The following is a 72089-nucleotide window of genomic DNA, read 5'->3' on the forward strand; positions in this document are numbered from 1 at the left end:
CTTTCATCCGTGCAAAGGGCTACGAGGGATAGAGGGTCGTGTCTTTTTGTGGCTAGCTGGTGTTCTGTATCCTGGTGGCTAACTTTCTTCCTGTTTGTCCTATGTAGTGTTTGTAGCAGTCCTTGCATGGAATTTTGTATATGACGTTGATTTTGTCCATGGGTTGTACTGGGTCTTTTAAATTTGTTAGTTTTGTTTGAGACTGTTTGTGGATTCCGAGAGGTCTTAGTAGTCTGGCTGCCACTTCCGAGACTTCATTGATGTATGGAAAGGTCGATAGGGTTTCTGGCTGTGTTAGGTCTACTTGTCGTGGTTTGTTCCTGAGGAATCTGTGGACTGTATTTTTGAAGTATCCATTCTTCTTGAATACGTTGTATAGGTGGTTCTCCTCTGTTTTCCGAAATTTGTCTGTATTGAAATGTGTGGTGGTTCGTTGGAATAGTGTTCTGATACAGCTTCCTTTTTGCGTGTTGGTTTGGTTGCTGGTGTAGTTAAGTATTTGGTCAGTGTTTGTCGGTTTACTGTATATGCAGACACACCAGAGAATTCCGAGAGGCCTCACACTCCAAACACAACGCCATAAACAAATACATAAATCGGTTTACCATCTGTCAACCCCTCAGAAACGAATAGGAAATGACATCACCACGAACCCCAGGAACCCCATCCAGGACAAACATATAAATAGAAAGCAGGAGACAACATCTTCACTTCTCTTGGAGGTCGCCACTGATGATGTTACCTAGCCAGGTAATGAAACGTGTGGATAACAAACGTACAGCTCAGCGAGCAAACCTACACCCTGAACCTCAACCGGAGCTATAAAGCTTCGCAAACCTTGGGACTACTAAGCCTCTCAGGGATGCTCCATCTCGGAAGTATTTCAGTTAGGAAAGCTTTGGTTACGGATCTGGCATTCTGTTTTGCCGTGGGGAACGCTTGCACCCATTTGGAAAATTTATCAACTATTACCAGACAATACCTTTTTTCCTTCGCAGGGTGTTAGTTCGGTAACATCCAGTTGTAAATGTTAAAATTGGTTTTTGGGTTTCGGAAGTGCTACATGACTCATCTGTATTCCCCTCCCCACATTATTGTGGCACAGATAATACATCGTTCACAATATTTTTGGAAGTAATGAGTAAATCACTCAGTGTGCCACTGTGCTGAAATGCTGCCATATCTCCCCACTTTTGACACATGTTCCTTACCGTGTGTCAGTTTGGCATAGAATGGAAATAATGATCGTGGTAGAAAAGGTTTAACATTGGAGCCACACCGTACCCCTTACCTCAAACTGCACTCTGCTTTTTCCCACTCAAACGTGTCTTCAAGCCTGGACTTTGACTGTGACTCCCGTACGTCTGCTGTTGGGGTAAGGATTTTTGTCATTCCCATGTCAAACTGATCATTTACCGGCTGCTGGGCTGCCGTCCTTGCCGCTGAGTCTGCCCTTGCGTTTCCTTGAGAAACTGAATCGTTATTTTTCATGTGGGCATCATATTTACACACAGCAATTGATTTAGGGAATAGGACCGCTTCCAAGAGGTCAGAAATCTGATCACGGTGTGTGATGGGCTTTCCGGTGAAGGTCAAGAAGTCCCTGTATTTCCACAGGGTTCCAAAATCATGTGCAACTCCGAATGCATATCTGCTCTCGGTTAAATATTCGCTATGTTTCCCTTAGCCGATTTACATGCCTCAGTCAAGGCAATCAGCTCCGCCGCTTGCGCTGACAGTTGAGAAACGAGTGATCCCGCTTTGAATACCTCATGGTTAGTTACTACAGCATGCCGGATAAAATTCTGGCCTATCTCCTTGCTCCTGAATGCTGACCCATCCACAAAGAAAACTCCATATTTAGATTCTGATGTGGTGAATTCTGCAAGTCTTGTCTCGGCAGCACATTTCATTAATTTCAGCGATACAATCATGTGGGTCTCCGTCTCCTTCTCTAGTGAGAGGATTAGCAGCATTAAGGACGTTACATCGTTTTATTGTAATGTTAAGCTTCTCCAATAACACAGTATTGTATCTGAGTCAACGAGCTGCCAACGTATGTGCTGTCGTTTGCTCGGAAAGCAGCAAGGATACTGCATGCGCGATGAGTTTGGTTAAGTCGCCATAGGAGAAAGTGAGGTCTGCAGATGCTGGAGATCAGAGCTGAAAATGTTTTGCTGGAACAGCACAGCAGGTCAGGCAGCATCCTGACGAAGGGCTTATGCCCGAAACGTCGATTCTCCTGTTCCCTGGATGTTGCTTGACCTGCTGCGCTGTTCCAGCAACACATTTTCAGCTGAAGTCGCCATAGCTGATTATATCCCTGGACACTGCAACAGCCTTTTCAGCTGCAACCACAGCTCGCAGGCATTTACACAATCCCCCAGCTACGAGGTCTTGCTTAGCTGAAAAATAAGCTGCCAGTCTGAATTTTCCCCCATGATCCTGCAACAACACAGATGTCAGGCAGCCATGTTTCTCATCTGCCGTTTGACAGAAGGCTTGTTTGGATTCGGAATCCCCAGTGTAGGTGGACTTTGAAACGTCTTTTTCAATTCAACTCGGCCGCTGAAATCCATTGCAACGGACCTTGGTTCTGCTACCCTTTTCCATGGGCCATGTCACTTCAGGGCGCCTCAAGATTTGTGTAATGTGGGATAAACGTTCTTCAGTAGGAGCGTATGCCCAAAAAGGATAGCAATTGTTTCTTCATGTGAGGCCTTGGAAATAGCTGAATTACTTGCACTCTGTCTTGACCAATGGCCTTCCCTTGTTCAGATATTAAGTGACTGAAGAACTACACCTGTTGTTGCATAAATCAAAGCTTTGCGAGACTGGCTTTGTGCCCTTCCCTCGTGCAATGCAAGGGAATCCTTCTCACGTTGTTCGTCTGACGATGCTACTATTAAGCAATTGTCGACAGATTGCAGAAGCGCAGACCCAGGGGTTAAAAGAAAAGTCTCCAGACTCCTGCGTAGAGCCTCATTATATATAGTGGGTGACTCACAGTAACATTGACAAAGTCGTGTGAACTCATAAGATTTCCCTTTGAATGAAAAAGCGAACCATAATTGTCTATCTGGATGCACCGTTCCACTAAAGAATGTATTTGCTAAACCCACAGCAGGGAACCATATACTGTCCAGTCGAAATTGAACTAATACAGTATAGGGTTTTGGAACATTTGATGCGCGCGGGACAACACTGTTATTGACTGTTTGCAGGTCTTGAACAAACCTGCATTCTCCCGGTTCACTTGGAATTTTTGCCTTTTTGATCAGAAAAATGGGAGTTCTCATCGGTGAGTTTACACAGGGGATTATCTCTCTCACCTTTGGGAAGGATTGAAAGACTGGAGTAACTACGTCCATGGCCTTGGGTTTTAACGGGTATTGTGCCCTGCAAGGACGATACTCCGACTTTATGGTTTCTCGTATTGGTTCACAACCTCGTATAAGCCCCACATCATGTTTGCCTTTTAACCATAATTCAGTAGGGACCGTTATTAATCTTGGGTCTGAGAAGTTTGTCTTAGGGAAACGCCAGGCCAGCCTTCGAGGCTCTTCAGGGCTCGCGGGGGTTACCTCGACTGTTCTATTGCCTGAGTTAAACAAATTAATTTCTTCCTATATGTCCGCACATCTGCATTGAACCACATACCCACATCGTCCCAGAACACCCAACATTTCGTTCTTTAAGCCTTTAGTACCCATGGCCCCAAATCCTGCCATCAGTCACTGGATACCTTCGCCAGTGGCACGTGAGGAGCATCGCCTTCCACATCAAACATACAGAGTTTACTTGCCGTGACAGGTACTTTACATAAGTTCACACTGACTGTACATCTGCCATCCCCTCAATAAAATTCGCACAATAACAACTGACCTGGTTTAACCAATCTCCTGAACCAATACTTCTCTTATGGTTCCTCAGGGCCATCGTGGCGTATGTGTGCTGTGCAGTGCAGCATATTCCCACAAAAAAAAAAATCGGTGTTAATAGGATTAACATGCTTACCTGCTTCCAGGGCGAGTGAATTGCTCACTGAACTCATTGCTCTCTGGCTTATTCGCCACTCATAGATATACACCAGGGGTCGTGAGTAGAATTTTACAGTTTACACTTGTGAATTTTCCCTTTGAATTGCCTGCAAGCCCGTCGGAGTACTGAGCAAATACAACCCCAGTCTCACTATGAGATCCCGAGCCATCAAATGTAAAGGACAGAATTCCGCTAACAAAATTGAGAATTAGAATGTATGCACATTACTGATTTCACACAATAGGGGTGCGGTACAACTCTCTCATATCACGACGCCTGATGCCTCCATTGAGTTCAGGAACATTCCACTTGTCTTTATTGCCGTCAACTCTCTGAACCGTCTTGATTTGAGGAGTGAATGTGCTGGCCATGTATCTACCAAAAAGGTAACTGGTGTACCTGCCACATATAACATAGAGTTAGGCATCGACACATACGCACCATTGTTATATTGAACATATTGTCCACACTTCGCAATCTCAATGTTCAATATAGTGTTGGGACACATCTCAGTGCCCGTTAGGTTAGTAGAAGTGATTAGCATAAGGGATTCTTCGTTGCCAACTATAAAGGAAAGAGGTTTACCTATACCTTGTGGCATGCCCACCTCAACCTCAGTCGTCCCCTGTCAGTCACCATGCTGTCCAGCCTCCAGGACCGATTGAGGCTGTCTGTGCGGGCACTGTCTCGACCAGTGGTCCATTGCTCCGCAAACAAAGCACCAGCCAGATCTATCTCTGCAAGCGCACTTCCGCGATCCCTTCCTCTTTTGCGAACTCCACCTGTGCCTCTCTCTTTTCCCGCAGTTCCTCCCTCCAACGGCTGAACGACCATTTGCATCATAATAAGCTGAGGTTTATGTAATTGCTGTTCCATCTTTAATTTCCGGTTATGGTTCTCTTGAGCCAGCAATTTTTCAGCATGTATTATGTCTTGTTCTATCTAATTCAGCTTTCCCGTGTCCCAGGTAATACACGTGTATTGTTACCTATTTTGTTGTTTCGTACTTCATTCCGTTGGTGTGCCTCAAACGGTGTGATCTCTGCCGTCGTTATGTCCTTGGGTGGTATCAGTCCACAATAGACGTAATCGACTTTCGTGAGGTGCTTAAGGTACTGGGACATTGTGTCGACTTCTTTAGGGATTCTTTTCAATTGATTGTGGGTACGATATGCTATTGGTGATTCAGCAGAACCTGAGGCGGCGACCGTTGACTTGGAATCTTCACGAAGTGGATCTCGCAGGGGGCTGTAGCTCTTCGAGGGCACCCATTAAGGTCAGGATCTGATCCAGTCTTAAGACACTGTACAGCTTCATTAGGTTGTTTTCCGTGTGTGTGTGTGCATGTGCGCTGGTGTTTGTACCTGTACTTGATCTATCTTTTATTCGAGATTTTCTTTCCCTTAAATCAGGCTCAGCCTTCAACATGTTATAAGCACTCCAATTCACAGGTTCTATTTTACCCTTCCGTTTCTCCTTCTCTCTCTCTCCTCCAACGGTGACCTCAACATTTGCAACTGCATGTTACTAAAACTTCCTTCCTCCAGAAAAACACATTCCTTGATTTACATTTTTAACTGCTTTACAGAAACTGGGCCATAATTATTTAGCATATATTCTATTTTTTCTTGACCATTCTGAGTTGTCTGTCGACCCTCTTTTTGTTCGCTCTTGCTGGAGCCGATTTTCATGGATATTGGAAAAGTGTTCATCTCTCTCTCTCTGTCTCTCTGTCTGTATATCTGTCTATCTCTCTCTCTCTCTCACACACACACACACACGATACCATAATCTTCTCTTTGCCAATATAACTTGCTTTTACCTCAGGAGGTCCCCTCTCATTGGGCGCGACGTCTCATTGCCTTGGTTTTCACAAACCAAGAACCCACGTAACTGGTACAGCTTTGGCGACTCCAACGCTGCCCATGGTGGCTCCAAGTCTCAAACCACCGTTAATCTTGCTACCTCTTAAACTCTCGAGAGACGGCAATCCTTTCCCTTGAGTTTTACTCGAATACCGCGCGAGAGTTCACTGGTCCCTCTTCCTGCTTCATTTATTCTCTTCGAACGAGTCTCTATGTCGGATTACTTTAGCCACAACTTTTACCTTGACCCTATTCGATTCGGAACGCGACTCTGGGGCGATCCACTTACCCCACTCCTCTCACGCAAAGGGGCCAATTCAGCGCTGGAGATGAAGTGAAAGACATTCAAGGCAGTGGCGCGTACACCTCCTGGGAATCTTCAAAATCTTACCAGTCGCAGGGTCCCAGGCGAGCCCCCTAGTTTACTGCCGCGGAATTTCAATCGACTCGACGCAAATGCGACCAAGAGCAAATAAAACGTTTATTTTTGAAATTTGCAAAGTGGACCCGACACATTTGCAAGACGCCTCATGAAATGGACGCCTGACGGTTTTCATATATTCCGTTTATACTATGTATTGCCTTGCCTTATCACACCTCAAGCCAGGAACCTGGATCAGTCGAGTTCCTTTCCACACATGGAGTTGCTTTTTCGAATTCATTGACTGCTGATATAATAGATTATTGGCCTTGAGAGTCAGCTGTAAATTAGTTTGAACTTTACATTTTTTCTGTCTTTTTGCAAAGTTAGGTCCATACTTCTTTATTTCAACCATGGTTTCACAGATTTCACAATAAATGATAATTTTCCATTACAGGGGATCAGGCTGACAGTGACTCAATAAGTGTGATGGAGTGAAGATGATAGTGACACAATGAGGGTGAGGTGTCAGCGTGGTAGTGACGCAGACTGTGTGAGTGGATCAGTCCGATAGTTACGCAGTGAGGGGGGTCAGAGTGATAGTGATGCAGTAAGTGTGAAGTGGTCAAGGTGACAGTGAAACACTTCGTGTGAGGGGTCAGTGTGACAGTGACGCAATAAGAGTGAGTGGTCAGGCTGATAGTGACGCAGTAATTGCAAGGAGATCAGGCTGATAGTGATGCAGTAAGTGTTACTGTGTCAGGCTGATCCTGACGCATAAGGTGGAAGGGGCCATGGTGATAGTGACGCAGTAAGTGTGATGGGGTCAGGAAGAGACTGACGCTGTGAGTGTGAGACAGTCAGGGTGATAGTGAGGGAGTAAGTGTGTGCGTTCAGGCTGGTAGTGACACAGTAAGTTGAGACCGTCAGGCTGATCGTGGCCAATAAAAGTGAGGTGTTAGGGGAATAGTGACGCAGTAAGTGTGAGATGTCAGGCTGTTAGGGATGCGGAAAGTGTGAGGGGTCAGTCTGATAGTGAAGCAGTAGGTGTGAGGGGTCAGGCTGATAGAGACGCAGCAGGTGTGGTGGGGTCAGGCTGTTAAGGATGTCTGGCTGTTAGGGATGCGGTAAGTGTGAGGGGTCAGTCTGATAGTGTCACAGTATGTGTGAGGGGTCAGGCTGATCGTGATGCAGTAAGTGTCCGTGAGTGAGAGTGATCCTAATGCAGGAAGTGAAAGGGGACAGGGTGATAGTGACGCAGTGAGTGTGAGGGGGTCAGCGAGATGATGACGGAGTTAGTGTGAGTGTTTAGGCTGATATTGATGCAGTAAGTTGAGGTCGTCAGGCTAATACTGGCCAGTAAGTGTTAAGTGACAGGGTGACAGTGATGCAGGAAATGTGAGGAGTCAGACTGATAGATAAGGTGAAATTGTGAGGGGTCAGGCTGATAGTGATGCGGGAAGTGTGCGAGTGTCAGGGTGATAGTGACGCAGTGAGTGTGTTGGGAGCAGAGTGACAGGAACGCAATAAGTGTGAGTGGCTCTGGATGATAGTGACAGGTCAGTATGAGAGGGAGGATGGTAGTGATGCAGTAAGTGTGAGGTGTCATGATGACACTGAAGCAGACTGTGTGAATGTGTCATTGTGATGGTGACATGGCAAGTGTGATGGGGTCAGGGTGACAGTGACGCAGATGCTTTCAGGGGGTCAGGTTGTAGTGATGCAGTAATTGTGAGGGGTCAGGGTGATAGTGACGCAGTGAGTGTGAAATGGCAGTGTGATAGTGAATCAGAACATTTGAGGGGCCAGGCTTATAGTGACGCAGTATGGGCAAGGGGTCAGGGTAACAGTGATATAGATGCACTCACAGGGCCAGGTTGTAGTAAAGCTGTAAGTGTGAGTGTCTCAGGCTGATAGTGATGAAGTAAATGCGAAGGGCTAAGGCGGATAGGGATGTAGTAAGTGTGCAGGGGTAGTGTCAGAAGTGACGCAGTAAATGTGAGAGTTGAAGCTGATAGTGACGCATTACGTTTGAGGGGATCAGGCTGATCAAGACGCAGTAAGTGTGACGTTGTCAGCATGATAGTTACGCTGTAAGTATATGGGGGAACAATGATCTTGACCCAGTAAGAGTGGGGATTCAGGGTGATAGTGACACAGTCAGCATGAGTGGGTAAGTCTGATAGTGACGCAGTATATGTGAGGGAGTCAGCCTGTAGTGGCGCAGTATGTGTGAGATAGTCAGGCTGATATTGATGCAGTTAGTGTGTTTGGGGTCAAAGTGATAGTGACGCAATAGGTGTAAGCGGTTCAGGATGATAGTGACACCGTGGGTGTGAGATACCAGTGTGATAGTGACGCAGTAAGTGTAAGGGGTCAGGATGACAGTGACACGAAGTGTAAGGCCCTCAGTGTGATAGTGCCGCAGCAAGTCTGGGGTGTCAGGGTGTAAATGACGTCATAAGTGAGAGAGGGGCATTGCGATAGTGAAGCAGTAAGTGTGAGGGTGTCAGCCTGATAGTGACACAGTCAATGTGACGGGACAGTGTTTTAGTGACAAGATAAGAGTGAGGCGTCAGTCTGATACTGACACAATAAATGTGATGGAGTCAGGCTGATAGTGACACAGTAAGTGTAAGGAGTCAGGGTGATAGTAACATAGGAAGTGTAAGGGCGTGACTGATAGTGACAAAGTAAGTGTTTGGCAGTCAGGCCGACTGTGACGCAGTCAAAATGAGGGTCTCGAAATGAAAGTGGCGCAGTAAGTGTGAGGGCGCCAGATGGATAGTGATGCAGTAAGTTTGAGGGGTTCACGCAGATATTAAGGTGGGAAGTGTGAGGGGTCAGGTCTATAGTGATGCAGTAAGTGTCGGCGGGTCAGGCTGATAGTGATGCATTCAAAGACCAAATATCCAAGTCTCACTGTAGTGCTGAATAGCGAGACTCCTCAAGGCTAAGACAAAAATCAATAGTTCTCATCCTGGTCATAAATCACAGTGCTTCATTTTAAAATTGTCCTCTCCTGCTTCTAGATTCACCAATGAGGGAACAAAATTTAATTGCACCACCCTGTTTATCTCTTCAAATATTTTGCAACTCTCAATGAGATTACCTCTCTTGTTTTGAAACTGTTAAAAAAATTTCAATTCAGAGGACTAACGTTCATCCATGATATCAAGGCTAATCACTATTCGTGGTATTCCTGATATGGCATTAGTATCTTTCCTAAATTGAGGATTATAATTCCTCATACTGTAGTCCAAGTGCGGTCGAACTGAGCCACCATACATTGGAAATAATGCTTCGTTCTCGTGCCCTGAAATCCTTCTGCAGCTTTCACAACATACTTCTCCAACTGCTACTAGACTTCAATGACTTGTTAAAAACTTCTCCAAGGTGCATTTCTAAAAATCTGTACATTAGACTTTCTACTTCAAACCATCGACAAATAATCTCCACACATTTCCCTCCTGACAAGTATGATAAAGTCAAATCGTTGCTATTTATTAATCATGAGGGACATGGATAGGTTGACTCGTCAAGGTGTTTTTCGGCTGGTGAGGAAGTCAAAATTTAGAAAACATCGGTTTAAAATTAATGGGTAAGGAATTAAAAGGGACGTCAGGGGCAACTTTTTCAGATGCGTCCAGAATGAGCTGCCAGAGAAATTGTTGGAGACTGGTACAACTGTAACATTTAATGGCATCTGGATGGATATATGAGTAACAAGGTTTCGAGGGATGTGAGCCAAATGTTGGCAAATGGGACCTATTAATTTAGGATATCTGTCCACCATGGTCAAGTTGGAAAGAAGGACCACTTTCCGTATTGTATTGTTCAAGGACTTGATGACTCTAGAACTACCGCAAGAACTTTGCAAATAATTCCGTCAAGACGATTTCAAGTTCCAAATCTTCGGTTAATCTTCCTCTCTTGTGCTCACAAGTTCATTACCTGATGTCAGAACATACGGATTAGTTGCTGGATCCATTCCTGTAAATTGGTTCTGCATTCTTTCTAATTATGATTTTTTTTTACGAATGTAGCGAGAGTTTATGGACTTAGCATCAATTTTTCTAATACCGTATGTCGATGAATATTAAAACACAACAACACATCTAATTTGGCACCAGATGATGAGCAATTGAGTCAAAATCGATCGGACGCAGTGGGACAATGACCCTGTCTTCGTGGTGTACATCCGTGACTCTATAATTCGACGAAGAATCATTCACACAATTTCAGCTGTGTCAGAATCTAGTTTGCGGTGAAAGCCTGTCAATCTGCGAAGGTAGCGTTCGTCTGGGTCTCTGCAAAGGAGTTGGCGAAATCTTTGGGTCTTGACAATTTGTTCTTCCAACAAATGAATTCAGTTGTTTTACCATTAAAATTGACCCAATTCCCGCAGCTGTGATGGCCGAGCGGTTAAGGCGTTGGATTTGAAATCCAATGGGGTCTCCCTGCGCAGGTTCGAATCCTGTTCACAGTGCCGAATCTCTTAAAAGTCATTAATTGTTTTGCAGGATTTGGATTTCGTGGAGCTTGAGCTTTGCATTCAATCGAAAGTAAATTTTCAACTGTGAAGAATCCGAAGTAGTTTCAAGACTGACCCAGTCATCTAATTGAATAAATTATATGTCGATACACAAAAAGCCACCAACTTCCAACACGAATCAGTTTCAACACATTTGTCGAATTATCGTGAAATTTGGATGTTTGGGGTGGGGGGTGTGTGGAATTGAGTAAAACAAGAAGCAATGCAACACATTTACCTGCAGGTGATGAATTTTTTTTAGGATCAGTTGAAAGTCAAGCTGAGAAAGTTCGACCTAATTTACAGCTGACTCTCAAGGCCAATAATCTTTTACATCAGCAGTCAATGAATTAGAAAAAAAACAACTCCATGTGTGGAAAGGAACTCGACTGATCCAGGTTCCTGGCTTGCGATGTGAAAAGGCAAGGCGATATCAGCGGAGTAGAATTTTCTGGAAATATTAGAAATGGAATGTTTACGGTCTTCTGCTGACCACATTCGTTAGAAACTGTGCATTAGGAACTGAAATTGAAAATTAACGATGAAAATCAGACTTAGACCTCTGCTTGTGGTGTAGCATTGTCCAGAACAATAGGTTGTTGTTGAGGTTAAAATTGACCAAAATAATCGATGGGGATCTTATCCACGGCCTTCGTTGGAGCAGTTGGTGTGGAGAGCTCAGCTTGAAGAACCAAATGCCAATTATTCATCCTGGCTGTCTGAATTGTTTAGTTAAACATACTCCCAGTTTAATGAAAAAAACCTTTGCGATCAGAGTTAGTTGTTTTCATGTCAGCATGTTCCGATATGAGAAGACCCTTATGAGTAGATGTGAATTAAATTTTGACTCTAACGTCAGAGAAGTTGACACATTTCTGCACCAAAATAAGCACTACCATTGGTATCAAATCAAACTGAACAAAGGACTAGTCACTTAGACATTTCCTGTCTGCAGACTCTGCCAATGGATCGTTCAGGCCCGATGTAGGAATAGGGCGTGGTGACATCTGTTCGCAAGTGGATCACTTTATTCTTGCTCACGATCCATAAACCGTAATTCATTTTGAACTTCTTAGCCATCAGCATGATAAGACGTACATAATGCACAGGTTTGCTTCACGAAACAAAGAGCGAAATCTTATTCAATGCAGACGCAAATTCAAGTTGTCCCTGGTCGACCAGAAGACAGATATCGCGAAACAAAGTGAATACAGAAAACAATCAATGTTTTCTGGGAGTCAAAAAGATGTACTGGAAGAAGGGAAACATATATTTGGAATTAAAGTCACATACCACTTCCACAGACTAAATGTTCTTGCACCATTATCTTAATTTGACCTTGATGTCCACCATTGCTGCAAAAATTATCTTAACAACTCAGAACTTTGTGTTCTTTGATATTCTCTCCTTCATGTTTCTCTTGATTTTGAAACTAAAACCGAGCAATAGTAATGCACCCTATTTCACTTGCAAAGATCAGAAGAAGATCAATTTATAAGAGAACAGAAATAAAGCTACGTCTGTCTTTCGAGAGAAAACACAGTTACCATTTCGACTCTAAAAAGTCTTCTTCAGAAGTCTGCACAATGAACTCGAAATAGTAGACCGAAAATGAAAAAAAAGAGCCAAACTGCCGCGAATACACCACCCGCAAGTGCATCAAGTCCTACTCGAATATGCCGGATTACTACTATCAACATCAGTGAAGAACGGAACAAAGCTCATTCTGCAGTTGTCAACCTGTTATGGCGTAGTTTGTAAAGTCAGAAATATGATTCGGTAAAAAGCGGGATGAAAGCGGGATATAGGAAGTCTGAAAAAAGCAAATGCGTGCTTTGCTTTGAAGAATGTTGGCAGTGATGAAAATGGAAATTAACTACAGTGACGGGGGCTTAATTAATAGCTGAAAATGTGTTGCTGGAAAAGCGCAGCAGGTCAGGCAGCATCTAGGGAACAGGAGAATCGACGTTTCGGGCATAAGCCCTTCTTCAGGCATCTGCAGACCTCACTTTCTCCTCAGGGCTTAATTAATACTCAGCATCGTTGCAACACAGGGACGCAATTCTTTTTGCTAGGTTTCTGTTCTGCCATTTTATAATCACGACTGCTGTCGGGTTTGGTTTCCATACCAGCCTTCGGTGACAGCCTGATGGAAGTTTGCACATTCGCCCAATTTCTGTGTGGTTGCTCTGGTTTGCTGCCACATTCTAAACATTTGCAGGTTATTTGGAATCGCCATTGAACGCACACGGTTACAGAGACACTGATGTCTCTGTAATAGGAGTGTCTGGATAGGACGTACTTCAGAGGATTTTTGTGAACTTAAATAGACAGAGTGGGGTTAGTCTGCTGTTTCCTGGGTGAGCTACATGGCCAGAGAGGGGTCAGGGTCTTCTTCCCTGAGGGAGATACGTTGACAGAGTTGGGTTAGTTGCTCTTACCTGTGTCAGTCACGCAGATACAGTAGGGTCAGTCTGCCCTTCCCTGGGCGAATTTCTTTCACAGAGTGGTGACAGTCTGCTCTTCCCTGCCTGAGTGAAATAGAAAGAGCGGGATCAGTATTATCTTCCCTCGATAATTTATGTTGACAGTCTGGCTTCCGTCTGCTCTTCCCTGGCGAGTTACATTGGTAGAGTGGGGTTAGTGTTCATTCATTGGGTGAGTGCCATAGACGGAATGGGATCGGTCTGCTCTTCCCTGAGGGAATTACATTTATAGAGTGGGGTCAGACTGCTCTTCAGAGAATGACTTATATTGACAGTGTGGGATCAGTCTGCTGAGTTACACTGAGAGTGTGGGGTCCGTCTGCCCTTCCCTGGGTGAGTAACACTGACTGAGTGGCGTCAGTTTGCTCTTCCCTCAGTGAGTTACATTGACAGAGTGGCGTCAGGAGTGGCGTCTTTGAGGAGTTGACAAAAGTAACTCGTCCCCTACATCTTTGGGATAATTAGGGATGGGCAGTGAATCTTATCTCATTGAAAGACAACTGTGTCCCAGAAATGCATTTCTAATAATTGCATGTACTAATTCGACAGTGCAAGCGGTCGGGAATAACTTGAGGAGAGGTGCAGGGTAGAACAATTAAAGTCAAATGCATTGATGCCGAGGAGACATGACACAAGATGTGAGTGTGGAGCTGATGGTGCAAGGTTCAGTGTCAGTGCTATTGGTTCAGCATTTATTTCTCACTGTTCGCAATGACTCACACACTACTGCTGTCAATTCACAATAATGAGCCTGTTCATCTTGGTTTGAAAATCCCTGCGTGTGTATTAATGTGGTTAATGGGACGCGAGAGAAGATGAGCACATCCTCTTTATTCTGTCAGTTTAAACAGATGAAAATATCTGTTGGATGCCAATGCAAGAGGATACTGTCTTTTTCTGTGCCTCTTCAGTGGGGAATGCTCAGCATTGAAATGTCTGTTTTTGCACAAGCAGAGTTTGATTGCCATTTATACTGAGCAACGCTAACACAGAAAACGCGTTTTCGAATTCCTGTGATCAAGTGGTTCAGACATTGCACATATGGATGACAAATCTGGCTTTTAACGTGGCGCCGTGGCTTAGCTGGTGAAAGCACCTCCCATCACACTGGTACCTGCTCATTGTATTGAAAGCTCGTTATTTATCGCAAGTATTATGTTGCTGATCGAAACACTCAGTGTCCTGTTTGAATTGCTATATTTTCTGATTTTGTGTTCCGGCTTCATTTTCCAGGTTTAAATCCAGTAGTGTATGTTGCTCTTTTTAACTACTATTTTAACCTGGAGATTCCTACCGCAGTTCCACAAGCACTTCTGCTTCTCATCCTCTTATTCTCATTCCTTTATTTCCAGTTTGGTGGAAATTTCGTGGTGAAGCAGGACACACTGCAGCATTCCCGGGGAATGTAGTGGTAATGGCACTGACACCACGACCTGATCACCCTCATTCTCTGCTGTCACCATTCATTGGTTGTACACCAACAGTAAATGAATCCTTGTTCTTCTTCAGCTATCATGTAATTACTTTCTTTTTATGTTGGATAAGGAATTCAACTTTAACTTCGAAAGGGTCTTTAGATTTTGAGGAAGAAATGTCTCCTTGCTTCAGGTCGAAGTGACAGACGCATTATACAGAGAATGTGAGACTCATTCGACCGATTCCAGCCAGGCGTCAGAAAGCCTCTCAGCAGTTCGAATCTCAAACTGTCTCTGACTGACAGGCTTTTCAAAGAGCAGAAATAAGAAATGAGTGATATGGACAGCTAGAGTGTCGGAGAATGTTAAAAATGCCCAGGATACAGAGAGAAATATAGAAAAACAGAGACACGTATTGAGGTAGACACTGGAAGAAACAATTCTCCATTCGACGTGACTGCTAAATAACAGAAAGCAAAAGGAAATGTAGCCATTAAAACATAGCCTTCCACCAGCTCAGGAAAATGAAAGTAGCATGACAACTTATTAAGTTCTTTTAAGATTGTAAATTCGACATTTGTAAGCTCAAGAGTGATTTTGATAAATGCAATGATTCGACAGGTAAGATTATCATTTTCCCAACAGTATAATCTAGAAATCAATAACTAACCTGCTTCTGTCGCTCTAAAAAAAATCTGTTTCTCTCTGCAGATGTTGCCAGGTGCAGCGGGTTTCTCTATCAATTCTCGTTTTTAGTTCAGATTTCCAAAACCTGCATCTTTTTGATTTTTGAAAACCTCGCACAAAACCAAGCATTACCAGGATCGGACCAGTGGTCAGAAATACTGGTACCACGATATATATGCACAATAAAACATTCATTCCCTGTCCGAAAATAGAACTAATGCCATGGCAGTTCTAGTTCCAAATCCTACCTACGAGATTACACTGAATGAAGACAGACGATCTTGCACTTATTCTCAATGAAATGGCTTTTCCCTTTCATTCCTGATCAGTTTCACTGCAGATTGTTTTCTACTCGTCTTCACGTTTTGCAGAATGGAAAAGTCCATTTGGCCCATGGTGCAGTCTGGTTTAAAGACATTCATCTATTCTATTCCCAGTTTCCAACTTTGGTCCATAACCTTATGTGTTCTGATGTTTCCACTGCAAATGGCAGTGAGGTTCTCACTTTGATCTTAGATGACACAACAATGGGATTGAAGTTTGACATAGTCACACTGTGTTATTACCCACGTCGTGTCTTCCACAGAAAGAGACACACAAGAGTGGCAGAGTTCTCAGGATTTGACCAGCTCCTTGTGCTTCACTTCAGCTGTCCGCTCCAACATGCAAGTTCAACCGCTAAAAGGCAGCTTTTGGTTAAACCAAAGCCAGTTCTACAGACAATGAGAGACATTCTAGCTCTGAGCTAGAATTTAAAGTGGACGAAAGAAACAGTAAATTCGAAAACCCAAACCCTTCCGTTCCTGACAGACAACAGGAATAGACTAGCACGCTGCATCCTCGTGATTTTAAATGCGAAACGACAATCCCCTAACTCGACATAAAAGGCGTGTTACCAATTCCGTCACTGACCCAAAGATCAGGTTTGGCTGTGACAGTTTGTCTATTTGTAATGTAAAAGTCCACATCATGGAAACAGCAATCACAAGTTGAAAAATCAGCAAATATAATCACCGTCACTGTTTCACATGGAATTCCACACTCTGTGAACCGTTACCTTTCGCTGTACTTTCATATTTGAAGTTTTTTACATTCCAGACCATGAACTAATTCAGCAAGAAACCACTGGTCATTTCGAGCCCGTCATCCGGAATGAGGCGAGTTGAACGATGTCTTTCTTGTTGTCGACACATCACCACAGCTCAAAACGAGCTCGTGTTAGCATCAGTCTTTACTTAACTTGCTGCAGTATATCTGCTGAACAACTTCAGATTATCACAGCATTGCCTTCTTCACATTGAAACCAAGGGTGATAATATGAACCGACTTGGAAACTTGGAGAGAGAAACGCTGCTGAGAAGTCGATTATGACGTGAAGAGCAGGCACAGGCGTTTGTACAGGTCAGGTCCCAAATGCTATTGCAGTATCAATGGACATCCCTGCATACGAGACTATATTGCCCAGAACATCCCTGCAAACGAGTTTATATTGCCCAGAACAGACTTTAATTCCCAGTCAGGAAGTGAAGATTTAATTCTCTTCTTGTGAGTTATCCGAATGAAAACTAAATCCTGATTGCACACAGAACACACACACGGAGCCTGCCAGAGAAATTCAGTCATCGATCAGCATCTGTCTGGAAGGACAATGGCAGCAAATACAAGCGAAAGCTATCACCGCAATTATCCCTACAAAGATCTCGCGTTTCCCAGTTGAAAATATCTCGCTGTTCCTTCAATGTCACTACGTCTAAATCCTTGCCTCGTGGCATCATGCCTGTAATCTCGGTACTGAGGACATCCAGGGTTTTGCAGAGTAACTCAAAATCTCAATCTCTCGGGTAATTAGGGATTGACGGTGCATCCCATCCCATTGAGTAATGACTTTATCCCGATAATACGTTTCCTAAAGCTGCAGTTTCTAAGGGAACACTTGCAAGCATTCGGGAATACGTTGAGAAGTGGAACGGACGAGCGGAAAATATTCAAAGTTTGTGCGAAGATTTGTAGCTCGGGTGCTCGTTGTTGTGGTTCTGTTCGCCGAGCTGGAAGTTTTTGTTGCAAACGTTTCGTCCCCTGGCTAGGCGACATCATCAGTGCTTGGTACCCAATATACCAACCACGACAGCGGACGGCTGAAACTGACAACCGGAAGCGGCAGGGACAGACCACTATAAACACCGGAGGAAACATCAAAGAAGCGCTTCGCAGGAGGCTCCCAAGCACTGATGATGTCGCCTAGCCAGGGGACGAAACGTTTGCAACAAAAACTTCCAGCTCGGCGAACAGAACCACAACGAGGGGAAAATATGAAAGGCAATGATGACTGGGAGACATGAGACAGCAAGTGAGTGAGGAGCTGGCGTTGCAACGTTCACTGTCAGTGTCAGTATTTACTAACCACTATTCACTTTGATTCACACACCACGCCTTAACAATTCACCACAATGAGCCCATTCCTCTTAGTGTGAGTTTCCCTTTGCGGATATTAATACGGTTAAAGGTGCCCAAGACGATGGACAGATCTTCGTTATCCTGTCAGTTTAAAAGTCGAAGTTATCAGTTTAAAACAAAAACAATAAGAGATTGCCTCTCCCTGTGCATTTTCAGTGGAGAATATCCAGCTTTGAAATCTTCTGCATAAACGCAGGTTGTTTTAAATTTTCTCCGAGTAACTGTGAAACACACAAAAATGAGTCCGAGTTCCTGTGTTCGAATAGTCAAGTAAATTCACACATGGTTTTGAATCGTTGAGCTTGGGCAGTCCCTCTGCCTTAGTTAGTGAAAGTTCCTGTCAAAAAATCAGCCGAATATGGGATAAAATCCTGACATCTCAATGTTTATAGGTCTTTCATGAAAAAGAGAGTTCCAGTCTCTTTGTGGTTCTGGTCGTGGTGGGAAGTCAAATCAATGACTGGATCGAGGTTATAGTTTAAAGACAGCTCCTTCGACACCTCTGCCATGCTGCCACACAAACTCCCGCAACCACGTTTTTCAGGATGAGTGTTTCAGCATCGCCTCACTTCAGGCACTTTAATACACGCCCTTTCAATGGCGAACTTGGCGCAAGTTCGATAATATTTATGAGGATGTTGCAAGGCTTACAGTGTTACGATTGTAGCGTAAAGCTGAGTAGGATATGAAAATTTTCCCTGGAGCTTGAGGGCTTAGGAATGGGCTTACAGAGGTTTATATAAATATGAGGGAGACTGCAGAGTAAATGGTCAATGAATATTTCTTCCCAAGACAGGCAAGTTCAAAACAAGGGAACACAGGTTTAAGGGGAGAGTGGTAAAATTTAAAAGGGATCTGAAGGACATTTTATTTTCACACAGAAAGTTTTGCGTGTTTGGAATGAATTGTCAGATTTAGTGGTGGAGTCTGGTACACTCTCAACATTTCAAATGCATATGGATCATTATACTGACAGGAATGTTGAAAAAGAATAAACGTGAAAATTTGGCAAATAGAGTGGTTGAGATGCTGCAGTGGCAATCACCAGTTTGAATAGGCACTCATCACTTAGTCAGTGGCTAGTTTTCTGGAAGATGGTTAGATTAGATTCCCTACAGTATGGAAACAGGCCCTTCCGCGCAACGAGTCCACACCGACCCGACAAAGAGTAACTCACCCAGACCAATTTCCCTCGAACTAATGCACCGATCATTATGGGCAAATTAGCATGTCAAATTCACCTGCATTGAACATCTTTGCAGTGTGGGAAGAAACCCACGCAGACGCAGGAACAATGTGCAAACTACGCACAGGAATCAAACGTGGAACACTGGTGCTGTGAGGCAGCAGTGCTAACCACTGAGCCACGGTGCCGCCCTAAAAGGGGATGGAGAATGCAGCTGGAAACCCCGCAATCTCTCGCACGCAAAGCGAGTACTCTCCCATTTGAGATAACTCCCACAGGCTGCTTCGGTTAAAACCAGCAACGAATCTTTTTTTTCTGGTCTTAGGCTGCCAATAACCATTCTTCTTGACACATTCCCAACTTCTCAGTGGGAGATTTTGGCTGCGGAACATACCTCACAAATCATGTTGCACGCGCAGCTCTCCAGCGAAACCAAAACCTGACAACTGATGAACAGAAGCAGAACTGATAAGGACAACCTATTTTCAGACACACGGACTCATGGATGCTGTCTGTGAGGCAGACCGAGTCGCCTGGGTCATGAGCTGCTCACACAAATTGCAGCGAGGGAATTCCAAATGGTGCTTTCAACGTACTGGCGCCTGAGTGCACCAATACTTCCAGGAAAGTGCTCAAGTAACATGAATCAGAACTGACTAACAATGAACCATGAAAAGTGAAGATTACCAGTTGCAGTCTCGATTAGATGAGGTTAACAATTGGGCTGATGTCTCCACCAGATCGAGAGGACCAATCACCAGCCTCTCGCATCAGGACAGAAATTAAGGAAATTAGGGAAACGTAACCAAGTTTCATATCGCAATTTCCCTCCTTTTCGCAACAATAACAGAAAACTGCGAGCAGATTCAATGTAGAACCTAATTTCACATAAACAGGAAAATAAATATCTCCATTCACTTTCAGAGAAACGGTGAAAAATGCAAATTGTCTGGAATATGAAAGAATGGCGCAGCCTGTTTTTGAGTCGCATATTATGCTGGTGGCCTTTCGAGCTGGAGGGGAACGTGACAACTACAGCACAAGGGGAAAACATGGGCACTGACATGTTGGTTGTTTTCTGCTGTGCCACATCACAGCCGGGTAAGAAGAAATGACTGCTTTTTTTTCTGTTCAACTTTAACAAAACTCATCCCTGCAAAACGTTGCCACCTTAGTCCATTAGCACACGTGGCCGCGCAGGGATGCAAACACAAGCCTTCTTAAGAAGTGGAATCTGAAATCAGAGTCTCAGGTTGCTCAGCCACGCGAGCACACAGGCCAAAACCGGAAACCCAAGAGCATGTACCTGATGATACCCTGCAGCATACTCACAGCAACTGCACCAGTTCTGCAGAATAAACGGTGGGAAGGAATTGCTCTATCTGAGCGGTCGTGCTTGTTGTTCTCATCAGCAAATCTGGCTTTGAATTTGCTAGCCCATATCTGCTACCATGCTGAAACGGAATGCAATTCCGATTAGTCGCTGTGTGAAACTTTGTTCATTTTCTCTCCTCAGATAAAGTGATCACTGGAGATGAAGAATTCTGCTCCTGCCAGAGACGCCGACTCTCCTGCTGCTCGGATGAACTGAAAAACTGGTTTAGCACTGGAATCCGAGAATGGCAGAACACGTAGCAAGATTATTCGAAACCCAGAGCCAATAAGAGTTCCAACTTTCCTTTTCTTTCTTCATAATAGTGCATTATCCAGCAGAGCCATGAGCAACTGCCACCTGGCTGCAAGCTGCGTTGGAAACCTATGTGGCAATCAAGGATATGCGACTCACTTATTGTCGGTAAATCAAACACTTCTCACTTTGAGGTGTACAAAAATTAGTTTCTATACATATTCACGGAAGGTCAAAGGCGATCTCAGATGTCAAAGAGGTGGTCACTGCTCATGATTGGTCTTTGTTCGAGTTGTGAAAAGGTTTCCCGCTTTAGTCGCATTCACGTTTCTTGTTGATGACTGAATTAGACAGAAGGTGTTTCACCAGAGCTGCACTTGACTTGCATTCCTCTCCCTCGCTGTCATACTGTCCTGGAACTCTGTGATACCAAGAAAACAAAATACATACTGCGTCATTCGGCAGCCTGTCTGTGATTTCCTCATTTTCAGTGACAACAAGGCTTAGACTTCAGGCCACACAGTAATATTATTACTAGTATGAGAACAAGAGTCTATAGTTCATCTGTGCCTGTAAATCCTTTCATTCCCGTGGTTGACTGAATGAACTGTATGCGTGTCTGCTGCTTCGAAACTCGAATATGTGAACTGCTCCAAACTATGATTGAGGATTTCTGCTTTTGGTTGACACACGTTGAGAAACGCCAGAGAGCGTACAAATGAAGCTTTCAGAGCACATTTTCGGATGAATTTGACAGAGATTAACATCATGAATCCAGTGTTCGCTGTGACAGAAGGAAGTGAATGCTCTCCTTGTTACTGATCCAGGCCACCTTCGCATGTCAAGCAAATGCGGTACTGTTGTTACAGAAAGGATCAGTGCCCGGTAACTGTGTCCTTAAAGAGGACATGATTGAAAAAATAAAGAATACCATGTTGAAATATCCAAGAAATATTGGCTGAAACGGCGCAGACAATTTTCCCTGCAGCGCCAAGACAGAGGAACATATGTAACGGCACTCTTAAACAGGATGGCCAGCAGTGATATCGACATCACCACATATGAAGGACCACTGCTAATAGAAATTTGAAAATGAAATTCACGCAGCAGGTATTCGGAATTATATTCTTTTCACCGCTACAGTAGTATTGGGCGAGTAAATTCAAAACAAGGTTTGCTGATGAGAATGCAATAAAGCCCCATCGATCATGATATGAAAGACTGTCGCCCGGAAAGAGGGAACAATAATGTTTCTTCTAAGCTTTGTACTGGGCCACTTTCGCACAAACTGATACTGCTACTCTCCAGAAAAGATCAGGACCCGCGGCATGCACTCTTAGAAATGGTGACCATCAGTGCTGGAAACTCCCTGCATATTCAGAACAAGGAAGAATACATATCGAATAAAAGTGTAGATGGCAATAAATTGGACTTGTATTCCCTTTCATCACGACAGCTAGAACTTGCGGGGATATACAGAGTAAGGTTTACTGACCAGGTCAGAAAGCAGTTACCTCCACATATCTTGACACACAAGCCTATCTTTCTTTCTGTCCATTTTTTGTTTTGAAGCGCCGATCCTTTCCGGAGGAGATGAAGATGATTACTGCTCCCCCGCACGATCACAGTGGGGCCAGAGACCCGATCGAGCTGCTCAGAACAGTTCGTGTTTGCCAGAATCACTGAAACTGAGATTGATGACACGTAGACACGGTGTAACAGCTGCCAACACATGTGGAGGGTTTTGGGACGGATTAGGACCCACTCTGGGTAAAAGACTGGATCCTAAAACTGGGGATTAAGTGTTCAGGTAGAGGACTGGAGAATGGAGTTAAGAACGATATTAGCCAAGATCGAATGGCGGAGCAGACTAGATATTCTGAAAGCGCTAACCGTCCTCCTATGTCTTCCAATTTCTGGCCATCTGGTATCGAAGGAAATAGAAACAGAGTTATTTGTTCAGTTGTAAGTCCTGGGCAAAGTGAGAGATAGAACAAGCATGATACAATTTTAGGGACTGGGAAAATGTTTGGAGAGGAAGCAATGAAAGTGAAGCTGAATATAAAGTTTGAAGTCAGGACATATTCAATAAGAAGGAAGTTTGTAGAAAGACAGAGGGACATGAAGATGGAAAAAGAAGTGTCACCAGTCCCGAAATCTCATTCGGTTTTCATTTTCAAGATGCGACCGGACCTGCTGAGATTTTCCAGCAATTTCATTTGTTGATTCTGAAACAGAAGATGGGAGTGATCCTGGACCAAACAGCTCTCTCATCTTCTGGGAATATTTGACTTACCCGTTCGATCAGATCACGTCTGTCCCACACTGAAACCTCAGAATCCTTCCCCGCCCCCATCCTCGTTACTGGCGCTAAACTGTTCATTACATAAACTTACATGAGCACACAACAAGAACAATTGCAAAATGTACAGGGAGAGCTCCGTTCCGATCCATCAGCACATTTTGAATCAGTTAATTGTCGTTCAGGGCCCATGAGACATTAAGCCGTCTCTGTCAGACCACTAACAAATGGCCATTCGCGTTCTGTGTCTTTGAACACTTTGGTTGGTGCACAGATGTAGTGGAATCTCATGTTGTAAAATGGACATCATTCATAGCATTTTCAGCTGCACTGATAAACTTGTCTCTGGCGCTTCCAGTAAAGTGCAGACAGTTTTCACTCAGAAACCGACATGTGATCAAAGCAGGAGGACATATGTGTCTATGAAAGCAACAAGAATGCTCCACTAGCGTTGGCTTGCAATTCCGCATTTGGAACGAAGAGCTGGAACTCGATTAAACAGTGAAAACGCCTATTATGGGGCTTGGACGCACGACTCTCTGATTAAACACCTCACATTGCACCGAACTGAGATATCCAGGGTTGGCACACGATGAATTAGTTTGCTATTTCATTCTGAGCATAATTCACCTGGCACAACAATTTGCAAAGATCCAGCTCATTCCTCCCAATCACAAAGAACATCATTCACATCTTTCACTTTTGTTATTTCTTCAAAACATTACAATCTATTTAACACTTGTCCCGGCATTTAAGATTCAACCCGAATATTTTCATAAGAAGTGATTTCCATTCACTCTGGCAGCAGTAAATCAGTCGGAAAATTACCTTAGGAAACCCAATCATTTATGTTTACTGTATTGGGAATTTCCCATCTGCTGACAAGACAGAGTCCTCACAATCAACATTTTCTTTGTTCTTCCTGCCTAAAACGTTTACCAATTCTTATTTTCAAGATAGGAGTTTTGTTTATACCACGTTCCAAGAACAGGAACAACCTTCCAATCTCCTGAATTTTCAATTTAAAATGGAAGTTTTGTTCCTTTCCCACGGGAAAAGCAGTTAATGAGAAAGGAGTTTCCACGAGTTGTGTCCCAGGGTTTGGCAGGAAGCCCTGATTGAAGCTGCAGTGGCCGCTTTCAGTTGGCATCGGCGGTTTGGAGAACATGGTGTCGTATTCTGCTGCGTGTAAACGTCTTGCTCCCTGTGGACTCGGGATGAATCATGGATGAGATTTCGGAACAACACTGCCTTCCAGTCTCTGGTCATCTGCTATCTAAGGAAATATAAACAGAGTTATTTGTTCAGTTCGAAGTCCTGGGCAATGTGAAAGATGGAACAGTTCTGATACAAAATCGGAGACTGGGAAAATGGTTGGAGAGGAAGTAATAAAAGAGAAGCTGAATATAAAGTTGGAAGTCAGGAGACATTCAATAAAAAGGAAGAGTGTGCAAACGCAGGTGGGGATGGACATGGAAAAGGAGTGTCACTAGTCCTGAAGTCTTAAATCGATTTATATTTCCAAGATGCTACCAGCATTTTCCAATAATGTCATTTGTTGGTTTAGTAAGAGAAGATGGCAGTGATCCTGGACCAAACAGCTCTCCCGTGCTCTGGGGATATTTGACTTACTGTGTCTATGTCCCACACTGAAACCTCACGATCCTGCCGCACCTCCACCCTCGTTACTGACAATATACTGTTCATTACGTTAAACACAAGAAGAACAATTGCAAAACGTTAAGGGAGAGTTCCCTTCGGTTTCCATCAGAACAATCTGAATCACTAAAAATTGGTTCAGTACCCATGTGACATTGATCCGTCTCTGTCAGACCCCGAGCAAGTGGCCATTCGCTTTCCGTGCCTTTGAACACTTTGGTTGGTGCACGGTTGGTTTGGAACCTTACATTTTGAAACGGACATCATTCATCGTATTTTCGGCTGCACTGATAAAGTTGTCTCTGGTGTCTCCAGTAAAATGGAAATAGTGTTCACTCAGAAACCGACGTGTGATCAAAAGCAGGCGGACAGATGTGTCAATGAAAGCAGCAAGAACATTCCCCTGCGAAGGATTGCAATACTGCACGTGGAAAGAAGAGCCGGAATTGTATTAAGCGGTGAAAGCGCCCATTGTGAGGATTGCACCCACCAACCACAGATTAAGCATCTCACACTGCACCGACTGAGCTAACCAAGCACTGTGCACTGTGGATTAGTTTGCTATTACATTGCGAGCATAATTCATCAGCACTTTGTTAGGATCCAGTTCATTCCTCTTAATCACAATATGATTCACACCTTTCACTTCAGTTATTCCTTCGAAGCATTACAATCTATTGAGCACTTGTCCCAGCATTTAAGTTACAACCTTAATATCTTCATATTTTTACCCTCACCTTTATATCACTGATGTGATTTCCATTCACTCTGGCACGCCGTAAATCAGTCGGGACGTTACCTAAGGAAATTCAATCATTTCCGTTTACAGTGTTGGGCATTTCCTATCTGCTGACGAGACAGAGTTGTCTCAATCAACACTTTCTTTGTTCTTTCTACCTAAAACCTTTTACCACTTCCTATTTTCAAGGCAGGAGTTTTATTTATAACACGTTCCAAGAACTGGAGCAACATTCCAATGTCCTGAAGCCCTTTCCAATTTAAAGTGAATGTTTTTCTCCTTTCTCACGGAAAGAGCTGTTACTAAGGAAGGAGTTTCCACGAGTTGTTTCCCATGGCTTGGCAGAAAGTCGCTGATTGAAGCTGCAGTGGCCGCTCTCTGTTGGCATCGGGAGCTTGGAGAAAGTGATGTCGTATTCTGCTGCGTGTAAACGTCTCACTCCCTGCGGACTTGGGGTGAATCATGGATGAGTTTTCCCGGTTCCAATGTCAATACATGATCGGGGTGAATGCTTGTGCTGAAATATTTGAGGCTTATTCCCTGGGTGGGCTCGAACCACCAACATTTCAGCCAACTGCGCTAACTATTTGAGATGCAGAAACTGGCAACGCAGATATCCAAAAGCAAAGCTATCGACGGGATATGAGGATACGTCGGACAGCAGGAACTTGCGTTGTTTTCAGAGACGGTCGCTGATTTTATCACCGAGAGGGTAAGCACACTGAGGAGCTGCAAACACTCAAATTAAAAGGCATCCACACATGTACAGTTCACTCACATACATCTCCACATAGTAGCTCACTTACGATGCTGGTATTTGAAGCCACGATTCGATAGAAACTGAAGCTTAAAATCCAGCATCTTAAAACCCTCGATCCCGCTACCACACAAAAGCCCACACTCAGAATTTTTATGACGAGTGTTTCAGCATCGATTCACTTCAGGCACTTAGACCTCGCAGATTATGTAATGAAATTGGAGTAATTTAAGAAGAAAGACCAAAGAAAATGTACAGACAAGGAACAGGCCCTTCATCCATTCAAGGCTGAGCCGATCCAAATCTACTGTTTAAACCTGTCACCTAATTCCTAAGCACCTGTATCCCTCTGCTCCCCACCTACTCATGCATCTGTCCAGACGCATCTTAAAAGTATCTACCGTGATTACCTCTCCCGTCTCTGCTGGGAACGCTTTCCAGACACCCACCACCCACTCTATCCCTCTTAAACTTTTCACCACTCTTTTTGAAAGCGTGACCTCTCGGTATTTAATCCTTCAATCTGGGACATAAAACTTTTCTCTATCTATCCTGTCTGTACCCTTCATGATTTTGTAAACCTCAAAAAGGTCCCACTCAAACTCCTTTTTACTAATGAAAACAAAACAACCCAACCTCTCTTCCTAGATTGCACCTTCCATACGAGGCAACATTCGCTTAAACCTTTTACGCGCCCTCTCCAAAGCGTCCACATCCTTTTGGTAATGTGGCGACCAGAAATTTGCACAGTATTCAAAGTGTGGCCAGACCAATGTATTGTTCAATTTTAACATGACCTGCCAGCCATTTTATTCAATACCCCATCCAATGAAGCCAAGCATATTATATGCCTGCTTGACCACTCTATCCACCTGTGCAGCGACCTTCAGTGTATAATGGACCTGTACTCACAGATCTCTCTGTCCATCAACATTTTTTCCCGAAGTTCTTCCTTCATTGTATAACCCCATCTAGAATTAGACAGATCGAAATGCGTCACCTCACATTTGTTTGGTTTGAACTCCAGCTGCCACTTTTCCGCCCAACTTTCCAGTATCCTCCTGTATTCTTTAACAGTCACTTATACTTTATGTTAGTCCAGAAATGTTCGTGTCATCTGCAAACTTTCTGATAATTCCAACAGTGCTCTCTTCCAGAACATTTATCTATATCACAAACAACAGTGGCCACAACACTGACCCCTGTGGAGCACTACTGGTCATCTTTCTCCATTTCCAGAAACTCCATTCAACTGCCACTCTCTGCCTCCTATTGCTCAACTAATTCTTTATCCACCTGTCTAGAACACCCTGCACACCATGTTACTTTACGTACTGTATTTGGTTACCATGGGGAACCTTATCTAACTCCTTCCTGTAGTGCATGTATATGACATCAACAGCCTTTCCTTCATCTATCAACTTGGGCACTTTACCAAAAAATTCTATGCCTCTCACTGATATGCACATTATTTTCTAAATATGAATAGATCTTATCACTTGGTACCTTCTCCAGCAACTTTCCCAACACTGATGTTAGGCCCATTGTTCTGTAGTTATCCGGAATATCCCTATTATCCTTCTTGTACAGTGGACAATATGAGTAACGTTCCAGTCCGACAGAACCTCACCTGTGCTGAAGTTCGCCACGGAGATATCTGTCAGGGCCCCAGCTATTTCCTCTCTCACCTCACTCAGGAACCAGGGATAGATCCCATCCGTTCCTGGGGATTTGTCCACATTAATTACCCCTAGCCTGCACAACACAGCTTCCCTACTTAAGTCAACATGATCCAGACTAATCAAATGTCTTACTCTAGACTCAATATTCATCATATTCCTCTCTTCAGTGAACACTGATGCAAAATAATTATTCAGAATCATGCCCAGTCTCTCAGATTCGACATACACCCTTCCTTTATTTTCCTTTAGTAGACCAATCCTTTCTCTGGTTACCCGTTTGCTTCTTATATATGAATAATAGGCTTTAAGATTCTCCTTAATTGTGCTAGCGTGAAGTTGTTTCATGACCCCTTTTAACCCCCTTGATTCTTATATATGAATAATAGGCTTTAAGATTCTCCTTAATTGTGCTAGCGTGAAGTTGTTTCATGACCCCTTTTAACCCCCTTGATTCCTCATTTAAGACTTGTCCTACTCTTCTCATGTTCCTCGAGGGACCATTATGTTCTTAGCTGCCGAGGCGTTATGTATGCTTCCCTTTTCCTCTTGGCGAGTCGTACAATTGTCCTGTCATCAACAGTTCACGAATATTGTCTTTCAAATCCTATGCCTTCAACGGGACATGCCTATCCTGCACTATATTTAACCTATCTTTGAAAGCCTGCCACATATGAACTGTGGACTTTCCTACAAATAGCTGTGTCCAATCCACATTTCCGACCTCCTGCATAATTTTGATATAATTGTCCCAGGATAGTACTCTTTCCTCAGGACCACTCTCATCTTTGTCAATGAGTATTCTAAAACTTACAGAATATTGGACACTTCCCAAAGAAATCACCCACGGCAACTGCTATCGCCAGCCCTGGCTTATTCCCCAATATCAGTTCCAATATGGCCTATTCCCTCCTCAGACTATTGATATACCGCCGCAGAAAACTCACCTGGAGGCTTCTTACAAATGGTATACCATCCAGACCTCTGACGCTAAGAGTATCCCGGACAATGTTGGGAAAACGGAAATCTCCAATCAAAACTAAAGAATTGCCTCTACGTCTTTGCATGATCTGTTTAACTATGTTTTTCTTACACCTCACGCTCACTGTAATACAGCCCCAAAAATCTAACCTCACACTTCTTATTTCACTGCTCCATCCATAGTGTCTCACGACCCAAGCCTTACATGGTGTCTTCCTTTCGCACACCCATGATATCATCTCTGACCAGCAATGCAACTCCTTCCCCTTTTTCTTCCCTCCCTGTCCCATCTGAAGCATCTATATCCTAGAACATTTGGTTGCCAACCATGCCCTTCCTTCAACTAAATCTCTGTGATCGCAATAACGTCATATTCCTCGGCATCAACCTAAACCCTAAGTTCATCTGTCTATACTCCATGCATTAAAGTAGATGCATTTCAGGTCACTAGTTCTTTTGCATTCATCTGCTCTCTGCCTACTCTTCCCATTTTTAATGTTATCTTCCTGATTCTTAGCGTTTCCAGTTTCCACCTCACTGCCGACTTGTTTAATCTTGTGGTTCCCAGCGCCCTGCCACCTCCCCAACAGCAGTAGGAAAAACTCCCGAAAGGACATTCGTTCCCGTCTGGTTCAGATGTAGATCGTCAATTTTCTTATAGTCCCACATTGTCCAGAACTGGTCGCACAGTCCAACAAATCTGAAACCCGCCCTGCAGCACCATTCCTCAAGTCACGTGTTCATCGTGCCTTTTTTTTACTCATTTCTACGTTGGCAGTCACATGGCACCGGCAGTAATCCCGAGATTACTACCTTTGAGGTCCTCCTTTTTAATTTCTCTCCTGGCTCCCTGAATCCTCCCTGCAGGTCCTCATCTCGTGCCTGTATGCACCAAGACAACTGGCTGTTCACGATTCCCCTTTCGAATGATCTTCAGCCGATGGGCGACATCCCTGGCCTGAGCACCTGGGAGGCAACATAACTCTCCAGAATTGCTGATGCTCCATAGTGAGTCCACCCGCAGCTCCAGAGTGACCACGCGGTCAAGCAAGTGCTGCAGCTGGACACACTTCTTTCAAGGGTACGTTTAGAAAACCTTTACAAGGATTTGCAAGGTTTGCACTGCTTGGAGGTGAGAACGAAACTGTAGGCTTCGTCAGATTCCCAGGAGCTTCAGGGCTTAGATATGGCCTCTCAGAAGCTTATAAAATCATGAGGAAGACAGACAAAGTAAATCGTCAGGGAGCACTTTTTCACAAGACACGCGAGTTCAAATCTACATAGCAAACATTTAATGTGAGAGAGGAAATATTTAAAAGGGATGTGCTGGACACATGTTGTTCACACAGAACTTTTCTGTGTGTGGAATGAATTGCCACATTTAGTGGCAGAGTCTGGTGCCCTCACAACATTTCAAAGGCATCTGAATGGGTGTATAGACAGGAAGACCTCGGAGAGATAACGCACAAATATTGTGAGATATGTATGGATTAATTTCGGTAACCTGTTTAGCAAGGGCAAGTTGGCTCGCGGGATTTGTTTCCATGCTCGACAACTCTGAGATGCTCCAGCCACCGGCACCGGTTTGAATACACCATTTGCAAAAAAAAAAGCATGATGTTTGTTACTCAGCGAGTTTGGCTATTTTGTTTGGAGGGTGGATGGGCCCAACCGATCCAGAGATGAAGGTTTTCCGGATATTTGCTGCCAATGACCATTCTTCTTGACACTTTCCCAAGTTCGTCATCAAAGATTTTGGCTAAAGAAAAATACCTCACATATCGCATTACCCACTTTCCTCTCCAGCGAATCCAAAACCTGACAGCTCTTAACGTGGAACAGAATCAGAACTGAAAAGGCAGTACCATGATCAGACACACCAAAGCTTAAGTGCTGTCTGTGATGCACTGTGAGTCGTCTCTGACATGAACCGCTCGCACAAGTAACAGCGAGGCAATTCCAAACCTACTGGAGATTTAGTTTATTGCCAAGTCCCAGAAAGTGCTCAAGTATCATAAAACAAAACAGAACAACAACGAACCAATAAGAGTGAACATTTCCAATTGTATCCGTGATTAAATTAGGCCATCAATGCCCCGGTGATCACCTTTCTCCCTCACCAGGACAGTAGTGAAGGAAATGAAAGAATAGCAACGTGTCACATCGCGATTGCCCACCTTTTCACCACAGCATCAAATAACGTCGAACAGATTCAATGCAGGATCTTCTTTCGAAATAACGGTGAAATAACTATGTCTATTCACTTTCAGAATAAACGTGGAATAACACAAGTTGTCTGGAATATGAATAACCAACATAGACTACTTGGGTTACAGATTCTACTGATGCACAGACTTTCATATGAAAAGGTACCTTGGGTGATTGCCCTACACCCAGAAATCCTCTGGCTACCTTCTGTTTGCCCTGTCACATTAACCTTGTGCTGCTGTAATCGAATTTGCAGTTCTTGCCATTTGTCCGTATTGCAACTAGGGATAGCTGGTCGTGGCAACTCGTGACTGCCACACAAATTCTTTGCCAAAATTGGATTGTCCCGCAACGTGATTCGCAGTGCACGAACTTCGCAACGAGGATATGCCACGCGGCAAGTTACAAAGCATGCTTCCATTTATTAAAGTCAGCTTCTGGGAACTGACAACCAGATTCCTCCTTACACTCGGAATTATGACAACACATAAACCAACAGCCTCTCTCAGAGACAAACGACCAATGCCCATCTTGTGCCGGACAAACGTAGTTGACAAGATTGCACGCAGGGACTGCACAGAAAACTATAGAGGAGAAGCAGACAGGCGACCATCGAGCTGCATTCATGCAGTTCAGTTACCCGATAAACCCCATGCACAGCTGTTCCTTGTAGGTACACACAGGGCACTGAGTCTCTCTGACTCAGGGACTTGGGACTCGGATTATAGGACCATCTGCAGTACTGGTTACTTCCTTGTGTGAGGTAACTCCCGATGGAACATATGTAAAACACGATAGCTGATTGAGAAAAGCGTCCAAAATAGTACCCTAGAGACGTATTTCTGTTGTGTTTCTGGTCCTGTTCCTGACATGACATCCAGCATTGTAATTATTGTGTGCTTCCTGACGATTCGGTGGATGCTTCCGTGATTGCATTGTGTGCAGTAATCTGCGTTTTCGCTGCAATTACGTGCGTTTGAAACCCAGGACCACCTGCCTCTATTCTGTTTTCTTCTTCACATGCGCAATTGCAACACAGTAAACGATCAATTAATATTGGAAAATGACATACACAGGCGTGTGAAAAGCCCAGTTTCCGTGGCAATTATGCAATGGTTAGAAATTACATTGATTCAGGAGATAAGGATGGAAAATGTGTTTGGGTAGAGATGAGGAACATTGAGGAAAGAGGAAACCAGCCGGTGTAGCTTACAAGAACATTAACAGTAACCACAGTGTAAAAAAAAAGTACAGGAAAAATACCGCCTGTGAATGCTAAAAGAAGGCAAGAATTATGGGAGACATTCATTTCCCTTCTTCCACTCCCGTTTGAATTGTAAAAAACTTTGAAGAAAAACAATCGAAAAGTCATATATGCCCCATCGAACAACGTGGGTCATACCTTGGCCATTGATTACCGTAGATTAGAATACTTACAATATGGAAACAGGTCCTTCGGCCCAGCAACTCCACACCGACCCGCCCCAGCCCAAATGCATTCCTCTCCATTCACCACGTCAATTCAGCACGACCATTTCACCTTACCGGTACATTTTTGGACTATGGGAGAAAACCAGAGCAAGTGCACGCAGCCACGGGGAGAATGTGCAAACTCCACACATTCAGTTGCATGAGGCGGGAATTGACCCTGACTCTGTGGTATTGTGAAACAGCAGCGCTCACGATGGTGTCAGCGTGAGATGGGACTTATTTGCCGTCTTTTATTGGGAAAAATCTCTTTCATTGTGAGCATATGGAAAGACCAGCTCCTTCGCCAGAAAAAGAAATGAATATGTCACTAACCTTGGATTGTTTCATGTCCAAGAACACACAGATCAATACCTCTCTTGATCAGCTCTGCTGGTCATGTTTGCAAAGAGATCTAGCAAATTGCCAAAGTGGGATTGTCCTTTCAATCAATAATTTTGACTCAATTTGGCTGCAAATATCTTTTCCTAACTTTGTGTTTTTCTTCCTTTACGTTGGTGCCTCGCACCTTACAATTCACAGCAGAGGTGGGAGAGGAGAATGGAAGCATTCAGCTTATCGCGTCAACGGCAGCTTTCAATGAGATTACGGCTGATTTGGTCAATGCTCAACCCACCTGAGCTGTCTGTAGTCATGGCCGAGTGGTTAAGGCGATGGATTAGAAATCCATTGGGGTTTCCCCACGTAGGTTCGAATCCTGCTTACTACGTTATGAGTGCTTTCCTGCTGGTACAATTTTCGCTCAAAGTTCAGAAAAACTATTTTGTGAACCAGGCCGGTAATTTGATTAGACTTGGGAAACTCGAGTTCTTCATCAGAAATGTTCCATATTTAAAACATTATCTTTGTTTCTCTTTCCAGATACACTGCTCGACACATCGGGTTTCTGCAGCTGTTATTGAACGTCCTGAGCAGAAGTGCTGCTTTTCATTAGATTCCTTTAATCCCTGTCCTCTGTTCTCTGACTCGGGTCAGTGGCAACACTTCCTCCTGTTCGTCAAAGTGCTCATTCCCCACCGCTCCCTCTCCCATCATTAGAAACAACCGCAGGAAATCGCCACTTAACCATCTTTGTTCCAAAGTGAAACTCATCAGCCTCGGGAATCTCTCCACCAAACGGGACTTCTCATCCCTGGACATGGTGCAAGCCAGAGGATTGTGAAGAGATACTGTGAAAATATTGTCAGTTGGCAGTTGAAAAAATGTTTAGGAAGCAAACCATATAATTTAGGCTCCAGCTTTGTAAATCTTGATAGACTCTTTGGGAAATGGAATCAGAGGAGAATGAAGAAGTGTGAACTGTACGACCGAGTAGAGGACGGGACATTGACTCTGATGTTCTCGGGACAGGAACTGATCTGAGACATTGAAATCATTCTCGCTCACGTACGTGAGGAATGCAAACTTCATCTGGACTCTGGGACAATGAAAAACTCTGGAACACTCAAGACAATATCCAAATATTGACTGGGATCACTACAGTACGAGTACGATAGGTGAGTCATTTTTGCCCAGTGTGTGCAGGAGGGCTTCCTGACACAGTACGTACACATGCCTTCAAGGGACGAAGCCACTTTCGATTTAGTACTGGGTAACGCGCCTGGCCAGGTTTTAGATTCGGAAGTAGGTGAGCACTTTGGAGACAGCGATCACAATTCTCTCAGGTTTACTTTCGTGAATGAAAGGAATAGGTATACTCCACGAAGCAAGAGTTTCAGCTGGTGGAAGGGAAATTACGATGCAATGAGGTAAGATTTAGGAAGCGTAGAATGGGGTAGGAAACTGCAGGGGGTGAGCACATTAAAATGTGGAGCTTATTCAAGGAAAAGCTCCTGGGTGTCCGAGATAAGTATGTACCTGTCAGGCAGGGAGGAAGATATAGAACGCGTGAGCCGTGGTTTACTAAGGAAGTGGAATCCCTGGTCAAGAAGAACAAGAAGTCTTATGTTAGGACAAAATGTGAAAACTCAGTTAGAGCGCTCGAGGGTTCCAACGATATCAGGAAAGATCTAAACAGAGAGCTGAGAAGAGCCAGGAGGAGACATGAGAAGTTGTTGGCAGATAGGATCAGGGTTAACCCTAAGGTTTTCCATAGGTATGTCAGGATTAACAGAATGACGAGAGTTAAATTTGGGACAATCAAGGATAATAATGGGAAGTTGTGTGTGGAGTCAGAGGAGATTGGGGAATCGCTAAATAACTATTTTTCGACAGTGTTCGCTATAGAAAATGAAAATGTTGGCGAGGAAGATACTGAGATACTTGCGTCCAGAGTACTAGAGATTGAGGTTCACAAGGATTAGGTGATAGAAATACTGCAGAGTGTGATAACAGACAAGTCCCCTGGGCTGGATGGGATCTGTCCTAGTATCCTCTGGGAAGCAAGGGAAGAGATTGATGAGCCTTTGGCGTCGATCGTCAAATCATCGTTGTCTACAGGAATAGTTCCTGTGGAATGGAGCATAGCATACGTTGTTCCCGTGTTCAAAAAGTGTCGTAGAGACAACCCTGGTAATTACAGACCAGTGAGTCTCACTGCAGTTGTTGGTAACGTGTTGGAAAAGGTTATTATAGATAGGATTTATGACCATCTGGAAAATAATAATCTGATCAGGGACAGTCAGCACGGTTTTGTGATGGGTATGCCTTGCCTAACGACTCGTATTAATTTTTTTGACAAAGTGACCAAATAGGGAGATGACAGTAAACCGGTTGATGTGATGTATATGGGTTTCAGAAAGTTGTTCGATACGTTTCCCCACAATAGGCTATTATACAAAATGCGGTGGACTGGAATTGTGGGAGAGATTGCAGCTTTGATCATAATTGGCTTGCCAATATAAAACAGTGTTGTAGTTGATGGAACATGTTCTTCTTGGTGTCCAGATACTGGCGGCCTACCACAAGGATTGGTGTTCGGTCCACTGCTGTTACATGAGATCTAACCTTGCCAATCAGTCTCCCATGGGGAACATTGTTGAACGCCTTACTGAAGTCCATATAGATCACATTTACTGCTCTGCCCTCATCAATCTTCTTTGTTACTTCTTCAAAAAACTCAATCAAATTTGTGAGACATGATTTCCCACGCACAAAGCCATGTTAACTGTCCCGAATCAGTCCTTGTCTTTCCAAATACATGTACATTCTGTTCCTCAGGATTCCCTCCAACAATTGGAGTATTCTTGGCAGATGCAGTTTCATGTCGGGAATGCGAGGTCATATACTTTGTTGGGAAGAATCAAAAGACACGCTACTATTAAAATCGATAGAAACGCAAACGATGTGCAGTGCAGAGGAGTCTCAGTGTTCTTATACATGAAACGAACAAAGGTGAATCCCATATTTATTTCTTGCTGGCAAAAGAAAGCGTTTTCTGATGCTTACAATTAAAGAGATGGTTTCCAAGAAAATAGGAAAATTAAGTCACCAGTAGAGTAATCAATTACCAAGATATCCCTCGTGATGTTTTATGGGACATGTGGGTTTTTTTTGATTGTGGTTCTCCAAACGTTTTTATAATGGAACCGGGAGTTTTAGATGGGAAGTTAACATCACGCATGACTATTGCCATTTTTGTTACTCACACACAATATTTTTTCCTTGTACGATTTATTTCGCTTTGTGGTTTCTGCGAGTGGGCTTGTAAACCACACAAGCTTGTGAGTTCATTCCTCACTGTTCCTTAACTCCAGCCAAACAGACTTTACATCTTTATTTCCTGAATCAAGGTAATCGCTAACCATTGCATAAATGTCATTAAAACTTCGGTATTTCACAGGCCTCTGTATATCATCTTACAATATTAATTAATCCTTTACTGTATTGCAGTTGCGCATAAGAAGAGAAAAATAGAATCGAGAATGGAGGACCTCCGCTTCACACATCCGTTATTGAAGCGAAAATGCAGATTACTGCCCATGATACGATCGTGGAAGCATGTGCTGAACCCTCAGGAATCACAGAATAAGTGCAGTGCCACAGGGCATGTCAGGGACAGCACCAGAAAGACAACAGAAATGCTGCTATGAACTCCTATTTTGGATGTATTTCTCAATGAGCAATAGAGTGTTACATGTGTTCCATCAGGGGTTACCTCACACAAAGAAGTAACCAGTGCTGCAGACGGTCATATCATCCGAGTTCCAAGCCCTGGAATCAGAGACATTCAATATTCTGTGCATAACTGCAAGGAACAGCTGTCCGAGGCGTTTACAGTCCCGGTGAAATTACGAATGCAGCTCTCTAGTTGTCAGCCTCTTTCTCCTTTGTCGTGTTTCGTGCAGTCCCTGCATGGAATCTCGTCAACCACGTTTGACCTGCACATGATGCGGATTGGGCCTTGTTTTCTCGTGAGTTGTTGTCTGAATGAGGCTCTCGGTTTCTGTGCTGTCATAAGTCCGAGTGTTCAGAAGAATCTGGATATCGTTTTCCAGAATTTGTTTTTAATACAGGGAAGCATGATTTAAAAATTACATCAAAGCATATCCTCGCTGCGAACTTTGTGTGCCATGCATCTGCGAATGAAGGTGTGTGGATATTGGTTCTTGGCAAAGAATTTGTGTGGGCGTCAGTCCAGCAGTCCCTCGTCGCAAAACGTACAAACGGCAAGGGCCACACATTCGACTAGAATAGCACAACAATAATAGGACAGGGCAAGCAGAAGACAGCCAGACAATTCCTGGAAGCAGGGCACATATCTACGGATTCCATCCGTTGGACCCAATCTGCAATCCCAACAAATGGAAGCAGCGAGAATGAAACCAAATGAATTCGGACCAAAACATAGGAGCAGCGCTTCACAGGAACCTCTGTAGCGCTGAGAATGTCACCCAGACAAGTGACATCTTCTCGAGTCACCGAACTTTTCAACAAGAACTCCAGAAGCATCCGAACTTCACATCTTTCTGCTCCAAAACATTCCGCTTTTCCACAATAGAGAATTGCACACTCAACTACCGCGTGTAAGATGAGAATACCAGCCCCTACACTACCAAGGGCGGCAGTAAGAGCGAGGGGAAACAGCTGCCACTGTCATTCCACAGCTACAAACGCTCTTTTTGAAAGGTACATTTTCGTATGAATGTCGGGGCAGCAATAGAATATGGGAACTTAACAGCCCGCGCTGTGTATTCATATTCTGGACAATGTGAGTTGTTCACAGTTTTCCCTAAAAGTGAGTGGACGTCGTTATTTCACCGCTGTTGTGAAGCCAGATCCTGCACTAAATCTGCTCCCTCGTTTTTTGTTGTTGTGGCTAAAAGTTGGGCAATCGCAACGTAAAACGTTGTTATATTTCTCTCATATCCTTAATTACTGTTCTGGTGAGGGTGGCTGGAGATTAGCTCGCTCGATCAGGTGGAGGCACCAGCGCATTGTTGAGCTAATTTAATCGAGAATATAATTGGTAATATTCACTTTGCATGGTACATTTTTCTGTTATGTTTTATGTTACTTGAGCACTTTCTGTTACTTGGCAATGCACTAAATCTCCAGAATGTCGGGAAGCTCCGTTTGGAATTGCTTCGGTGCTATTTGTGTGAGCAGTTCTGGACATACACGTCTCGCACTGCCTCACAGACAGAAGTAACGAGTTTGTGTGTCTGATAATGACTCTGCCTTTTGAGTTTTGCACCTGGTCCACGTTAAGAGCTGTCAGTTTTGGATTCACTGGAGAGTTGATGGGACAACACGATTTGTGAAGTTTTTTTTAGTCAACGAAATTATTTGATGGAGAACTTGGGAATGTATCAAGGAGAATGATCATTGTCTGTAAATGTCTGGAAAACATTCCTCTCTGTGTCATTTCAAAACATTACGCCTCAAGAAAAAATAAAATTCAAGCACGCTGATATAGTAACAAACAGCATGCGTTTTTGCAAGTGGTCTATTCAAACTGTTGTCAGGTACTGGAGTGTCACAGAATTGCCGAGCACGGAAGCAAACCTTCCTATCCAACTAGCACCTGCTGAACAGATGACCGTAACTAATCTAAACATATTTGCCAATATTTGTCCCTTATCTCTCCGAACACTTCCTGTCTGTATACCCATTTAGATGCCTTTCGAGTATTGTGAGTGCACCAATCCCTGCCACTAAATTTGGCAATTTATTCGACATGCACAAAAATGTCTGTATTAAAAACAAGTGTCGCTCACATCCCTTTCAAATTGTACTGCTCTCACATTAAACCTATGCTATCTCGCTTTAAACTCACGTGACTTCTGAAAAAGTGTAGATTGACTATGTTCTCTGCTCCTCTACCTCATGATTTTGTAAACTTTTCCAAGGACATCCCTCAGGCCTGAAGCTCCGGGGAAAACTGTCGAAGAATATTCAGCTTCTCGCTAATGTCCACACTGTGCAAACCTTTCAAATCGTTGTAATTTCTTTTTAATTATGCGAAGGTATTCAAAGAAAGTGCCAGGGGAAATTGCCCGAAGTGAAGAGATGCTGAAACATTAGTCTTGATAGGTTTGGCGCTTAGTTATCGTCAGGGAGCGTCGCTGAGTGGTTTAATGTAGGTAAAAACAATGAATACAGATGCTGGAGACCAGATTCAGGATTAGTGGTGCTGAAGAGCGCAGCAGTTCAGGTAGCATCCGAGGAGCAGTAAAATCGACGTTTCGGGCGAAACCCTGGATTCCCTGAAGGGCTTTTGCCTGAAACGTCGATTTTACTGCTCCTTGGAAGCTGCCTGAACTGCTGTGCTCTACCAGCACCACTAATCCAGAGAGGTTAAATGTGCTGGGTTTGGGGTCCAATGTCTATTGCGTCGTGGGTTTGAAACCCAACTTTGCAATAGAACAACAGCAGGCAGCTTTTTATGACAGAACTACACAGGTCCTGATATTGTTTTATGGGTGTGTTTGTTACTCCTCGGGTCTCTCACCCTCTCTGCGGTAAACACGGGTACATGAGCAACTGATTCTTAAAATAATGAGAACTACTGCTGTCCACATTATTCCTGTCCGTTGGACCCAATCTGCAATCCCAACAAACGGAAGCAGCTGGAATGAAACCAAATGAATTCGTACCAAAATATGAGGGCAGCGCTTCGCAGGAACCTCTGCAGCGCTGAGAATGTCACCCAGACAGGTGAGGAAAAGTCTGCAAACCATCTTCCTCGCGTCACCGAACTTTTCAACAAGAACTTTCGCTGTCCTCTCGAGCGCTGTGCGTTTGGATGTGTACACGCACAATTTTGCTGCCAGTTGCTGTGTCTCAAATGGTCAGAGCATTTGGCCGAAATGTTGGTTCTCCAAGCCGAAAAACAGCACAGAGCTGTACATCTCTATAACTCTATGACTCTAAGTATTGAGATCGATCATCTTCTGACAATACAACCACGAGAAGTCATCCATGATTGACCCTGAGTCCGCAGTGAGTGAAACGGTCACGTGCAGCAGAATGTGACCCCACTCTCTACAAGCCCCCGCTGCCAACAAAAAGGGGCCACTGCGGTTTCAGTCAGCGGCTTCCTGCCCATACCTGGGACACAGCTCATGGAAACTCCTTCCTCAGGAACGGCTGTTACCGTGTGAAAAGGTAAAACATTCTAATTCAAATTGGAAATGGCTTCAGAAGATTGTTACTGTTTTTAAAACATTTTATAGTCAGAATTCCTGCCTCGAATATGAGAAGTGGTAAACTTTGTAGGCAGGTAGAACAAAGAAAGTGTTGATGGTGAGGACTGTATCTCTTCAGCAGATGGGATTCCCTACACTCTAATCAGAAATGATTTGGTTTCCTGAGGTGTTTTCCCGATTGATTTGCAGTCTGCCAGATTGTCTGGGAATCACTTCGGCGACCTAAGGATCAGGGTCAAAATATGAAAATATTAACAGAGAATCGTAAATCCCGGGGCAAGGCCTAAATGGATTGTAATGGTCTAAAGGAATAAATCTGAAAATTGATAGACTTGAAAAATGTTATTTGCAATGGGGAGGAATGAACGAGATTTTTGAAAATTGCCGTTTCAGCTGAATTAAACTCAGTATGAAATGATAAATTAACCAACATCAATCCTGTCCTGGCTCGCTCAGTCGGTAGAGCTTGAGACCTTAATCTCAATGGTGTGGGGTCGAGACCCACGCAGGGCGCTGTTGTTTATTAATAGGTATGCCGCTCTCCATTAATGTTGCAAGAGCGAATTCGCTCGCTGAGGCAGGTTTTGTTGACACATTTTTCCTCCGTTTTTGATCATCTCTTGGATTCTGAGTGAAAACTGTCTCCACTGTACTGCAGGTGCAAGAGACAAGGTTATCAGTTCAGCCGAATATGCTTTAAACGATGTCCCTTCCAAAACGTGAGGTACCATTCCAAACGTGCCCCAACCAAAATGTCCAGAGACGTCGAATGCGAATGGCCACATGACAGTGACAGCTGCATGTCAAAGGGTGCTGCAATAGAATTAACTGAATGAGAATGCTCTGATGGAAACCGAATGGAACTCTCCCTGAAATTTTCCCAATTCCCTCGGTAAATGATGCTGTTGTGCACCCATATGGGTTTACATTATGAACAGCTTATTGTCAGGAACACGGATGGGGGTGATGCAGGATAGTGAGGTTTCCGTGTGGGTCACAAGTGATTTGTTCAAACAGGGAATTCAAACGTCCACAGAGCAGACATAGCTGATTGGTCCAGGATCACACTTCTCCCTTCTGTTTCAGTACCAACAAAAGAAATTGCGGGAAAATCTCAGCAGGTCTGGTAGAATCTTGGAATGGAAAACCGAGTTAAGTCTTCAGGACCAGTGACACTTATTTCTCCATGTCCGTCCCCGTATACCTTTTTATTGAATATCTCCTGACTCTCAACTTTATACTCAGTTTATCTTTTATTACTCCGTTTCCAAACATTCTCCCAGCCTCCAAATTTAATAGCAGAACTGTTTCATCTCTCACCTCGCCGAGTTATGAGAGGAGGACTTCGAAATGCACGATTAACTCTGTTTCTATTTCGTTCGATACTGGATGGCCAGAGGCCAGAATGCATTAGAGGACAGTTAGAGCTTTCAGCCCATTTGGTCTGCCGCCGTTCGATCATGACTCATATCATTCCCAAACCAATTTTCAGCCTTCTATCTGTGACACTTAGCTCCCCTGAATTTAGGATCCAGTCTTTTTCCCAGAGTGCGAATGAAACCATCCCAACCGTCTCCACATCTGCTGGCAGCTGTTACACAGTATCTGTGTGTGATCGAGCTCAGTTTCAGTCCCACACAGCAAACACATCTGTTCTGAGCAATGCAATCCCCGCTGCATTAGAGATCGATCGGGTCTCTGACCCCACGGTTTTTCTGCGAGGCAGTAGTTAGCTCCTTCACCACCCACGGCAAGGACCGGTGTTTCAAAATGTGGGGACAAAGAACGACAGGCACAAGAGTTTGTACAGGTTCGGTCGAAAGGGTTGTTGTCAACTTCAGTGGAGTCCCTGCTTCAGAGTCTGGGTTTGAATCACCCAGGCCTGGATAAAATTCCAAGTCAGGAAATGAAGATTTATTTCTCCTCTTCTTGTGGCTAATCTGAATGAAAACCATTTTCTGCTTCCACAGAGAGCACAGACCCGGTTCTGCCAGAAGGAATCCAGTGATTGTTTGCATCCAACTGGAATCAGAAAGACATAGAGATGCACTGCAGGGAAACAGACCCTTCGTTCAAACCTGTCCATGCTGACCGGAAATTCCAACCCAATTTGTCCCTCTTGCCAGCACACGGCCCATATCCCTCCAAACCCTTCCTACTCATCTACCATTTCAAATGCCTCTTAAATGTTGCAATTGTACGAGCCTCCACCTCATCCTCTGGCAGCCATGGTAGCACATACACGAATAAATTGTCACTGCAAATCCCCTCTAAGGATCTCGCCTTTCAGAGCTGAAACGATCTTGCTGTTGATTCAATGTCGCTATGTCTAATTCTTGGAACTTCATCCCGATCGACATCATGACTGTATCACTGTGTTGAGCACATCGAGGACGAAGTAAAGTAACTTACCATCTCAATCTCTTGAGTAATTGTTTTTGGGCAGTGAAGCCTATCCCAAAGACGTGCATTCTCCAGAATTTCGTTTGAAAAAGCTGCAGTTCCCAAGTGGATACCCGAAAGTGATCCGGAACAAGTGTAAAGTTTCGAAGGGAAATTAGGATAAACTGAAAGTCAATGATGACTGTGATGAATGAGGCAGAAAGTGAGTGAGGAGCTGTTGGTACAAGGATCAATGTCAGTGCTAATGGTTTAGCCCTTACTGCCCACTGTTAACACCGACTCACACACCACTCCTGGTAAATTCACCACAATTACCCTGGTCTCTTGGTATGAGTTTTCCTCTGTGCATATTCACGCGGTAAATCGGCCCAGAGATGATGAACGCATACTGTTTATCCTGTCAGGTGAAAGAGGTGAAGGCATCCGTTTGAAATCAAAGCAAGAAGAGATTGCCTCTTCCTGGACATTTTCAGTGGAGAGTCACCAGCTGTGAACTTCTTTCCTGCACAAGCAGACGTTGATATAAATTCTCATCGAGCAGCTTTATTACAGAAAGGTGGTCCGATTAACTGTGATCAAATACTTCATTAAATGCCCTTATTGATTTGAAGAACAATGTCTGCAGTTTCGTCAGTTAAAGCATATGGTAATAACCAGGCGTTAATGGTGTCAAATGCTGTCAAATGTTCTGTACATTGAAAGGTAATTGTTTAAACTTCTTGTAAAAGCCGTATTGTTTATCCAACATCGCGAAAGTGATAGTTCAGCATGCTTCTCCTGTTTGAGCTCAGTCCGTTGTTATTTCGTGCTACCAAGCCCTACCGCCTGATGTGGATCCATTAATCTATGTTCTATCCTACTAATTCAACGCAGAGTTCTTTTTACTCTGTTCGACAAGGATTTGTCTATCTCTTCTACTATTATTCTCCATCCGTCTTTTCAAGTTTTTTTTGGGAATAATGAAGAGACGCAGGAGACACTGCAGACTTGCAGGACAATGTTTTAGTAATAATGCATCCAATGAGATAATGGCTCTCATTGTCTGCTGTCACCATTCATTGATTTTAGGCAAACGGCAATGGCATCATAGAAATCCTATAATTGGAGTGAAACTGCTTTTTTTCTGTTCTTTTATGAATACTATTTAGAATTGTAAAAGATCATAACGTTTTGAGTGAACAAATGTCACCTGATCTCAGACCTAAGTAACATAGACATTACTTAGAGACTGTGAGCCCAGTTCTACACACTCTGGCCGGGCGGGGAGGAGAAAGCCACGGAACAGACTCCGATTTTAACACTTTTCCAAGAGTAGAAATGAAAAATGAGGGATATTGACAGACAGAGAGTGGGAGAATGTAGAAGAGAGTGAGATGGTACAGAGAGACAAAGGGAGACAAACAGAAATTCTCTATTCACCATGGCTGCTCATCGACAGAAAGGAGAAGAAAAAGGTCATGAAGGCCAGCCTTTCACCAACTCAGGGCAACAGCAACAGTATTACTGCTAATAAAGGAATTTTGCATTTTTACAGATGACGTCTGTCAGCTAATGAGAGATTCTGGTAAGTATGCTGTTTCACGAAGTGAAATTGACAATTACCCAGGCAATAAAACAATAAAAAGCATAAGTAGCCTGAATCTGTGATATGATACATTAAATCTCTTTGTCTCCACAGATGCTGTCAGGCCCTGCAGTGTTTCTCTGTCAATTCCTGTTGTTGATTCAGATTTCCAGGATTCACACTTCTTTGTTTTATGCTAGTCTGAATCCTGTTTGTGACAATACTCGATTAATTGCCAGTTCCATACAAAATTCCCTGCTTTGGGAAGGTTGTCAACAACATAAACGGTCAGAGGAAATCCCCCATTGCTACAGCAGTGAGAGCACTGAGTCCTTAACAGTAGACTTCCACGGAAAGTGAAATATGGCGCTGTATGTTTTCTCAATGAATCCACTTTTACGTTTTTCATTTGTGATCATTTTAGCTGCACATCAGTTTCTTTCTTTCTTCCATTTCTGTCAGCTGGGAAAAGGCCTTTCAGCCCATCTGCAGTGCGGGTATTGGACATTCATCTTTTCGAGTCCAGGAGCTACTATTTCTTGGAGGACCTTCTGCACTGCATCTCGGGTGGGGTGTGTACCACTATATTCACCTGTCTATAGATATCGGAGAAGGGTCTATCTATTCCACATCACCAGGCTTCCTCATCGCTCTTCTGAATCTTGATTATTATTACCCTTGCCATGGCACCTCCTTCTTTGATACTGGAAACCGATATCCCGTGTCAGGTGTACCTGTAGCCGTGGTGGATACTACTCAGTGCCAGTAACTGGGTACACAAGGATCTCTGCATAAATATTTATTGCCTTATTTATAGTCGTCCTGGTTACCAAACGGGCATGGGTGGCATGTAAAGGTCAACTTAACATCCTTGGTTAAGATTACCGTCTGCGGTTGTACCCCAGATACCCCTGCCTTCACAACTCGTCCTGCCATGCAGCCCCATATTTCTATGAATCTTCTAATCACTACTTACACTTATTTGGATCCGGTGTTGTCCGATGTCTCCTCAAGGTCAGCTACATGTTTGCAATGGCTGGCGTGTATCAACGTGGCTCTTTCGGCGATCTTAACAGCTATCTGTGTTGTAGGGAGCCCTTGGAACGGTCCCAGCCAGCTCTTCGCCTTCATGCTTTTGCTCCTGAAATCTTTCACCACTATCCAGTCTTCAGGTTCCAGATTATGCATCTTCCCTTCTGCTGATTGGGTGCCCTTCTTTTGATTCTGTATTTGAGACAGAAGTGTGGAGAGTTTAATACCGTAACATAACATCTCGTCCTCACAGTGGTCTGTTATCTGTCTTACAATCGGTCTTGGGCCAATTCCTGTATTGGGACACCTTCCAAACAAAATCTCAAACGTCCTAAGATTTACTCTTCTTCTCCTTCATATACATTAGCACAATTGGAAATGCCTTTGTCTATGTCACCTTTAGTTCCTCACAACATTTTGCCAATTTATTTTTAAGGGTAGTTTTCTCTCTTTCCACTACCTCACCGCTCGCTGGGTGGTAGGCACAATGTTGCCTCACCATTATTCCCAAGTAATCACTGATCTGCTGTAGAGCAATATTTATAAATGGCATGTCATTGTCGCTGCTTAGACTTTCAGGGATGCCCCATCTCGGAATTATTTCAGTTAGCAAAGCCTTGGCTACCGCACTAGCATCCTGTTTAGACGTGGGAGCACTTCCATCTCTTGGCAAAACATCGACTATTACCAAACAATGCCTTTTCCCTTCGCTGGGTGTTAGTTCAATAAACTCCATCTGTGAATGTTCAAAGTTTCTTTGGGATTGGGGGGTGTTCTGCCTGATTCATTTGTATTCCCCTCCCCACATTATTAGTGGCACAGATAACAGATTATTCACATTTTTATTATGAACAATGAGTAAATCCCTTTCTGTACCAGCGTGTTGAAATATTGTTGTACATCCCCACTTTTGACACATGGTCCTTACCGTGTGTTACTTTGGCATAGAAAGGGAATAAAGATCGTGGTAGACAGGGTTTACCATTGGGGCCACACTGCACCCATTCCCTCATTCTGCACCCTGCCCTTGTCCATTCACGCTTCTCCTTCGTTGTGGCCTGCGACTGTAAGTCCCATAAGTCTGCTTTGGATTACAAATATTTGACATACACATGTCAAACTGATCACTTGGCGGCTGATTGGCTGCCGTCCTTGCCGCTGAGTCTACATTTTCATTGCCTTGAGAAATTGAATCATAATGCTTCCTGTGGGCTTTACATGGACACACAATGATTGATTTAGGCAATCGGACTGCTTTCAGGAGGTCAGAGATCAGGCCATGTTATGTGATTGGCTTTCCAGTGGAGGTCAGAAAGCCCTTGTATTTCCACAAGGATCCAAAATTATGTACAACCCCGAATGCATATCTGCTGTCGATGTAAAAATTCACTGTTCTGCCTTCGGTCAATTTACATGCCTCAATCAAGGCAATCAGCTCTGTTGCTTGCGCTGACAGATGAGAAGGAAGTGATCCCGCTTTGACTACCTCGTGGGTAGTTGCTACATCATACCAGACACTGGCCTCGCTCTTTGCTTCTGAATACTGACCTATCCACAATAAAACGCCGTATCCAGATTCTAAATTGGCGAATCCTACACGTCTGGTCTCGGGCTTCAAACCTAAGAACTTCAACTGTTGTTCCACAAGTTGTAGTTTTGCGAGACTAGATGGCAGAGCATCGCAAGCCTACCATTCTCACATTGTTTCTCTGTTGATGCTGCGATTAAGCATTCGCTTACATACTGCAGAAGCACTGACCCCCCCGGTTAAAACAAGTGTCTCCAGACTCCTGTGTAGAGCCTCGTTAATTATGGCGGGGACTCACAGTTATCTTGAAAATGTCACGTGAAAGTATACTATTGGCCTTTGAATGGAAATGTGAACCAGAATTGAATGTTGGCGTGTAACGGTACACAAAACAAGGCATTTGCTAAATCCACAATTCAGAGCCATTTACATCCGGTGGAATTTGAGCCAATATAATATAGGGGTTGGGGACATTTGGGTTGTGCGGAATAACAGCGTTATTGATAACCTGCAGGTCATGAACAAACCTCTATTCTCCCGATTGACCTGGAAAGTTTGCCTTTTTGAACGAAAAAAAAATGGGTGTGCTCACCAGTGATTATTCACGGGGGATTATCACTCCAGCCTATAAGAGAGATTCAAAGACTGGGGTAATTCCTTGCACAGCCTCGGGTTTTATCGGTTCTTTTGCTTTGCAAGGACGATAATCAGACTTCGGGGTTATTCTTAAGGGTTCGTGTTAGCCTTTTCCCCTGAAATCAGTTGGGACCCTTCTTAATCTTGGGTCCGAGACATCTACCATAGGTAAACGCCAGACGACACTACTGGTGGGTATTACCTGGACTGCCCTGTCTTCCTGAGTTAGCCGATTTAGTATCTTCCTATACGTCCTTATAACTGCATTGAAGCAGATAACCACACCGACCCTGAAGATACAATCTTTTGTTTTTTTTGTGGCTGTCGTACCCATGGTCCCAAATTCTGACACCTGTCGCTGGATGCCTTCGCCAATGATCCGTGAGGAAAAGAGCCTTCCACATCAAAAATAAACAGGGTCTACTTAGCGTCACAGATATTTAAAAAAGTTTAAAGTGGCAGCACATCTGTGACCATTCCAATAAAATTCGCACAATAACAACTGATCAGGTTTAACCAATCTCCTGAACCAATCCTTCTCTTATGATTTGTCAGGACCATCGCGGTGTATGTGTGCTGTGCAGTGCAGCATATCTCCAGCAAGAAAATCGGTGTTAATGGGATTAACATGGCTACTTGCTTCCTGGGTGAGTGAATCGCTGAAGGAACATATCTCTCTTTGACATGCATCACGCGTCATGATTCGTATTTTCCAACCTGCACTGTTAAATCTTCTTTTTGTATTACCTGCAAGCCCGTCGGGATACTGTGCAAATCCGACCCCAGTCTCACTATGAGATCCCGAGACATCAGATATACAGAACAAGATTCTGGTAACAGAAATGAGAATTGGAATTTCTCCGCATTACTGGTTTCGCACAATAGGGGTGCGGTAAATCTCTCGCGTGTCACGAATCCTGACGCACCCATTAAGTTGAGGAAGCTTCCGTTCATCTTTATTTGCGTCGACTCTCTGAACTGCCTTGAATTATGAACTGAATATGTTGCCCTTGTATCTTCCAAAAAAGTAAGAGGTGCACCTTCCACATATAACATAGATGTAAGCATTGACTTATATGCATCATCGTTGTGCTGAAAATGTAGTTCACGCTTCGGTAACTCAGTGCTCAGTAGAGAGGTGGGACATGTTTCAGTGCCCATAAGGTTAGTAGTAGAGATGAGCATAAGCGAGTATTCGTTGCCAAGCATAAAACAAAGAGGTTTACCTATAACTTTGGGGCTGCCCACCTCCAACTCAGCCTTCCTCCATTAGTCACCCTGCTGCCCAGCCTCCAGAGCCAATTGAGGCTGTCTGGACGTGCACTGCCTCACTGAGTGGTCCATTGCTCTGCAAACAAAGCACCCGCCAGATTTACCTCTGCCAGCCCTTCTTTTCACGCAGCACCTCCTTCCAAAGGCTGGGAGACCATTTGCATCATAGTCAGCTGAGCCTTATGTGTTTGCTGTTCCATCTTTAATTTCCGTTTTTCCTTCTCTTGGGCAAGAAAGTTTTCAGCATGAAGCGCGTGGAGTTCCATCAAATTCAGGTTTCCTGTGTCCCAGGTAATACATTGGCAAAACGCCTCATGAAATGGGCGCCTGATAGCTTTCACATATTCCCTTTAAGGTACAATTCGCTTCTTCTTAGCAACACTTCAAGGTCAGTGGCCTGAAACATTCGAGTTCCTTTCCAGATAAGGAGTTGTTTTTTTTTCTACTTCCTTGGCTGTTGATATGGTAGTTTGCTGGCCTTGTACGTCTGCTATTAGTTCGGTTTAAATATACATATATTTTCTTTCTGTCTGCAACACTTGCCCTGTGCAAAGTCAGGCCCTTACTTTTTTGTTTCCCTGTGCTTTTATTGGTTTCAAAAGAAATGTTAATCTTCCATTGCAATGGACATCCCATTATTTTCACAGGTCGGTGCAACATCGAGGGCCGAAGTGCCTGTACTGCACTGTAACGTTCTATGTTGTAAGATACATTTCCTGCTGGTTTCCGATGTCTCTCCTTACTGGGGAAACTTCTGGACACGTCTTCCAGTGATTTGTCTGCACTTCATTCAATCCAGAAAACTGTAGTTCCTGCTGAGAATGTGATCTCTCTACAATGGAGAGAGGAAAACAGAGTCGGTGACAAAGCTGAGATCACTTAAGTTCTGTCCAGAATCAACAAAAATTACCCCGGTCTTCCAGTGTCCTGTCACTTTAACATTGCATTGTGTACCCAAGCCATCATACCAGTCTCTGGTCTCCTGCAGTTCTCCTTCAAGGCACAGCGCAAGCTGGAAGATCGGCAACTCATTTTCTACTGAAAGACCATGCAGATTTCAGGACCCAACATCGAGTTCAATCATTTTGGATCCTGTCCGCCCTCTTCCACATTTTTCACCCACCGACACATCCCATCAGTTCCGAACACGAATCATTGGACTCGAAGCGTTAACTGTCCTTTCTCATCATAGATGGACAAGAGCTGCTGATTTTGTTCAGACATTTTGGCATTTCTTCAAAGAACATTTCTTCTTCCGTTGTAATCGCAAGACTGCAGGAACCGTCTGATTGCAGGAGGAGAAGTTTACAGGAAATGAAAATAATGCCAAGGGCTGGGCCATTCCCATTGTGAAGGTAGATGAGCTAAGCTGGGGCTGTGTAACTGAGCACAGAGAAGGCTGAGTGAGAAACTGATTAACATGCACATATTATGAAGAGGATAGATATGTATGACAGGAATAAGGCTTTTTGGGAAGGAATAATAACCAGTGACATAGATGAAAAGCAGGAGAAAAGCGGTTTAGAGGAGATTTAGGAAGAACGCTTTCACCATTGAGGGTTGTTAATCTGGAATTTCTTAACTGAACGTGTAGTAATGCTAAGTGTTATGAGGACATTTCAGCAGTATGTAGCCGAACACTTGAAGATCCAGCGCACACGTTGATAAGGACCAGATACTGGAAAGTATGACGAGGTCAGACAGACGTGAGATGGGCATCCCGAACGAAATCATTCTCAGGCAAAGTTTAGTGCTGAAAACTGGGTGAGGCAGCGACTCTGTGGTGCAATGGAAAGCGCGTTGAATTTCTACGTCTTTCTTAAGACTGCCATTCAAAATTTGTGGATGCAAATCTCATCAAAGTCGAGTTTTAGTTTATGGTTTGAAAGGTGTTCAGACCAGACTCGGCTGCTCATCTGCAAAACCTTTAACATTCATGCAGAAACCTAACTGTCCAGAAATGCAGCATTTTCCTCTCAGCGATGAATAACTTCGATGTCTATTTATGGTAGAGAGCGATAAATATGTGTTCGCCACTTGGCAACACGATGATATGGATACGCTGGAAAAAGACATAAAAGTGCTGTGTGAGCTATGATGGTACAGAATGGCGTGGCGGGGCAGGAGCGATGTTAAGAATGCCCTACTTCTGCTCATTTCTGCTAGAGTCTTTTCTGGCCCAGGTTTTTAAACAATCACAATGAGAACAATGTGAATCTACACCAATTAATATTTTCTGTCTCACCTCCACTTCGCTACCCTCCAAGCTGGAATAGATAGCTCCTGTTTCAGCTTTAGGTCAGACAGTGGAGGATTCTCACAAGTTCTCTGTTAGGCTGAACATCCCTTCACATAGGTTTCCAAGTGGACACATGGAGCAAGCGATTACATGGATGCTGGGGATTGAGGGACAGATTTCCCTCTTGCTGGGCTAGAATTCTGGCCAAGGTAATGAACGTGAATTTCTGACATTTTCGAACTTACTCTGGATCTTGCGACTTTACTAATTAAACTAAAATTCAATTTGCCCTTGCATAACATGATTAATTTTACACTATTTATAAAAAAACATGCGACATGTCCTTGGATGTAGTAATGCAGAGGATTGTTGACCTTGTGTACAGTGTGGGTCATTGTGCCGTATGAACATTCCAAAGGATGCTGGTGAAGTACCAGTGAATCGAATTCTCTGACGAATTGATACCGATAGAAGGAAAATCCCAGTACAGTGGCGACATGACATTGCCTGTGATCAACGCAGGAAGCCACGGTAAACGAACACAGAATTCAATTATGCCTATTTTCACCACATTTTACTATGTCATTTTCCTGAACCTGATGCTCCATAATCGATAATCCATCATCAGTATAACTTTCTCTGCGCTGTGTTTCATTTCAGATCTTCAGCAAAATTGGTTTGAGGTGCCCAGTGGTAAGATCAGTAGCCATTGGTCATCAGTACACGGCAGCTCCAATGGTGCAATTCGTCAGTTTGATGGAATTGCACGACATAATGTAAGTGCGTAAGGTGCCAAAGTTGCACATTCGGTTTTCGCCAGGTTTTGGTTTGATTGATAGTGACCAGAGATGATTGCAACTTCAAGCTGAAGAACAGTTCAAACACCGAATACTACACCGCAATAAAGTTCATTTTGGCCCTAACGTTGCACCGACCTGTGATACCAATCTGACTAGTATTTTACCATCATAATCCGCCAGTTTATACAGTGACCATTTCATTGCCCTGAAAGTTGCTGAGTCTCCGAGTGTTGAAGGCAAGCCGTCCAGCCCCCTGACTACTCCCTGATAAAGGCACCTACCTCGGTATCTATCACCCTCAATTTACATCGATGTGCTCTTATGCCAAAATTGCCATTTGAAGAAAAATGCCTTCACTGTCCACCTTCTGGCAACCTCTGATCATCTTCTTTGTCTCTCTAAATTCACCCCTCAAACTTTTTGTCGCGAACAAAAACCGCATCAAGCCCCTCAACCTGTCCTCGTAAGACCATCTCTCTATCGAAGGCAACATCCTAGAAAATGTCCTCTGCACCCTTTCCAATGCTGTCACATCCATCGCATCATGTGGCCACCAAAAATGCACGCGACTCTACGAGTGCGGCCACACCAGTTAATTTCTGGAGCCGCAAAGAGATAATTTCGCTCTGAAACTGGATCACTCTCCCAAGAAAAACTAACACACCGTACTCCTTGCAAACAAACCTGTCAACGTGATTAATAACTTTCCGAGTTTTATACACATGGGCACCGAGATCGCTCTGCACATCTACACTTCCAAGAATATTACAATTAGCCAACAACTCGTTATTCTTATTGCTCCTTCCGAAGTAAATTATCTTACACTTTTCCACATTCAAATCCATTTGCCACTTCTGAGGTCAGCTCGGCAGATTATCCATGCCCCTCTGTAACCGTCAGCAGATATTGGCACTATTGACAACATCGTCGATCTTAATGTCATCTGAAAACTTACGAATCCATCATTCCATGCCCTAATCCAGGTCATTTATAAAAATGACAAACAACAGCGGACACAAAAAGGAACCTTGTAGTACACCATCAGTTACTGAACTCCATGATTATCATTTCCCATGAACTGCCACACTCTGTCTTCTTTCAGCGAGCCAATTTCTGATCCAAACCGCTAAACCATCCTCAATCCCATGACTCTATATTTTATGCAACAGCCGACAGTGCCTTACTGAAAACCATATCCATCACATCAACCACTTTACTCTCATCCACCTGTTTGCTCACCTTCTCAAAGACCTCAATAAGGTTTGTGAGGCACAACCTGCTTTTCATAAAATCGTACTCACTATCCCGAATCAACTTCTTCCTTTTTCGATGATCATAAATCCTATCTCTCATAATCTGTTCCAAAACGTTAGCTGCAAGAAAGCTAAGGATTACTGTTCTATAATTACCAGCATAGTCTCTACTCCCCTTCGTGAAGAAGGGGACAATATTTGCTAAACTCGGGTCTTCTAGCACTAATGACATAAACACTGACATTTTAAAGCTTATAGTCAAAAGTTCTGCAATCTCCTCCCACGATTCGCAGAGAATCCTCGGATACTTCCCATCAAGTCCAGGGGATAAACGTATTGTTAGACTTTCATGAATTGCTAACAACTCCTCTTTGTGAATGTAAATTTTGTTTATTCTAATAGGTTGCATCTCAATACTCTCTTCGACAACATTGTCTTGTTCATTTTTGATATTTTGTACACTACATTAGTTTTGTTCATGCTGGGCCATACATCAGGAGCATACATCAGGAGCATTTCCAACTGACAGCCAGACTACTGCGACCACTAGGACTTATAACAGCACACAAACCAACAGCCACTCTCAGACATCAACTCACCAGAACGAAGCAGCCGATACCCAGCATGAGCAAAACTAATGTAGTGTACAAAATCCCATGCAAGGACTGCACAAAACACTGCATAGGACAAACAGGAAGACAGTTGACGATCCACATCCACGAACATCAACTAGCCATGAAACGACACGACCAGCTATCCCTAGTAGCCACACACGCAGACGATAAGCAACATGAATTCGACTGGGACAACACTACCATTATAGGGCAAGCGAAACAAAGAACAGCCAGTGGATTCCTAGAAGCATGGCACTCATCCACAAACTCCATCAACAAACACATCGACCTGGACCCAATATACTGGCCACTACAGTGGACAGCGGAAACTGACAACCAGAAGCGGCAGGGACAGGCCACTATAAATGCCGGAGGAAACACCAGAAAAGCGCTTCATAGGAGGCTCCCAAGCACTGAGGATGTCACCTAGACAGGGGACGAAACGTTTGCAACAAAAACTCCTAGCACAGCGAACAGAACCACAGCAACGGGCACCCGAGCTACAAATCTTCTCACAAGCTTTGATCAGTCCGTTCTACCTCAGCAGATTCAGTCACGCCCTCACCAATATCCTTTTTGCTACCAAAATACTGTCCTTGACGAATAATGCCACATCTCTCCCTCTGAAACGACTGTCCTGCTCTGACTGAAAAGTCGAAACTGAGGTACCAGGAACAACCATTCTCTTCAGTCCTCCGTTCATGTCTCTGAAATGGCCACAACATCGAAGTCCCAGGTAACAACACATGGCACCTTCCCTATCCCAGATGCTTCCGGCGTTGAAGCAAACACACTTCAAGCCACCTTCATCCTTTCCAGTACACTCTTGTAAACTTGAAACGCTATTTATGACAAAACCACTCACAACCACCTGCAAACTGGAGCTACAATTCAGCTTCCCACTCTGCGGCTGAATTCGTTCAAACTCTCATGAAGAGCTTTGGCAAATTATCCCCTCAGGGTATTGGTACTCTTCTAGTTCAGGTGAAGACCACCCTGTTTGTAAAGGTTCATCGACTCCAGTATGAGCCCCAACTGTCCAGGTATCGGCATCTCTCCCTTCTGCACCATCCTTGCAACAACATTTTCAAATGCACACTCCCTACACTTCACCTCACTACGACGTAGAATGGGCAACAAATCAAAGAGAACACCTCTGTTTGTTTTAGATTTAAGATGTCACCCTCGATCCCTGAAATTCTGCCAGACATCCACATCACTTTTATTACCGATGTTGTTAGTGCATATGTGGACAATGACTTGGGGTTGCCCACTCTCTCCCTTAAGGATCCTGAAAACACGATGCGAGACATCACAAACCCTGGTAGCTGGGAGACAACACAGCAATCACGAGTCTGCTCTATATCCACAGAATCTCAATCTGTTCCCATCGATATAGAGTCCCCAATAACAAATGCTCTCCTCCACTCTCCCCCACCCTTCTGAGAACAAGGGGCAAACTCTGTGCCAAAGACCTATACCCAATGGCTTTCCCCTCGTAAGTCATCCCGCCCAAAAATAACAAATATGCTATGCATGTTACTGAGGCGCATGGCCACAGCAGATGCCTGCACTGTCTGCCTGTTAGCGTTTCGGCTCCCGACTGTATCCCATCTATCTATTTCTTGTACCTGAAGTGTTACTGCCTCCCTATAACTTCGCTCAATTCTACTCAGACTCCAAATGATCTGACATCAAGCTACAGTTCCCGAATGCAGTTGCCGAGGAGCTGGAGTTGGGTGCACTTCCTGAAGATGTGGATATCTGGGACATTATTGAAAACCCTTACCTCTCACATTCTACAGAAAGAAATGTCAAATGTCCGGCAATCCATTCCTAATATTGTCCACATACACACACTCATATATATATATATATATATGTATGTATATGCACATCTATACATGTATATAAAAATGTGTGTGCACTTGCATGTATACGTGTGCGCATATATATTTAAAAGTTGCAAAAGAAAGTTGATTGAAACGGCATTTATTTTTTTAAGAAATTATTTTGTGGAATATTCTGTCGTTGGGAAATACCTCAGTTACTTACAACCAGCAGATATACTCCCTGAGTAAATATCCATCTCTCAATAGAGATACAGAGGTGACGTTTGAAGATGCTGACGTTTCTCATATCGCTGATCCTGTGCTGTGTTAAATTCTGGAAAGGATGTTTAGTTCGTTTCATGTTACTTATTTTGTCGCATCCTCGCACAGGCCATTAAAACAATCCAAACATTATTAGATTTATCTCATTGGACAATGTTGTCGGCAAAACTGGAACCGAAATGATAAAGATGTTTGAAGTACTGCTATAAAGATTATAGGATTCAAACAGGAACATTTTTCGAGTCTTGTCACTGGATATTATGGGGGGAGATGGGTGAGCAGCAAATGGTCTCACTCCCTTCTCTGTGATAGCAGCCAAATGTCCAAGGCAATAGATGAAAAGAAAATGGTGCATTCCATCGACAGGTCAGTTCCCACTCACTATAGTAGAATTTCGCTTTGATTGTCGCCAACGTATAAAGGGTTAGGTGAGTGGGGAGATCGGGATTCTGGTGGTAAGCTGAGACATTGCGATAATTAATCCCACACTGTTGGCATCACTTTATATCATAAAACAATTATCCAGCGGACTGAGCTTACCGACTTCCCTTTAGTGCTGAGCTAACAGAAACAGCTCAGTTCTTTTACAATTTATGGAAGTTCATGTAGAACAAGCTGCTAAACCTTTCTTCACAATTAGCACTTTCTACACTTAGTCGTACTCAGTTGGAGGTGATATGTGGTATATTTCCATTTAACGTTAAGCAATTAGAAATTGTGCACCTAACGCTTACCCGACCCGGCCGACCAGACTCCCTGTCTTGGTGAAATTCATTCATTATGTTTCTGCACGTATTTTTACAAATACTTTAGAATCAGCTTCTGACACATTTTTCATGAAAAAATAATCATTTTCGATTTCAATTACTGTAGAATGAAAAAGAAAATGCTCCAAACTTTTCCTTATCATTCATCGCTGGTTTTGAAATTCGAAAGTTTAGTTATAGATCCATCTGAATGAAGGATTTTCCCTCCTGTTTACTCTCAGCAAATGCACATCATCAGGGAAACTTCCACATGGACGCAACTCAGTTTTGCCTGGTTTCACGCCACATGATCTATTCATCTGTTCCACCACCCCATGAAACCCCGCCTTGTCTTTTCTAGTGGCGTTATGCCCCAGTACTTCGTTGGCTTCCTTTCCATTCTTTTTTGTTTCCCAGTAGACGCTGTCCATTCTTCCTGACGTCTTTTGATTCCAGTCATCGGCATCCATGTCTTTTATCATCTCTTTTATATTCCCGGGAAGTCCATCTTGAGAAAGAATGTTGTTCCAATGCAACACATGAAAACCCGCTCGAATGGTGTATACTGTCATTATCATGTAGGGAAGACGGGAGCTAGTTCAGTTACAGGTGAATCGGTTGGTTGTCGCACAATGGATCAACCACTGACTGGGGAAATGACTGTTTTTCTTCACTTTTCTCCCCTCTCTGAACATGTGATAAAACAACACAGTAAGGTATCATAGAATGCCGACAGTTAAAAAAACTGCCCACTTGATGCAACAAATTCACACCGATCCTCCAGGGATTAACCCTCACAGAACAATTCCTTACCCTATTACTCTTCATTTGTTCGTGAATAAGGCACCTTACTGACAGTCGACCCATTTGGATTCATGCCATGTCTCAGGCTCTGTGAGGCAGCAGTGCTAACCAGTGAGCCAACTTGCGGCCCTGCAGCAATATTTCAAGGCACATGTGGACGCGTGGAAAATGCGTTTCCTGTCAAAGATGCTCCACTTTTGTTGTTGTCCTTAGCCGGAACAATAATCCTGCTTCCCTGACCAGGCATTGCAACCAAATCACAGCGGTGATAGTGCTGAATTGTAACCACTAGCTGACATTTAGGACGGCAGGTGCAACTGCATATTCTCTTAACAGCATAGTATTTTTTTCCTGCGATGAGACGTTGCTTCCAAAAAACTATTCGTGACACCGAGCTTTTATAGCACAGAATAATGAATTATGTCAATCCCAGTCCATCAAATATCCATCCATTCTCATTTTCAGCTTCCAGTAGCCCGCAGCCTGACTTCTGAAGTGTTAATCTCAAAGAGACGTTCCCTGCAAAGGTTTAATCTCAAATGAAGAAGCGAATGAGACTGAAGTCAGATACGATTAAATTTGATCATGAGCTGCGGGAGAACTGAACCGCATTTTCAACCAAAGAGGGAAATATACAGACACATCTTGTGAGAATGACAAAGGCCTTAGGTTAGGAGAGGCCAACATTCAGAAAATGAGGAATTGAACTGTTTGCCTCTTCTTTCTTCACTTCGGGCTTTAAAACCCGATTCTGTTTGCATAAGAAAAGGGGTAAAAAGGCAGGCGACTGTCCTTCGAGGTCTGGCACAGTCGTGAATAATTGGTACATACTAATCGTTGAATTCTCCACCTGTTGAGGTAGCCTGGCTAGCTGTGCTCTTCCAGCCTCCTACCTGTTTCATTTGGATTCTAGCAGATTCCTGCCTCTACAGAAGGAATGGAAGCATTCAGCCGCTTCACTGTATGTTTTCCTCCCCCACTATTTCACCGTGACTTTACTGCTTCGACTGTATCACGTTGTTTTTCCCGCTAGACGAGAGCATTCTTGGCATCCGATGCTTGTCGTCCTAATGTTCCTCGAAGTAGAAACACAGATGGGGATTTAGAAAGTCAAGCAGATGAGGCCTGGTCCGTGGGGAAAATCACTTCACGATGTTCCCTCAGGAATAATTCCAAGAAACACGGAAAATGCTTCTGTGAATGTTTGTTGCAACCAAATTCAGCAAGGCCCAAGCGAGATTCGAATACACGACCAATGATTGCTCAGACCAATGCGCTCGCCTCTTAGCTATGGAGCCACCGGCAAAAAATAAATATTTTTTCTGACTAACAGAAAATGATGAACTCTAGCACAGCAAATTCCGTCGTCCGAGGTTCGTGATGCAAGCTTCGATTTCTGTTTTAAAATACGACTTGAAACCCATTTCTTTCATCACTTGTTTGATATAACATTTTGTCAGCTTCCCAATATCTCATAATGTGACTGGGATCAAAATTTGTTTGAACTCCCTCCAGAGGAACAGCTTTGAAGTTTCCATTATATGAAAGGCACGATGTAGTATTGATAGCAATTAATTGCCCTTCATTTCAACAAAGATTACAGCTTTTCTTCTTCTCTTGTTGACTAATTCGTTTCCTATAGCATTGTGCGATTTACGTAGTCAAGAGATTTCACAATCTATGACCATCGCAGATGAAGTTTAGGCAACAAACGTGGAACAGTTCAAATCGAACATACTCCGGCGGTTGGAATTCCAGGCTATGCAGGTATCTGAGAGGGCGTTTTAAAACAAAATCTTGTGTGTCGTGTTCACTGGCTGGGTTGGCATTTATTGAATAACACTAATTGCTCTTGAGTGGGCTGGAGGACATGACAGTGATAGACAGAGTGAAGACAGTAAAGAGATTTGCAGAAATGATAAAAACGTTGGAATTTAGCTGCCCGGTAATGGTGAACAACTCTTTTTAGATTAGATTACATTACAGTGTGGAAACAGGCCCTTCGGCCCAACAAGTCCACACCGACCCGCCGAAGCGAACCCACCCATACCCCTACATTTACCCCTTACCTAACACTACGGGCAATTTTAGTATGGCCAATTCACCTGACCCTGCACATCTTTGGACTGTGGGAGGAAACCGGAGCACCCGGAGGAAACCCACGCAGACACGGGGAGAACGTGCAAACTCCCCACAGTCAGTCGCCTGAGGCGGGAATTGAACCCGGGTCTCAGGCGCTGCGAGGCAACAGTGCTAACCACTGTGCCACCGTGCCGCCCACTGTTGTTAATACTCCCATGTGCAGCAGATTTGTTGAAAGATCTCAGGACTACATCGTTGGGTGAATAACCCGCAATCCCTGCCCTTCCAGCATGTGGGAGCCCGTGTGGAAAGATAAAGCTGCGAAGGCCGCAGTGCACGTTTGGGAAAACGTGCAGTGGTAAAAATATCATTCAGTTAGGAACAATGAAACACTGAAAAGAACGCAAGTACACCCTTGAATAGAGGCAGAGGGAGTTAGGCCAGAGCAGAGGGGGAATTTCTGGAAGTGTGTTACCACCGTTTAATCCGAACGAATGGATGAGAGTTTGAGTTGCAGAAGAGGGGAGACGTGGAAGTGTTAATTATGTTAATGAGGTGCAAGTAGGCTGACATGGTGACGATGGCGACATGTGGTTGAAAACACAAAACGCGGTGATGGATGTCCCTATGGTTATGACGTGTCTCGTTCAGACTCAGACTGTTGCGAGGGAGAAGATTGAATCAGTGGCGAGGCATTTTCTCCTCGCACATGATCAATGATGCTTTCCAGCTCATCTCATCCATTTGCCGCAACTCCACTCTCAAAACCCATCCCTCCCTTATTCATCACTTTAAATTCCAGCAACCTTCAGAGGCATCATGTTCTTCTCTGACATTTCAACCAAATGAAAATGAACCCCACCAGCTAAGATGAGTTTCCCTCCCCACCCTTATCCGCTTTCTATAAAGATCATTCCCTCTGCGACTACCTTGCCAAGTGCACGCCCCTCACCAAACCACCCTCCCCTCCCGCCCCATTCTTATTCCAACATGGGATTTGCAAAACCTCCACCCACACCTCCACTCTGTCGCAGGCCCCAAATGAGCCTTCCACATCCATGAGAGTTTTACCTGCACTTCCACACATGTCATTGAATGTATCCATTGCTCCTGATGCAGTCTACCTATATTGCGGAAACAGGATACCTAATTACAGTTCGCTTCAGAAAACACCCCCAAACACCCCTAACAAACAACATCACCGACCCGTGGCCGAACATTGCAACTCTCCCACCCAATCAGCCAAGTTCATGCTGGTCCTGGGCTTCCATCGCTCTCATGAACTGTCCTATGTATCAATCTTCCTTCCCACCTATCCGCTCCGCCCTGCTCTGCGACCAATCACCACTACACCCACCTCCATCCACCTATCACACTCTCAGCTACCTTGCCCCAGCTCCATCCACTCCAATTTGTCTCTCTACCCCCTCGGTTTACAAGCTTATTTCTTGATGATGGCTCTTGCCCGAAACGTCGATTCTCCTACTCCTTGAAAGCTGCATGCCCTGCTGTGCTTTTCCAGTAGCACAGTTCCGACTCAGGAGCGAGGTAGTGGATTTTGATTTCGGGACTGAAGACAGAGGCCTCAGCTTTGCCATGATGTCATTGTGAGAAATGTCTGCTCCAACAGAACTGCATGTCAGACAAGGCAGGACAGCGTTTGACCTGGAAAGAACAGGGAGGTGATCGTGTTTATATCCACCTGCAGATCTATTTGTTCTCTGTGGTGGATGATGTGTGCATGAAAGATTCTGACGAAATTCTGGTCACTTTCCAAGTGTCGAAAATCCCTCACCCTCAGACCATATCTTAGAAAGTATCCAGAGTCTTGTGAAAGTTGCATTCCACTCTCATTTTTTGGATAACATCAATTTCGCAGGATATTAGAAGGGGAGGATTTACAAACCAACCTCTCCGCCGTGATCTGATAAAGTCGCACATTTTATCCCAAGTAGAACTTGATCAGATAGAGAACATGAATGGAAGAAAAAAAACCCTCTGGTTACAGTGAGAGAGAAATCATTGTCTTATTGTGTGCGTGGACGATGGTTCTGCCCATCATCAGAGCTCATAAACTACAAATGCAGTCATACTCAGAAAAGTCAATGGAAATGTGCGTATTCATTTCCTTGTCTGAGCTGAATTCCCATGGAGGCAAAGATTCCAAGAAAAAGCGATTCACCTTTTCAGAGTGTGGAAAGGGATTCACTCTGTCTCTGGCCTGCTGCAGCACCTGCTCGTTCAAACTGAGGAGAAACCATTTCAACGTCTGGACTGCCGAAAATGCTTTAAAACGTCCAGCACAACGCTCATACTAATTAGAAACCTTTCATCTCGCCAGACTTTGGCAAATGTTATCAAACCTCTGTGTGCTTCATCTCTGAGAAATATGCTCATATTAATGAGAGACCTTTAAGAATTTTGGAGACGTGCCGTCTGATCTACCTGCTCACCTGGGAGGAGAGACATCTTCGTTTCCAAATCGATTGGACCTGCTGTAAAAGTCCGAGTGACAGGGGATGGCTCATCACATTTCTCACAATATTAACGTGTCTTTCTAAATGCCCTGACTGCAGGAAGTGCTGCACAAGTTCCTGGAGACGAACGTGTCATCAACGCGTTTACACTGTGGAAAGACATTATTCTCTCTAAACGTTCCAGGGGGCAGTTTATCATTAACGTCTTTACGTTGAGGCGACGTCGTCACGCCTCAGGCGTCTGACTGTGTGGAGTTTGCACGTTCTCCCCGTGTCTGCGTGGGTTTTCTCCGGGTGCTCCGGTTTCCTCCCACAGTCCAAAAATGTGCAGGTCAGGTGAATTGGCCATACTAAATTGCCCGTAGTGTAAGGGGTAAATGTAGGGGTATGGGTGGGTTGCGCTTCGGCGGGGCGGTGTGGACTTGAGGGGCTGAAGGGCCTGTTTCCACACTGTAAGTAATCTAATCTAATCTAATTGAAGAGAGACATATCAAATGTATAGTCTGTGGAATGTGCTTAACAGTCTCTGTAGAACTGATGTCCCTTCGACATTTTCACAATGTGCGAGACGTTTCAAGTGTAGGTATTCTAGGAATAGGTTCAAGCGTTCATCTCAACTCTCAGTACACCAGCAAGTTTGCAGTGGGCAGAAAGCATTTATTTGCTCCATGTGAGAAACACAGTTAGCTAACTCATCGACTCTGCTGAGACAAAAGAGGGATCCCACTAAGGGAAAGAATTCACTCACTCATCGACCCTGCTGAGACAGTGCAGAGATTACTTATCTCAACAGCGATTTAACCTTGTTGTTCATCATATTCAGATCTGAAAGCAAAGTTTTGTTATTCTGGGTAAAAATCAAATAAATCAGCTTTGTATTAAATTCATTGTCAAATGTCATTGGAAGGATGGGTTTACCGAGTACTTGAGGCATCAGCACAGGTTATCAGGGGGAAATAATGTCTGACAAATATATTAGGCATCTGTGAGGATGTAATGAGCAAGTAAGACGAAGTCTACCCTGTAGAGGTGACCAGCTGGAATTTCTAAAAGGCTTTTTGCGAGGTGCAGTATGACAAACTTCTCAATAATGGTCAACTTCTACTTTAGTCGACGGTGTGTTTGGAGTTTCCACATCCTCTCCGTTTCTGCCTGGATTTCCTCCCCAGACGAAAGATGCGTCAGTGATCTTCGTTGGCCATGGGGAATGCAGAGTTACAGGAATTCGGTTGAGGTGTGAGTTTGGGTGTGATGTCCGTTGCAGGATTAAAGAAATCTTCCTGGGACGAATGGCCTATTTCCACATTGTAGGTATTATATTAGGACAAGGTTGATAGGAGGGATTAAGGCTTTTGTCATATGAAATTGTTTTTTTTAAAAAGGTCACAATTTCAATATAAACATATGATTTCAATTGAATCTGTTGAATGACATAAGGAGGGGATGGGCATTCTTGAAGAGGACACCATAAAGGTCAAGCGAGAATGTCAGATCGCTTTAGCATGTAAAGTTAAGGATATAATCTAAAGAGATTCCACAAGTTCATTCAGAACTTGAGACGAAATAGGACCACTTTAAGATGAAAGAGCTCACTTTTGTTTTTAACCTCAGCAGATGGAGAGATATATAATGTTCACTTCGTGGAGAACGAAATGGACCCTACAACTAAATATTGATGTTTATAAAGTCGTTTCCATTGAAAAGGGCAAGTGCTGGAGGACTTGGAAAATATGAAGATGGATATTTCTCCGGATTTGATCTCATGTATCCCGGAACTTTGTGGCAAGTTAGGGAATGAAACTGTTGGGCCTTTCGTAGAAATAATTGTGTAAGCTATTACTATGAGTGAGGTGCCGCAAAAATGGGGAGTGGCTAATTTTGTGCTTTTGTTAAGAAAAGGTTGCATGGAGAATCCTGGGAACGATAGACCTGTGTTTCTGACGGTGGTCTTAAGTAAACTGTTGGATGCAATTATAAACGATAGGATTTAAATGCATTTGGAGATACAAGGAAAAGATAGGAATAACCAGAATGTTTTTGCGCGAGGGAAGTTGTATCTCACAAACATGACTGAGTTTTCGAGGGCATAACTAATATGATTGATCCGGACAAAGTGGTAGATATTGCTCACTTGAACGTTAATAAAACCTTTTTCAAGGTTCCACATGTTTGCCTGATTCAAAAAAGTGAGATCACAGAGAGTTCGGTGAGATTTCCAATTCGATATAAAATTAGATTAACAGCAGGAGGCTGGGAATAGCCGTGGAAAGTAGCTTTCAGACTGCAGGACTATTACAGATGGTGTCCCACAAGGATCGATGCTGAGCCCACATTCATTTTTTCATTTAAATAAATGATTTAGGTGAGAAGATAAAAAGCATGGTAAGTAATTTGCAAAATTTGTTGGAAAAGGGACAATAAAAAGGTGATGGAAGATTGTGAAGAGATTTTCTCGTCAGGTCAATTCCTCTCTCTGTCCTCGAGTTTTTAAAGCGTGGGGGAGTGGGGTTGGGGAGGGACAGTGAAGGGCCATCCGTCCATCGTACAGAGCAGGTTATCAGACGTCCATCTATTCTCGTCCCAGTTTGCAGCATTTGCCCCATAACGTTGAGTGTTCTGACTTTCCAGGGAAAATGTCAATGAGATTCGCTCTGTGAGCTTAAATGACACAACAATGGTACTGACGGTTGACTTGGTTGCAACACCTTTGAGGAACGTATTCTCATGTTCACACACAGAGGCAGACACGCAGGCACATTCCCTGACAGTGACAGATTCCTCATCATTATACGCACTCCATGCACTTTTCGTCCGCACGTTTCTCTGGTGAAAGGCGGCTTTAAGTGGAATACAAGCCACTTCTGCAAAAAATGTGAACCGTTGCTGTGAGCTGCGATATGAAGTGGATACTGAGCTGAAATAGTCCCACACGCTTCGCATGTGTAACTTCCAGTAACACAAATCTCAACAAATCAAGGCATCTTGCTCCTGGAATCTGACAGGATATGCCCAGCATACATTCCTCACTAAAATTACTGACACACGGCAAACTCTAGACACTTTCACATCTCTTATCGTCTCGTTCTGTTTCTGTCCCTGTCACACCTCCAGATTCCTCTTCATGTCTCGTCCCGAGATCAATGAGCTGTTTGATACAAATACAGACACATTGAGAAAGTGATCTTTATTTCAAAAGCAGAATCAGGGAATGTAAGCTGCGAGGGCTTGCTCACGGCAGAGCAATAAGGCACCACGGTTTCATGTCCTGATTATTGTATAGACTGATTCCACCAATGGGCACCGTACCAGTTATTACCAATTAAAATCTTCCAATGAATACCGTGACTGACAGAAAGTAGCTTCGTCCCCTTCCTCGCCGAGGGACATTTTGCAAACAATGTCCTGTTCCTTCACAAACTGAGATTTTCTCAACTGGCCATGGATGCATCGAGCACAGAAAATGCCATTTGGCCAACTAAGTCTGCACATTCCAATACAATCCCCTAAACCGTTCTTACCTCATTTGGCAGCACTTTGCTCAAAGGCTCAAACGAATTCAGCACTGTAAGTGTTCGACTATATGGGTCTTTCATGCTTTGGAGGTTTCTGCCTTTTCAATCATGACATGCGGTTGGTTGCAGTTTCCCAAGCTTCCTTATCTGGGCTATATGCTTTTTACTTCATCCTGCGATTTGAATTTCAAACAAAAAAGCAGAGAACAAACACACTTCTAGTTCACTCTCGACTCTCAATCACAGTCAGCAAAATGTTTAACTGCATGAGGAACTCACAGTGGAATTAACGCCCATCGCCTCAATCACTTGGCCACACCTGCAGAAGTACGTTACTAAACTGGTTTCAAGTTCTCCCTCCCTGTGGAGCTGAGGGACAGGCAATCATTGTTAGGTTTGTTTGAATTGAATCACCACAGCTTCGACAGGGTAAAATGTCAGGATATGTTTGGTCTGTGTAATCAATCTCGATATTTCAACTTATCATTCATTGAGAAGCAAAGACAGAGATTGCAGCAGAAACTAAGCATGTCTGGCAGCATCTGGAGATAGAGAAACAGAGACAACGATTCAGAGCTTCTTCAGGAGTTTCTCAGAACTCTGTTGTGCTCACAGGGTCTTCCATTCGTGCCGAGTTCCTTGAGCAGTTTTTGTTTTTTATCAGAGATTCCCAGCATCCTCAACACTTTACTAGCCATTAAACAATAACGAAACACATTTGTCGTTCCTCACTGGATAGGTTTTCCGATTGGGAGCATATTCCCGAACCGACTAAAAACACGAAACTACACAGCAAAGGATTCGGATGGATAAGAACAGCGACCGCTGCATGCGTGGGAACATCCTATCGGTTAACAGCCGAACGAGAGAATTAATTGCTCCACAGAGACTGGGGAGTTCCTTGTAGCAAACCCCTTGCAGGATCTCATAAAGAAGACTGTTAGCGAATTCAAGAATTCGCCTGCCCTTCGTAGAATGACAATTGCCCTCGATTGGTTTGACGTTTCCAAAATAAATCCTGGGGCATTCGTTGTGGAAAGTGGGAACAGTCTGATCCGACGCCTTGCCGACACAGTCATGTCACCGGGAACCAGCTCTCCTAAAACCGGGACCTACTCCCTTCGTGCCTCATGACGAACATATTCCTGAACACGGTAAAATCCCAGAACTGTGCAGCTGAAGATAAAAGTATGGTGTGATTGTCACTCCCTTCCTCGGTCGTGGGAGAACGGCACCTGTTAGTGAAGACCCGAATGCACTGACTAACATTGCCACAGAGACTGATGAGCCAACGGCGTCAATGATCTCCGAACGCAAGCTTTAGTCTGCTCCTCCCCCATGGAAAATGCTCCTTAATTAGCTTTACCTTTCGAAAATAAATCCTTGGAAATTCATTCTGAAGACAAGGGAATAGTCTGCTCCCACCCTCTAAAGACACAACCATGACACCAGGAATCAGTTCTCCTCCAACCGGGACCATGTCTCTTCCAGCCTTTCAGTGTCTTGTCTGTGACCGTGTTTTCTCATTGTCCCGGAGCTGAAATGAGATTTGACGTCCTGACGTGCACGAACGAGAATCTTTTCAATATCACAGATCAGTTCATGTCCGGCGAGCATCAGAGTCAAAGCACTGGCCTCCGCAAGCACGGAAAGATTTCGAACCTGTCTCTGCTCAGTCGAACAGTTCATCGTTCATTCGCCTCTGGATCCGCTTCCCAAGGAATATATAAAGATTCAAAAAACTCGAGACGCGGATTTCTGCTTTGCTTCTTGACAGTTTCCCCACCTGCCAATTGGCAAAATTTTCCAAGAATCTCTTCACAACCCTCTGCATTGCACTATGTCCTGGGATAAATAAATCTCACTTTGTGGAGAGTTTCCCGACTCTGGTAATGTTTTGTTTGGAGCAAAGAAGTTTAATGGGAGATTTCTTGGGAATGTTTATAATGATGTGGGCGAAAGCGGTGTGGATGGGCGCGTTGATAGTCAGGAGGAACTGTTGCCCCTGACCAGGGCAACTGACCAAAGGACGAGGAGTAAAGACGTTTAATGGAAAACACAACTTGTATCAAATAAACTCAGTGAACCCTACATATACACGATGTGTTTGTTATTTTCTGTGGATAGAGGAACAGAGCTAACGTTTTGAGTCAGATCCGTTTCTCGTTCAGAACACAAGTTTCCTGCATGTCAACAATTTAGCAGACCTGAGTTGTTGAGACGGGTTTTCTGGAGTTGCAGGGATAACTCCCATTCATGAGAGATAGAGTGGATGGGAAGGATCGATTTCCATTAGCAGAAAGATTAACAATACGGCAATGGTCGAGTAACAAAGATGTTCTTGTATTTTTACAGGGCCTTTCAGCATCACTTCAGTCACAGGCACTGAAGTAACTTTGAAGTAGATGTGTCATTGTCAAAACTGAAGTGCTAATCAGGGCAGTTTGTTCAACCAGAGTTCAAGAAAGAGCACTCAGAACTGGCCTCAGAGACACCAGTGAGATTATGCTTTACTTTAAGCGTTTGTTCCTCTGTCGTTTATATCCAGAATAGTGCAGGACTGGAGGTTCTAATCTCAGGGGAAGGTGTTACCCACTAAGACACAGATGAGGAGAATGTTCTCACGTTCATAGGGTAGCAAGTATGTCGAAGTATTTACAGTAGATGTATGGCAAGTCTCAGTATATTTAAGCCTTCAATTATCTCTCTATTAATAGCATGGAACAAGATGTAGTGTGAAATGTGCACAAATATGCTGATAATTCACACTCGTGGGAGCGCATATTATGTTGAGAACATGGGATTTCGCACAGGCATATAGATAGGTTGAATGAATGGGGAATAACTTGTCAGATGCAGTTTCATGTTGGCATTATGAGTTCATGCACTTTGGTCGGAGAAGTCAAAAGAAAGAACACTATTAAAATCGAGAGAAAGTAGAAGAAACGTGTGAGACAGAGGAATCTCATGCCTGACACAAACATGTTTAGTATCATATTCTTTCCCTGACAAAAAAGATGGCTTCCTTTCCGAATGCTCACAATGAAATAGATGGTTTCCAAGGAAAGTAAAAAACCCTGAAACAAATAGCCTAATGGAAAACAAAGGAAAGAATTGAGTCGTTCCAATGGACAACTTTGATGCTTATGGCTCTCTAAAATTTGTTTATAATGGAGCTGGAAGTGGGAATTGGGGGAGCTGGGGAGTGAAAGTCAGGTAACCCATGATTACTGTCATCCTTCGTCTGTTTTCCTCATTTTTTGTATGTTTTACTTCGCATTATGGTTACTGTGAGTGCGCTTGTAAACCACACCGCTGGTGACTTGTTTCCCAGACAGTTCTTCAACACGACTCGTAAGAATTCAACATTCTTTTCTCCTGAATCTAGGTAATCTCTAAACACTGTGCAAATATCACCAGAACCTCGACATTTTCCACGCCTGTCTGCCTTCTTGCAATATCAATTGTTTCATCACTGTGCTCCTGTTGCACAAATCAAGAACGACCCAAACCGCATCAATTGCATCGAGGCTGCGAACGCAGATAACTGCAGCCGCTCCCCAGAGTCCTGGCACCTGTGTGACCACAGAAGCACACATTGAACAGCCAGGAAACTCAAGATAATTACAGTGCCAGAGGCCGTGCCAGGAACGGCACCTGAGAAACAACAGAAACACTCTTTTGAGCTACGGACCTGGTTATATTTCTCAATCAGCAATCGAAGTTTACATTGGTTATATCAACTGATCCCTCACTCAAGGAACGAACAACTGTTGCAAACGGAGGAGAAAATGAGGACTTTAGATACTGGACATCAGAGTCTAGAGTGCAGTGCTGGAAAACACAGCAGGTCAGACAGCATCTGAGGAGCAGGAGAATCGATGTTTTGGGCATGTGCCTGATGACTTGCTCATGCCAGAAACATCCATTCTCCTGCTTCTTGGATGCTGCCGAACCTGCTGTACGTTTTCATAACACCGCCTCCATTGCTGCAGACTGTCATACAATCCAAGCTTCCAGCCGCAGAATTAGCAACACTCAGTGTAATGAGTCAACCTATTGAGGTCACCTGGCAGTGGTGTTTAGTGTCAAGTAGATCTTCATGAATGCGTGTCGTGAATTGTCTGTCCTGTATAATGTTCCCTGCCCTCACTACGTGCAACATTGCTTGACCATATTTGTATTGTACATGATGGGTATTGGGTCCATTGTTCTAGTGAGTTGATGTCTAAATGTGGCTTTCACTTTATATTCTCTCATAGATCCGAGTCGTCAAAGGCTGCCATTCCGAGACATTTTTGCTCGATGTGTTGGGTCTTGGCATGCCCTCCTAACGTTGTTTTTCTGCAAGGAATTTGCGGTAATATCTATTGTTGCAAAGCATTTCTGGAGGATCCAGTAAACATCACAATCAGTTGTACAGAGTGGCAATGCACAGACATGACGAGGTCAACAAATTCGACCAGAACTACACAACAATAATTGGACAATAGTGGGCAGCCGGAGATTTTCTAGAATGACGAGACTCATCCAATGACACCATCAAAGAACATGTTGACCTGGACGTAACATACCGGGACCTGTAATGAACGTCAAGAAGCAGCAAGTGAAAGCAGTGGGAAGGAAATTACACCAATTCGAAACGCTACAGGACAGCAGAGCTTCATAAGAGTCTCATCAGCCTTGAGGATGTCACCGAGAAAGGGCAGGAAACTGCTGCAAACCAACTTCCCAACACTATCGAACATCCACACACCATCTGCAAACTTCACTGGAACTACAAATCTTTACACAAACCTTGAAACCCTGAAACAGTCAGGGCCGCCCCAGCGGGAGAATGAACCCTTGCATCCCACATGACAGCTGAGGATACGAAACGCCATCCTCTAGTGGGCGTCAGAGCGAACTGCTCTTGCAAGCTATTTGTGCGTGCTCTTGTCAAAATAACTGCTTGATTATCATCATCCATTTTTTCATCGTTTGACGTTGTGTGCTTTTAGCATTACAAATTTACATCTGAATATCTCTGAATTTTCTGAGAATTTCTGCCATTCCAACACTTCGAGACAGTGAGTTCCAGATTCCAACCACTCGTTGTCTGATAACGTTTTTTATGTGCAGCTACCCAAACTTTTTTACTCTTATCTTAAATCTATGGCTCCTTGGTGATTGATCCCTCCATCAAATGTTTCGTTAAGTGTACATAATCCATACTGCTCATCATTTCGTACATCTCAATACTGTCTCATCTCAATTTCCCCTGCTTTCAGAAAAAACAACGTTAGTCTGTCTAAACTCTTTAATAGTTGAAGTTCTTCAATCCAGATAATATATTGGTAAATCACTTCTGCATCACTTCCACCGTTGTCATATCACTGCTATAATGTGAATTGTAAAATTATACACAATAATCTAGCGAGAGACAAATGATGACTTGAACTAAATGTCGGGAGACCAGAGACATTGGTCTTTTCCAATAAAGTCATTCCCACGATACTGTTCGGTGCCCTTTTCATGAACCCAATCTTCAATGATCTCTGATCCATGCAAATAAAACACCATATGTGAGGATTCAAACCCCAACCACATTGTCTGATAGCATTAAGTGGCTCAATGGTCCTGATGGTGATATTGGGTCACGTTCACATCACAAGAGTGACAGCTGCAGCACAGACTTAACGGTGTCAATGTGAAAGTGAATGTTAATTTTTCCAATGCCCCAGCGACATGGGAGGAGGGATGGAAACGGGGAATAGTGATTGTTAAAGAGAGAAAAATCTCCGAGATTGGGTGCTGAGAGTGGCGGCTTGAAACATTAAAACCAACACCTGAGTGAGTATTTTCATCTTAAAATTGATTGTGTCCTTTCTGCGTTTCTTTTGCACAGGTTATGTGGATTAACATAGAACAAATGCTCATTACAGATACTCGGATTTGAATGGAGGTTGCTTGACCACAACGCAGAGGTCGAACCACTATTCGATTACATGAAAAAGCACAATACAAAAAGCCTTTAATGCAATGGCAGAGACAGTCGAGGAACCGCATCACATGCACAACAGGGAAGCCCACTGAGACTGGATTGAATCGTCACCCTCGATGTCCCCAGTGGCTGTGGAGATTCCATCATTGAGAATGTTGAAGACTGAATTCGATAGATTTCAATAAAAGATGAAATGTACAGTCGAGATTTCACAAATATTGTTGAAATATTGGTTTCAATAAACATGATGTTTCACATCGTAACTGTACCCGTGCCATGAGACAAGGAAGAAACTATTATTGCACACTCACATCACTCCGGTTCCCAGGTCTGAACTCAGTGAAACTGTGTACGCAGTGGCGAAGATCCGATTGGAAATTGAGAGTGGAATGAACGAGTGGATATCTACTTTGCCTGCCAGTGTCAAACTCCATGAGCATGCAGTCCTACTGTGAAGGTAGAGAGTCGCGTGAAACACCGAGGCTGGGAGCTCCAAACTCGCTCGGTGAAACTTCTGTTGACATGACCAAGAGGGCATTGGGTCGTGGGAAAAGATCCTGAGCTATTTTAATCTGAATTGAAATGATTTGATTAGATTCCCTGCACGATGAAAACAGGCCCTTCGGACCAACATGTTCACTACAACCCTCCGAAGATCAACCCATCCCAACCCTATGTTTACCCCTGGCTAAGGCACCTAACATTATACACAATTTAACATGGCCAATTCACGTGATGTGCATATCTTTTAGATTGTGGGGGGTACCGGAGTGCACGGAGGAAACACATACAGACACAGGGAAAACGTGTAAACTCCACACAGACAGACGTCCGAGGCTGGAATCGGACCTGAGACCCGGGTGCTATGATGCAGCCGTGTGAACCAATGAGCCACTGTGCCACACATTTGGTCACTGAATTGACGCCCGCAGCCCTCTACAGCAACGATCTCCAAAGAATCACCACTCTCTG

At 43.8% G+C, this 72089-nt stretch overlaps 2 non-coding genes across 2 annotated transcripts; both read left to right on the forward strand.

Moving 5' to 3' along the window:
• Positions 1-10674: 10674 nt before the first annotated feature.
• Positions 10675-10756, forward strand: trnas-uga (transfer RNA serine (anticodon UGA)). Its single transcript has one exon. It is a non-coding gene; the product is annotated as a tRNA-Ser (tRNA).
• Positions 10757-33096: 22340 nt separating this feature from the next.
• Positions 33097-33178, forward strand: trnas-aga (transfer RNA serine (anticodon AGA)). Its single transcript has one exon. It is a non-coding gene; the product is annotated as a tRNA-Ser (tRNA).
• Positions 33179-72089: the final 38911 nt, after the last annotated feature.

Source organism: Chiloscyllium plagiosum, unplaced genomic scaffold (genome assembly GCF_037043375.1).
Source record: "Chiloscyllium plagiosum isolate Xiang-an unplaced genomic scaffold, Cpla_swu_hap1 HiC_scaffold_45, whole genome shotgun sequence".
In the NCBI taxonomy this organism is placed as follows: Eukaryota; Metazoa; Chordata; class Chondrichthyes; order Orectolobiformes; family Hemiscylliidae; genus Chiloscyllium; species Chiloscyllium plagiosum.